This window comes from Lynx rufus, unplaced genomic scaffold, assembly GCF_022079265.1.
Source record: "Lynx rufus isolate CCGP_SWC_20201006 ecotype Redwood Valley unplaced genomic scaffold, mLynRuf1.p SCAF_1, whole genome shotgun sequence".
Classification (NCBI taxonomy): Eukaryota; Metazoa; Chordata; class Mammalia; order Carnivora; family Felidae; genus Lynx; species Lynx rufus.
This window is the reverse complement of record NW_025814823.1, coordinates 100,859,246-100,924,949: the sequence shown is the minus strand read 5'-3', so window position 1 is coordinate 100,924,949 and position 65,704 is coordinate 100,859,246. Positions and strand designations below refer to the sequence as shown.

The following is a 65,704-nucleotide window of genomic DNA, read 5'->3' as shown; positions in this document are numbered from 1 at the left end:
CAGTTGTCTAAACACATACCATTCTTCCTTGCCCTGCAATCTTCTTTGGCTTTCCTGTTGACATCACTCCCTGATGGCTTAACTTCCTGTTACATCAAGAAAAAAGTTTCAGTCTTTATTTCCAAATTCACGCCACCTTCCTTTCCTTTTTGTTCAGAAGGAGCCTCTCTACTTCGTTCTGAGGCTCTTTTCCATCTACCTGACTTCTGAACTTCCATTTCCACTTTAGACATTAGCTTTACCCTGGATGTGTCCCCGGCAAACTCATCTCCTCCTGTCTGTTCTCCGAGGCTACTTGCATGAACAATCATGGTTTTAAGGAACAGAGCATGGTCATGTTTCTAAAGTGATGATGCAATATCTAGTCCTGACTCGTTTTCATCCTTCCCCAAACCTCCACTCCTTTTAGTATCACGGTTAAGCGGAGCAGCAGTATTCGTAAGTGGTTAAAGCTGGAAACCTGGTCATCATCCTGGGCAACCTTCTTGTATCTCCCTGATCTTAATCCATTGCTTCAGTGCCTGAAGCACGTGGTGGAGACGGAATAGGTATTTATGGAATGGAACCTACCCACTTTTATTTCCACTTCTGTAAACTATCTCCTTTTCTACTTCCACTGAGTGGTCAGACCCTCCCGGTCACTTGGCTGGCCAATTGTTGCGGCCCCATCAACCGCTATCACCATCTTTTTATTCTCCGTTATTTTTTCTTCATTGCTTACTACTTCCTTTAGTCTATGGCATCTTCAAAGTTCTTGTGGGTGGAAATAAACTTTTCTCCCTGGGCAACTGCCACATTTCTATCTCACCCTTTTCCCCTTTGTCCTAGGCTTAAGAGTCTCTAGTACATTTCCTGACAAGACCCATTTTGAGGGGGGTCAGTGTTGCACTTTTGTTGGCTGGATATAAGCTGATCTCAACCAGAAGCATTCCCCTTCTCCAGCTCCGACGCTCAGCCCCAGGGCTCCAAGAGCATATCTCAGAGGCAGTGTTCTGAGAGGAAATCCTTCTGATAAGGCCAGTTAGACTCTGGTCAAGCATACACCAATTATTATTATTTTTTTCAAGAAGGCTCAAATACTGGTGAAATAACCCAAAGGCAGGTATTCTTTGCTCAGATGGAGGTATTAATTGTTCAGTCAACACTTAGTGGATACATAATAGCCAACATTTATTAAGCACTTGCTATGGCTGAGAAATTCACATCAATTATCTCAAGCCCCTTAAAGATGACCTGAACAAGCACAATTATTACTTTCCATTTTACAGATATGGGAACTAAGTTTTATTGAAAAATACCATTCTTAAAGTCAGTGATATAGATTCTTGAGTCAGGGTTCAAACTGGTGGGCTGGATGCATAACTATACACACCCTGTGGCTGAACCGTACTAGGCTCTACAAGAACTAACAAGGGCACAGTCATTCCTCAAGGGGGCACAGAGACTGGTCGGAGCACTAAGACCAGACAACTATCAACTGTCACGAAATGCAGACATCACTAAGCACAATTTGGAAGGCACAAGGTGTTTAATATATTAGAGTCCTACTGAAGGATCAAGAGAGGCTCCTTACTTACGTCTGGTTAAGAGTCTAAAAAGGATATATGGAAGATGTGGACTTTTAAATTTGGCCTTAGAGTTTAAAGAAAGTATAGGATATAAACAATTGCGGGTAAAGGGGACAAGGTAACTCAGACAAGGTAACAACAACAGCAGACTCAGGAAGGTTCAGAACATGCTCACAAGACGGGCTGCACTTGATTACAGCAAAGGGAAGGGGTAAGATCGGGACAGGAAGTAGCGTGAGGCCAGATTTTGGATAATTTGGAATTTTATCTGTAGTCTGTAGGGAGTCTATTGAGGATTTCTGTGCATGGTACTGTGGTAAGAATTGTTCTCTAGGAGGATAATTTTAGCAGGTTGGAGGGCTGACATCGGGGGACTGAAATAATGCACATAAGATAGCTCTGGTACATGGTCACAAGATCCTGACCCTGGGAGAGAAAAACAGGAGAAATGAGAAGGGAATAAAATTCAGAAACAGATTCAACTCAAGTTGTTTCGGCAAAATAACGGTACCTAAAGCAAAGGAACTGAAAGTATAAACCATTCGCTTTACGTCTCAACTACAAGAGGCTGGGCAACATTTTTAGCTGAAATTTAGAAAACGAAGTTTGAAACGTCACTGTGATGCACGGACACATGTATTTATGTACACATACAAATCTGCACACACATATACATAGTGGAAATGTTTGAAATAAAGATCTAGAAAATGTAAGTTAAAATCAAAATCAAGAGATAACCCGAGACTTGACTATGGAAGCAACAAGGCAATTTATTGTTTAGTTCTGTTAAATTTTGTTAAAATTTATCAGATATATATATCTGATAAAAACTAAAATCAGACAAAATATATAAAAATTTAAAATAGAGCCTCCTCTTTCTCCAAGTACTCCCTTAGAGCAGTTTATCCCATTAATTGGCCTTAATAAAAAAAAATAATAATTTTCTGTGTACTAACAAGTGGGCAGCTTCACCTTAACTGGCTTTAATTACAAACTTTCCATCTCACCCAGTTAATTAAAAAAAAATACTCTGAATTAATCCGTAAAGAATTTTTAAAAAGTATGTGACAGAAAAAAGGAAGATGACCATTTTTAATTTCTTCACGTACATTAAAAGATTAGACCGCAAGCTGCAACTTTCCTGTTTTGTACAGTCTTCTATTCATAGCCACTTCTGAATTAACAGTTGGAAGAAATAAATTCTCTGGATCCCAAAGGACTTCCTAGAATTATATACGTTAACGATTAGAAGCGGAATCTTGAAAAGCTCATCACGTGTTTTCAAGGAAGAATGTTCACAGATGGTTAACAGGAAAAACAGGAAAAATCAGTTCAATCGTAATGATTTAAGCTCTGGATCTGCTCATCAGGAAGAGGAAGAAGTTGTCCCAGAGTCTTGAAGTTGGCTTCTGGCAATACAGCGCTACAATTAATTCAGTGGATACATAGTATCCACTACTTGCAAAGCACCATGCTACAAAGTCTTGTACCTAGATTGTCCTGCCACAGGCGTTGTTCAAACCTGCAATGTCCAGTATCATAGCCACGAGCCACCCGTGACAACCAGTCGCTTGCAGTGTGGCTAGTGTGAATGGAGAGGTGGTAAGAATGGAAAATACACAATGGATAGCAAAGGTTTAGAATGAAAAACAGAACGTAAAAGATTGCAATCATCCTTGATATACTGGATGACACGTTAAAATAACATTTTGACATGAGCTACTGGGTATACATTTAAATTAATTTTATGTTTCTTTTATTCATTAAAATTTGGCTATAAAAAGCTTCAAATTACTTAGGAGGCTCACATTACATTTTTATTGGTCTAAACTCTTAAGGACCTCATCCACAGATAACCATGAACTCCCTCCACAGGAATGAGAGTAAAAAGCAGAGTAAGCAGCAACTGTTCACACCACTCTTGTAAATTCCTCTCTTCTTGCTAATTCTGCATCTGGCCAACCACCTATCTTCATTATTACTTGAAACCATAGCCTTCACTGTGAGGGTTAGCACTGATACTTACTGGACTCTGGATTCTGGATAAGGAAGGAGATGGTGATTCTATTCAAAGTCTTTTTCTCAATACTTTGAAATATATACATTTCCGGACTAGCGAACAGAATATGAAAATGCCTCCGAAGTTCCCCAGCCAGTGACTGGACTTCCTTTCCCCAGATGTTATCTTTCCTTGGGAAAAGGATCCTTGAGCAAGCTCCCATCCTTTAAGACATGAGGACTTTCGCTCAGCCTATCTCTAGTAACTGTTACTGAAATTCTGCTGTCCCCTTGACTTTTGTTAATCGCCGACTGCTCAAAAAGGGAGCCACAAGAAAAGTGAAGTCACCGTAGCTTTATCTAAATCACGAGCTTTATTTCAGACAGAAAAATGTCTTTTGAATTCCCCTTAGACCTCAAGATATGAAGCCTTTTGTCTTACTTTTCTATTCATCTGATTTCATTCCTTTAGAGAAATATGACTTTGTTAAGAGGTTCATTTATATTTAAAAACCACATATGAAACAACTTGCATGAGGAACTTGTAAAACTTTACTAGATGTGGATAATAAAATTAAAAAGTTTAAAGAACACTGAAACAAGGGTGTTATGAGGCTAGTATAAATATATATGTATGTATAAAACAAGCCAAATAGTTGAAAAGAGCTTGTCAAAAAATACAACCAGGAAAACATCTTTTTGTTTTAGAAATCCTATTTTTACATACATTTCTAGCCTTGTTTTATTATACAAGGTGATTTTGATTACAATTTAATTTTCTAACAGAATATTTATATTGAAGTTTGGTATTTTAAGCAAACATTTTATTCTTGAAAGCTTATTTTTGAGAGAGAGAGAGAGAGAGAGAGAGAGAGAGAGAGAGAGAATATGAGCAGGGGAAGGGCAGAGGCAGGGACAGAGGATCCGAAGTGAGCTCTGCATTGACAGCAGACAGCCTGACGCGGGGCTCGAACTCACGAACCATGAGATCATGACCTGAGCTGAAGTCGGAGGCTTAGCCGACTGAACCATCCAGGCGCCCCTAAGCAAACTATTTTAAAGTGGAAAGGCACTTCAGGAATCAGTCTTACACCCTTGTTTTATAGATGAATTTTATGTGGTAAGGCCAAAGTCACATAGTTACAAAGTGATAGAAGAATGAACACACGTATGCTGACTCCAGGTTCAGCTTGATCCACTGTATTATACTTAGTCCTTATTTGTCTGGTTTAAGGAAAAAAATTAAGTTCAGATGTATAAAAGGCTAACGTTATTACCACTATTAATGTTCCTATTCTATTTCTTTGGAGTGAAATTATTTCAGTAGTATGAATAGGAGGCGCAAAGATTATAGGTGGAGGTGGGCTCAGTGGTGAAGATATTAAAAAGGCTGGTAGCTACCAGAGGCTCATATAATTTACTTGAAATTTCCAAAAGACTCTTTCTCTTTTAGTAAAGACCATTGAGGGGAATGAAATCTGGAACGGGAACTGGGTCTGTTACTCTCTTCAGCTTGAATAAGACTGAGAATAATTATTACTTTTGAGAGGTGCTGAATACTCTAATGAGCGTACCCCAGTGGAATGGGTGATCTCACCGAGTTATTACCCTGAATGTCAACTGTGTCTCTGCAAGTAATATGACTATGGACATAGTAACAAGACATGACCGTAGCCAAACTATTCCCAGTAAGGCGAGATTTTGCTCAGGGTTAATGGGACCAGAAGACGGCATCTCATACACTCTACTACGAACTGCTCATTTTGCACAAGTTTCTAAGTTATCTCCAACAGAAGCAACAGTAGAAGTCCTATTTCTGCGTTAGTTTCTCCTTCTTAAGAGAGTGTCTTATTTTTGCATCTTCCAGGACTTCTTTTTCCTGTTCGATTGATCAAGTCTTTCCTATTAACCTATTAAGAATCAGGTACTCCTCTGAGTTCTAGGAGCATAAAAATCAGTAATGCCTACAGTAGGCTTAAAACTTCAGCTAAAACAGCTGGAAGCAAACACATCCTGAGAACACTCTGAGCTATTACCTGTATCCAGTAAACTGCCAGACAGGACTCAGTTACACGTACCACATCTGTCTCCTCTGGGAGACGCACGTGGTAAGCTTAAGAAGAGGGGTATCTTTAAGAACACGTTAAAAAATGAAAACAACTCTGATGCCAGTCATAACTTGAACTTTCGACAGCCTCAAGGAGCATGTAACAGCCATCTCAAGAGGATACAGAATAGTAAGAAGGTTGACAAAGACAAATTTCATTTTACTTCAAATTTGCTTTATGTTATTCACGGTTATTCACCAAATCACAGGGGATTTTAGCGTGGTACCATTCTTTGTCCGTTACGAGCATAGATGACCTTACCATTAGTTTCAAACGAAAAACAAAGAAAAGACAAGGAGTCAGTTAACTAAGACACAAAGTCTAGGACTTTGAAGATGAGCGAAATCATAGGACTTGTAATAGAAGCACATAAATACATTTTTTTCCTAATTCCTAAATTGGACATTGGTAATAGGGATGGAGTAAAACAAGAAAGCAATTATTCATTCTCTGCTTTACTAAAGACAAGAACATTCTCCAGAGTAGAATCAAAAGATAAATGTTCTTTGGTTTATGATGATTTCAGAAGAAAACTTAACCTTCATTTAGTCATTTATAACAAGAGTTCAGCCTTTTCTGTCAACTAAAAAGAAATTAATGGATCATATCACCTAGGCATATCTAGAAGCAAAAATTTCTTCCCATTAAAAATGCTTTCAAAAGATCTCTAATATGTTTATATACCCAAATAATTTGTTACTAATACTTCACAAGGAATAGCATTTTATTACTGTAATCACAAAATCATAATTTCTGTACAGGAATGTATAAGTGAACATTAATCAACACGTTGATAATTCACTTCATAACGAGGGCAAACACGCTACAGAATGTATTGTAAAGAAAAAAATATGTAAAATTGTCTGGCCTTGCAGTGCACTGTTTAGTGCAAGTATTTAAGACACAACAGTGTTCAATTCAGCAAAGTACTGCAGAATGTCATGCCACAGTCCACTTAAGTCAAGGAGGGTCGGGACATGCAGCTTGTAATAAAATGGCAGAGTATATATGTGTGTGTATATATATATGTATATATATATATATTTATATATATATAAAAAAACCACATGTAATTCATAAAATATAGAGTGGTTTATTTAGATGGTTTTAAATGATTTCACTGTGGAATTCAGCGTAACCGGAACAAACATCCAAGATCTTCATAACAGAAATCTTCTCACTAGGCAATGGCTTTGGCTTCAGGCAGGAATGCCTCCCAGTATTTTATCAGCTGTGGATCATAACCAAAGATATTCTAATTACCTTTTTGTCATTTATATGCACATATTCCGTACCGCATTTAAAAATGTATATGTAAGTAGCTAACAATGACTAACATTTATTAAAGTCTGGTTCTAACTTTTTTTTTAATGTTTATTTTTTGAGAGACAGCACAAGTCGGGGAGAAATAGAGAGGGAGACACAGAATCCAAAGCAGGCTCCAGGCTCTGAGCTGTCAGCACAGAGCCCGACGCGGGGCTCAAACTCACAAACTGTGAGCTGAAGGTGGGTGCTTAACCAGCTGAGCCACCCAGGAGCCCCTACTATAGCCTGTTTCCAAATGGGATCATTTAAATGTCCCTAACTGAAGTCTGTCAACATATTTCGTGTGTAAATTATTTTAAATGTTAATTCCCACTGGCTAATTTCAGTTTTTGATGTAAACAATATAGTTTTTAAAATACCTTACAACTTCAGATTTTTTTGGCTTATGTGGAATTGTATATAAAAACAGATTGTTACTGTAAATTAAATGAGACTACCTTAAATAATAAAACTGCAATAAACTGTTCCAATATGAAGGAATAACATCCTAATCAGAGGGTATTCACATTTTATGTTAGTGGTAGCCAAAAACAATGAAAAAAAAAGGAGCAAGAAAAGAAAACACTAGGCAGGAAAGAAAGGGACACATGCAGTCTCTCTTGAAACTGGAAGGCATCAGCTGCCAGTGTTTCTTCAGTAGTCCACAGAATTAACCAAAGTATAAACTGAAGTTATGTTTAAAACAACTCCTTTAAAAACAAGTTCATGTAAATTGTTCTTTTAAAAAATCTAACCTGGTGAACTAAGTATTTAAAGACTAAATGTAACCTGAACATATAATGTCATTGCTTAATCAAAAACTAATCTATTTTATATTACATAATCAAGTTTCTATCCACATATTTTAAAACTGGAGAAAGAAGACATCCTTTTATTCAAAACATTACATATAATTTGATTACTCAAACTTGTAATAGAGCAAACAGAAAAAAAAAACCTGTACTATTTTCCTATTAGAGACTTTAATTAAAAGCCACGGTCTTCTCTGTTCTCTCGTTAAGGAGACAAATTTTGTGGCATACAATCATCACAAACCACACAAAAAATAAAACAAAGACCAAAACAGCACAACCCCCACCCCTGCCTGCTAACCTTAAATAAGCTAGTTTTTCATTTAAGTTCTGTTATGGAAGAGAACTCACTGTAAGAATTTACTCAAACCACTGTGATCACTAGGGAACTAAAACTAGGAAGACAAGAAAAGGGAAAAGACTGTCTAGCAAGTTTCTCATCACCTAACGGTGGGAAAAAAGCATCTTGCCTGGTGTTCAAGAGCAGAGGCAAAAAGGACCTGAGACTTTCCAGTTTAACTACCAGTAATTATTTCCTCTGTGGTCATCAGTTTTCTCTACCCCATTTCTTATTTTCCGTAAGTATAAAAGCTCCTTTCACTGACGTGTTTAAAATGAAGAAGTATACCAAAGTCCTAGGAGAATTTATAAGTTATAAAATAAGTCATAAAGAAAACAAGCTTACCTGTTGTTGTGTTTGTACTAATGATTCTAAGTACTTGATAATAACAGTTTTAAAATCTTTCACTCGTTCTTTCTGTAGTACATGAAGAAAAACTCCATTAGTACAAAACTAAATTCGATTTTACTACAAAATCACAGCAAAAAAAAAAAAAAAAAAAGACCACGTTGTTGGGACAAGTGTAAAATTATTATACTTGCCTCAAATCTTCCCACTTCTTTTCGAATTGTTTTAGAAATCTGTTCAAAATCTCTTTCTCCTTGTTGTACCTTTGCCTCCCACTAATAAAAACAAACAAAAAAGCACAAATTTATAACTCTTGTCAGGAAAATATTATAGAATTAGCTCATTTAATGTAAGGTCTGTAGACCCTGAGGAAGCTCACTACTGGCAAAGCCCAATTCAGGATCATTCAAACTTTCATCTAACTTCTAAGCAGCAGAAACGCCTAGGAGGTTAATTTTCATTAATATTTCACTGTCACATTTACTCAAGACGACGATATTAAAAAAATTTTTTTAATGTTTATATTTATTTTTGAGACAGACAGAGACAGAGCATGAGCAGGGGAGAGGCAGAGCGAGAGGGAGAAACAGAACCTGAAGCAGGCTCCAGGCTCCGAGCTGTCAACACAGAGCCCGACGCGGGGCTCAAACTCATCAATCACGAGATCGTGACCTGAGCCGAAGTTGGACGCTCAACCGCCTGAGCCACCCAGGCACCCCATGATGAGGATATTTCAGTACTTAATCAATTACAATCTCCACAGCTTAATTATACGACTAAGAAAGATGAAAACATTGAGTGTAAAATTCACTATGAAATAATTCCATATTATATCAAAAATATTCTGCCAAGTTCAAGAATACACATTCATCACAATTTATATGCCCATGGAAATACTTTAAATTAAGAAAAGTGTACGACAAACATTTAAAAAACATTTTTTAATAGTAAAATGTTTGGCTTAAAAAAAAATGTGGAATTATGGTCTACTGAAGACCTTGCTCGTCAACATTAAATTCAGTACAGAAACAACAAAACATGTGACCAGTGACCAATGGAACAGCTAAAATAAAATAACTGAAGACTTAAGCAATGAAATGGTATTTTCCCACTATGTAACCAAAACAGTGGTACATACTCTTCAAAGAGCAGGTACATTTACTTTTAGTAATATAAAGGTTGTCCTACCTCTTCAATTTCCTTATTGAAGCATGGCAAAAGAAGTGTATAAATTATAATAAACTTATACAAATTTACTAAAATACCATATATAGTACATATATATGGGGGATAATGTTGCTTGGAAAGCTAAATATGGGGCAAGTCTATGCTCTAAAACATAAAATAAGTAATTATCTGAAATTAAATGAACCATCTCAAAAGAAATGTGTAATTATTAATTAGAGGTTAATTTAAATCTTTTCCTTGTGCGCTTCTTTATCCATTCCATAATAATCGTGTGGCAGTAAGAAAGGGCTCTGGAGATTTTTGACGATGATCAAAACATTAAAGTAATTCTAACACAGTTCATAAAATTATGGAGAAATGGCTAGTGTTGAATGGCTCAGAAAAAAATTTATGAAAAATTATGCATATATGAATGACTCACAGAAAATTTAAGTGATAAATAAAGCATTTTATATTAATCACCTCTCTTATTTCATTTTTAGCTTGCTGTATTTTATCTGGTTTGTTGGCCACCATCATTTTTGCCTCAGTTTCACGTTTTTTGAGCAAAGTAATTTGGGCATCTTCCCATTTCTGCCAGCACTTCATCCGATGGTCAAACACACCCTATAAGTGAAGGACATAATGCTATTAAGCGAGGGAGTTACCACTGAATTACTTTCATTATACTTGAAGTGCTGTAATACTGAAAACAATAAAAAGTATTTTAAACGCCATTCTCATATGCTAAGATAATGCAAATAAAGATGTCAATAGAAGAGAAATTTCTGTGTTCACTTCCTTGAAAACAAAAACAAGTCCCTGTGACTAGAAGAGCTCTGAATAAATAAACAGAAACTACATACAAGATGCATTTATTTCACTAGCCATTTGGGTTTTATTTTTTATTTATTTATTTATTTATTTTTCAACGTTTATTTATTTTTGGGACAGAGAGAGACAGAGCATGAACGGGGGAGGGCAGAGAGAGAGGGAGACACAGAATCGGAAACAGGCTCCAGGCTCTGAGCCATCAGCCCAGAGCCTGACGCGGGGCTCGAACCCACGGACCGCGAGATCGTGACCTGGCTGAAGTCGGACGCTTAACCGACTGCGCCACCCAGGCGCCCCGCCATTTGGGTTTTAAATCTAGCTTGTAATAAGTTTCTAACAGAGTTTTATGAAGACAGATTTAATAGGAAAAAGGTGGTATCATATTTACATTGTAAGTTTCCCTACTTAAAAAAAAAAAAAAATCAAAAGCAGATTTAAGTGTTGGAAATAGGCCAGAAATTAAAAAGAATAAAATGAGAAAACCCCGTAAGACTACAGGAAGTAAAAATGTGGAAGAGATGACCCACAGCAAATAAAAGCAAAGCAATGAAATAGTAAAGGTGTAACAACAACAAACGAGTCCTACACAAGATGAACAGGGAAAATGAGTGTGTGTGTGTGAAACGCACATGCACACACACATCTAGTAGGCAGGACCAAATGAAAAACTAGACCAAAAGATGGTAAGAGACCAAGTCAACCAAATCCACTACTTCTTTCAAGGAGTTTGGCAAAGTAAGAACAAGAGGATGGAAATAAGAATTGAAATATGAACATAAGAGAGTAATTAGAATCTCCTGAAAAAAGGTGACAGATAGGATGGGAGAATGTAATAATAAATCCTCTATTTTGATATTGGAGATATATTCATATTATTTTAGTATTTATTATTTGAACAGATGAAGTTGGTGTTAATACACTGGGTGAACCAGAAAGCAGTAAACCAGAGTTATTTTCATTACCCCAAATAAAGAACTTCTTGGATCAAGAAATAAATAAATCCATGTTCTTATGGGGACTTGCTGAAGAGAAGAGTACACAGATAATCTATCTTAAAAATATACGCTTGGGAACAAATCAAATTTGGATCCAAATACTAGCTCTGTCACTGTATGATCCTGGGTAAATTAATTTCTGTAAGCCACAGATTCCCCAAATATAGAAGGAAGAAAAGGAGATCTATATTAGTGGATTGGAAATAAAATGAAAAACAGCACAGTGACTTAACCTAGCAGATGTTTAATAATTAGCAGGTACTGTTATGGAGTATTCCTAAAACCATACACAAATAAATTAAGAATTGATTAACTCCTGGATTTATACTAAAAGTACAAATAATAATAACATAGGAAAAAACCATAACTGGACTGCATTTATATTACTGCATATTTCAAAAATGTGGGCAACAGCAAAAAACAAAAAACAAAAAACAAAAAACCTCTAAATCAACCACAAACCAAAGTGTTTTCTTTCCAAAGACCCTGCATATTTCAAATTAACCAGGACAAAAGACATCGTGGGCAAACTGATAAGTCAAAGCATCTTATTTCAGGTATTTAAATCTACCTTGTTAGTTTTAATTTGTCATCTCATATAATTTCTCTTCTCACATTACTGAGGAAATCTTACTGTCCCCTTTGCTTTAAAAAAATTTTTTTTTAATGTTTAATTTTTGAGAGAGAGAGCAAGCACATAAGTGGGGCAGGGGCAGAGAGAGGCTCTGGCTGTGTGGCTCAAACCTGCGAAATGAGAGATCACGACCTGGGCCGAAGTTGGATGCTCAACTGACTAAGCCACCCAGGTGCTCTGCCTGCTTTTCTTATAGTTAAAAGACATTTTCCTCATGACATTCTTTTATTTTAAATGTTTATTTGAGAGAGAGCAGGTGTGTGCACAAGCAAGAGAGGGGAGGGGCAGAGAGAGAGAGAGAGAGAGAGAGAGAGGGAGGGAGGGAGGGAGGGAGAGAGACTCCCAAGCAGGCCCTTTGCTATCAGCACGGAAGTTGTCCCAGGGCTCTGATACCAGGAACTGCAAGATAATGACCTGAACCAAAATCAAGCGACCCAGGTGTCTGTCCCAAGGTATTTATTAGAACTTAATTTTGCTTCAGCCAAATTAATTGCGTGAAAAATAAGAAAAATAATACATTTAGCATAAGTAGATGAAGAAAGTCACTACCATTTAAACAACACTTGCCCCTCATTAACCCCCCACACATACACAACACCAAAATTTAAGATTGTATTTCTCATCTTTAAGAGAAGAGGGCCACCACATCAGCTCTTCATTTATAAACTCCTCTGTTTAGTAACAATTTGATTACTTAAAATATGTATGAATACAGGGCAAAAGCTAACCAAAATGCCCTTCAATTTCAGTATTTGCTTAAGTTCTCAATATATATAAAATGGCGTTTTTGGTGATACAGTAATTTAAACTAATTTTATCCCTGCCCAATTTATTATCTCATCAGATTCTAGAACCATTACATGTTTATTGTGGCACATATATAGGAGCTCTAAAATAAAGACAGAACTATGAAAGTCAGGTTATAATAAAAAAATTAATCTCAGCTCTAAAGAGAAATAACTTTTCTTCATTTGTTTTCCTTGTAATCCAAAAAAAAAAAAAAAAATCAAAACCACACTTGATATTCTAGAAATGCTACCTTAAAAATCAGTTAGGGGTGCCTAGGTAGCTCGGACAGTTGAGTATCTGACTTCAGCTCAGGTCATGATCTCACAGCTCAAAAGTTTGAGAACTGCATCGGGTTCTGTGCTGACTGCTTGGAGCCTGGAACCCGCTTCAAATTCTGTCTCTCTCTCTCTCTCTTCCTCCCCTGCTCATGCACTATGAACTGTCTCTCTCTCTCAAATATAAATAAACATTAAAAAAATTTTTTTTAAATGAGTTAAATCACAACTTAATGTTTGTCTTGTATGTCAAGAACCAAATCTGCTCTAGTAGAACCAGCCTCTCCTGTAAGAGAGACAGATTTACACTGATGAACTACTTTGGACCTCCATCCCTCTGCCAATTTATGTTATACATTTGTATGCAAACAGGCCTAGGTTAGACAAGGCTGCAGTTGTGGAATATTTTCCCTGGCCCACCAAAGCACTACAATTTTAATTTTAATTTTTTAAATTTAATTTTTTTTAGTTTTACACTTCATGCCCAGCACAGGGCACGAACTCACCACCCTGAGGTCAAGACCTGAGTTGACATCAAGAGTCAGACGCTCAACTTACTAAGCGATCCACACATCCATTCCTAGTTTTAATTTTAATTAATACCACCTTCCAATTCAGTGATTCTGAAAATATGCCACTCAGCTTCCTGGAGTCGTCCAAGGATGTTGATTACTTATAGCCAAACAAAGAAGCTTTTCAACTCTTTGGGGAAACCATCTAGTGGGTTTACAAGGTATTTTACATGTTTATAAATTTACATTCTCTGTAAGAATTCTTCATGAAAAGTTCTAGTGCAAAACATACTGAAAACCGTATTTTCAATCCCTGACCCTACTGTAGGGGTTCACAGGCAGCCAATACATGAGAATGCATACAATGAGTACAATGCTTAATATATGTTAGGTAACATTACTAGCCAAAATGTGGAGTCCTACATGTGAGAGGCCATGCCCCGTACAAAGAGAAAAGCAGGAGTTTCCTGGATACGCGGCCAGGCTTAAGTAATACTGTAAGTGGCTGGTCTTAGCTCCTTCCCCACTTTGGCTCTAAAGCACTTTTAGTTTCAAACTTATCATCAGAAAAGTATTTTCAATATGGATAAAAACAAAGGGCTAGGTAGTATTAAGTAGCTATTAGAAATACAGAAGACCAAACACAAAAGAAAACTGGGCACAGGACATGAAGAGTTCACACACACAAAAAGAAATGGAAATGGCTTAACATTTGTAAAGAGGCTTAAATTCACAGTAACTAAAGAAATGAAAACTTATACCAAAAAGCACCTTTGTTATTTGGGTGGGAGAAGAAGGAACACATACGATGATGGGAGTACAAAGGAGTATAATCTCTTCAGACAGTAACAAAAGAGTATTTACTGAAATGTAAAATTCATATACCCTTTGGCCAAGCAACTCTATCTACTTCTAGGAAGTTTATGCCCAAAGAGTGATTTTCAAAAAACTTACTATTTACAAGTAGACTGAGGCTATCCAATCAAACCTTAAAAAGAATGTAATGTATCTACAGAGGCTAACGTGAACACTTGCCCAAAACAGAGTGGGTGAAAAAGCTGGCAAGGAACGGTATATAGTATGCTCCTTCTTCAAGAAGGAAGAGATGCAGAGAGGGAGGAAAAAAGAGAGCAAGAGAAAGAAAGGTGGCAAGAAAAAGAAAATTAGTGTCATACACACGCATAGCTAAGGCTGTAAAGACATACAAGAATGTAACAGCATTTGAGGAAAGAGACCCATGGTATTGGGAAGAGAAGGACTTGGCTCTTTTTTTTTTAATTTTTTTAATGTTTATTTATTTTTGAGAGAGAGACAGACAGAGAGACAGAGTGCAAGCAGTGGAGGAGCACAGACAGAAGAAGACACAGAATCTGAAGCAGGCTCCAGGCTCTGAGCTGTCAGCACGAAGCCCGATGTGGGGCTTGAACCCACAGACCACGAGATCGTGACCTGAGCCAAAGTCGGCCACTTACCTGACTGAGCAACCCAGGAGGCCCCGAACTTGACCTTTTTGGGTTGTGAGATTTAATATGTCCATGGATCACATTTTCAAATACAAATAAATCGGTTTAAAAAAAAAACCAAACCAAACCAAAGACCACAAAAATTCCCTCTCAATCTATCCCATAATTTCTCAACTCCTTTGTGCAGCTGACCTGGGCAAGGTTTCAGCAGAAAACAAAGTCGATGTGAAAGAGCTTAATTTACTTCAAGATATAACTTAAGCATGGCTCTTTAACTTTCTTTCAGTCAAGGAATCACTAATTCAGTTCTTCTCAAAGTCTGTTCCATTTATGTAAAAAGATATTAAGTGAAAAAGAACTCCTGTTCATATGACTTTGTAAACCTCTGGATTACATAAGGTTAAATGTTTTATTTTTTACTCCTAGACAGTTATGAGCATTTTAATGCTCTCTCAATCTGTAAGACAGGGATACTGTATACATTATCTCCCAAACTCAGTTGATCATGGTACATCTTCTGGTGTCAGTGTTATTCTGCAAAACATGAACTTAAGTGAATTTCAGAGAAGGTAAAAATACAGCAGGAAGACTGAGGCAGCACAGGGCCAGCCCAGGTGAGGGCTCATCACCCAAGACACAAGCAGGCCATTCCCACCAGGGAGTAATCTCCCGGGTTAGTGCTCCTCAGCAGGTACTCCTTCTTACAGACACTGCCTGGCTTCCCTTTTTGGATCCATAGGTATTCTGAAAGGTGCTCTACTTTTTTACAGCAGCCCTCATGCTAGTGGGAGTTCTGGAATGAGGTGAGATTGGATGGGAGAGGAACAGGAACCATTATGTGTGAAATGGATTTCTGCATATCACAAGTTGCCCATGTACAATGAAGTACACTCTAATAACTGCTGTCTATATTACCTTAAGTAACTGAAAAGTACAATTAACCACCAGAAATATACAGAGTAACACCTAAGAGTAAATACGACCAAAACTGGTAATTTTACCAATCCCAAGATAGCGCCATTCTTTAGAGCTAAGAACCCTCTAGCAATAACTGTCACCGTTAGCTTGAGAAGAGGATTGTAAATAATATACAGTGTATCAATGTTCTATGTATTAATACTAAATTGGACACAGACTTTAACTGAAAAAAAGGAACAAGGTCTCAGTAACTTTGTCTGAATTCAAAGTAAAAGGTAAATTCCCAGTTCCTCCACCCTATGATGATTAATGCTCATAAAAATAATTGAAAGACACCATAGGATCTTAAAGTACCTTTTGAAACATAGGATAGATAAAATAACACGCACTTTAACTATATGAATACTGGAGACATCTGTAGAAAACCAATTTTCATTAGTTAACTAATTACTTTCCCAACTATTCAGAAACTTAACTCTTCATCCTTAAACATTACTACAAGATAACACAATTTATTATCTAATCTAGTCCCGAGTCAGCTCTAAATATACAGTGACTACATATTTCAGTGTGTGCAAAGAATGTTTGCTTCTAGTTCAGATGAATGCTACAAGCCACCATTCAACATTTATGCAACAATCAGTTCTGGTTTTGTTCTGCTTCCTATCATACCTTTACTAACGATAACAGAGTCCATGGCTACTTTTAGTTCAAGCTAGAGTGAACAAATAAATGCTACCGGTTAGGCGCAAGCTTGTATAGGTAAGTATGTAGGTACACATGTATCGTTTTCACTGTATTTGGCATTGTTTACACCTCTTAAAAACATCAGTTGTATCTACCACGTTGTCCAAGTCACAGTGGAAGAAAGTATTCAGCTATGAATCATCCATCTTGAAGCCATCTGTATGTACTGAGAGAATACAGAACTTACATGCTTAAATACATGCCTAATGGGTAACCAAATTCTTCTTAAAAGCAAACCACTGAAGTGAGAAAAACTCAAGGAAGATTGCAAAATGAGGCTTACTTTCACTGCGGCAATAAGACGAATGTAGTCACTAAGTAGTTCTGAAAACATATAAAAGTCAGCAAAAGCCTGTTCTTGATGTAACTGGTCTATCTTCTCCTCCACTTCCGCAAGCTGAGACAGAGCTCTAGATAAAGCAGTGTGGTCCTCAGAATTACCTAACATGGCAGCACTTTTAGCAAAGGCAGCTGTGTTGGCTGAAAGTTCTGAAATAAAAAAGTATTCACTTTTACTGTTCACTAGTAAAGTTTTTAAATACTGCAATGATTTCTCTACTTTCTCTCTAAATTTTATCTGTTCATGTATTGCTCAAATAATTATCTTAAAATAATTAACATAAAACAACCAGTCATTAAGACGCCTTCGGCATACATGCCAACTGCTCAGAGCTCTATGAAAAATTAGGAGAACATTAAAGAAAAATCAAGAAGAACCACTGCCTATATTCCCAAGGGATGAACTATGTTTAATTATATATAATCTGCCTCCCCCTTCTTCCTGAAGCGCTCACTGTTTTTGTCTATTCCTATAAAAGATAAAACATATTTTCTTGTCTCTGGAAAGCACTGGGAGGACTTGTAATTGACTTATACTACATTTTTTGGCCTTTACACATTTATTTGAAATTGAAAATGTCTCTAATTTTTAACGAAAACATTATTTAGCTAATAGGAAAAAAATCACGGTAAAACTGTAGAGAATTGTATTATTCATAAAAATCTTATTTTTTTCTTTGTGTACAAGGCTTGAACAGTGCTTGGTGGAAATACTAAGAATTTCTAAACAGATTTCTGAACATAATCATTTCAGACACAGATGTTTATAAGCTAAATAATGCCAACAACTAATAATACATTGCCTAGAAATTGCTCTACGTTACATAATTTTCTCTAAAAGAACCATAAAGTCATTCTCTACAAGATACAGTATAAATGGCAAAAGCTGTTATAAACTACTTTCAATAAAAGCGTACTGATGTATTTCTGTAGTTGTTTTACTGAAATGGTTACTGGTAATGGTACATACTAAATTACTTAGTAAGTACTTTAGAAAGCTAACATGAAAATCCTCATATTCTTAGAAAACAACAAAAACTTCATCATAGAATTGAAAAAATACAACTCAAATTGCCAATCAATTTTTAACGGCCCCTCCCCTAGACTTTTTAATTTGGCTGTTCAAAAAATGAAGAAAATAATTCAAAATTTTCTAGGAAATGCAGGCACACAGGAAGTTTTCAAAGACAAATTTCAAAAATCGATTTTTAAGCTGATATTTTTAACTGTATCAGTTACTAATAAGACATCTTCATTCATTAACCTATACGAATGTTAACAAAGTGTTAATCAAATGAACAACAGTTTTAAACCAAACTTTAAAATATACTTTTATAAGCTCAGGATTTTTATACTTCTCAACTAAGTCAGGTTACAACAGAACAAAAAAATATTAACAAGGTTGAAATGGAAAACATTCTCTTAAACTATTGTTCTCTCTTTTCTATAGTAGCTCCAGAATGTGCATTTTAATAAAATTTAAATAAAATCTGTAATTAACTAATGGTGTTAAACACATAAATAACTAGACAAACAAACCTTTTCTATGACAGACCAAGGCTTCAACACTAGCATGAAGTTTCCTAAGTTGCTGATCCAGATTTTCAAATTGCTGCTGCTTTTCTTCAAACCACTAAGAAAAAAAAAATGAAAAATGGAGCTAATTTAGCAAGAACAAACCGCTGTAAATTAGGTTACCAATAGCAAGCCACATCCCTTGTTTTAAAGCAACAAATTAACCGTGTATATAAAACCATGGTAGTCAACTGATGTGGCTGAGGACTAAACTCAATAAGCAAATTAATATCCTATTTTCTACTTGTACAGCTTTAAAATGCAATTGTTGGGCTCATTAATTCATCTCATTATTCAAGTCGAAAAATCAGCTCTTACTGCATCCGATTCATTCATCTTGATTGTCATTTTGTTGACAGCGTCGGCAGCCTTGTTCACCATCCTCAATATTCCTGCTCCACTCAGAGCCTGTGTGTTAACTGCTCTAGGCAGCTGGAATTGAATGACAAATAAGGGCAAACAAACCGGTTAAAAGGCTGGAGGTTTAAGTGGGCGCAAAAGGAACTGCACACCCCCTCCAAAAAAAGAAAAAAAGAAAAAAAAGGAGGTTGTATTTTCTTCACTCTCATACATTTCAATAGTGAGATCTAATTTCTCAAATACACTACTTGTACACTCTCAAAGGAAAACTTAAAAAATAGACTTTCCATTTGCTTTTCTTCAGCACGTTTACATTTAGATGGAACAACACTCTGTTTGTCAAAATATATTAAGAGATTGTCAAGTACCTTAACACTGGCCACCTGTTTGCTTGCAGAAATAAACTTGTTTATAAGGAAAGAAGAAAGTCTTGAGAAAAATCTCCTTATGTTCAGCTAGGAGGGTGTGATTCTAAATTTTTAAAAAATTCTAGTATTCCAGTAAATTAAAAAAAAAAAATCTCAAATAGTTATAATTGGAACTGTAAACTGTTACAAGCCCCAAATGTACTAAGCATCTCAAATCAAAGGAGCAGCATGGTTATAATTTAAGCTCTTTTAAGTCACAAATTTGCTTTCAGAACCTTGGTAAGAATATTAGAATGTAGACATTTAAACACATTTAGCTGTCTCTAAAAGGAGGCCTGAATAAACTTATTTCAACACAATGCCTAAACAAACACTTAGGGCATTGAGAATTAGACTATTTAGAGATCATTCTTCTAAATCTGGTTTAAAAATTTTTGAAAAAGAAAGTGGTCATCCTACTGTTACCAAAGCAGAAAAGGTATTTTACTAATAATTTAAATTATTAAAACACTAACCTCAAGGGGCACCTGGGTGGCTGAAATCAACTCCTGATTTCAGCTCAGGTTATGATCTCACAGTCATGAGACTGAGCCCCATGTCAGGCTCAGAACTGGGTGTGGAGCATACTTAAGATTCTCTCCCTCCCTCTCCCTTTGCCTCTCCCCCATGAATGCACTCTCTCTCATAATAAACACTAAGCGCCACCCCCCCCCAAAAAAAAGAAAAAAGAAAATCAATTTGTTCCATCCACTAATCCCATCATTTACCGAATATCTATTTTTACAAAAATTATCAAAATGACAAAACACAGGGGTGCCTGCGTGGCTCAGTCGGTTAAGCATCGACTTTGGCTCAGGTCATGATCTCACAGTTCGTGAGTTTGAGCCCTGCGTCAGGCTCTGTGCTGTCAGCTCAGAGCCTGGAGCCTGCTTCAGATTCTGTGTGTGTGTGTGTGTCTCTCTCTGCCCTTCCCCCACTCACACTCTGTCTCCCTCAAATATAAATAAAACATTAAAAAAAACCTTATTTTTAAAAAATAAAATAAAATGACAAACACAAATAATAAGAAAATTCGTATCATACAAAAATTTAAAGTAGAAATAATACCTCTGAACTTTCCAGGAACTGCCTTAAATCAGGATCCTGTAGTAAAGTTGGATGCTTTACTGTTCTTTGAAGATACCTAGATATAAGAATAAAATTTCTCCTTTATTTATGAGTAGCACTTTAAATATTATTTGAACAAAATCACAAAAACAAACCAAAAAAATAGGTAAAATGATGTCCTCAGTCTGCCTCTTAGAATATCAGTCTGCTTTCACTCTAATTGTTTAGACTCTTATAGCAATTTAATGACTAAAAAGCTTTTTATTCCTCTTTTGAAAGTTCATCATATATAAAAAGAGACATGGCAGGCTGTGGAGATGGGGATACATGAGAGATTAAATAATTTACTAAACTTCTCACTGCGAAGTAGAGTTGTAAAAAGGTATATGAGTTTGTTGAATAATTTGATCTTCGGGTGGAGTCACCATGTTCTGAGCTAATATTTCAGAGTCCTAACACATATCACTATATATATTCCAATCAACTATTTTTTTTATTACTGCTGTTATCACCAAAACAGAGGAACACCTACCAGATTTTTTTGCCTGTCAGCAAATTATCAAATCAGCTTTGATCTTTATTGGACAAGGACTGATTTTCTTCAAAATTCTATTTTTAATAAGGTTTTGCTAAAAGTTTGATTCATGTTTTTCTTATAGGACACAACATAAAATAAAAATGAAAAGTAAAGAGAAACACCCTTGCTAAATCACTTTTAGCCCAACTTTAGATATTTTCCTTTACTAGAACATAGAAAAGCCCAAGTTTCTGCCATCCATAATTAACATTCTTTCATAAAAAGAAAAAAGGTCCACTATTTAATTATTCTTGATTACTTATCTAATCTCATGTTCTGCAAAATTATTCTTCCCTTAATGATTACATATACTAGTATTTCAATTATAGTATTTTACCTCACAGTTAACATGTTTATTATACATCTACAGAATAAATGTTAATCATTAATTTTCTTTGATCTCATTATAAGATTATAAAACATACCTAAAGCTTCTGAAAAGCAATGGTAACCTTCTATAAAGTCACAATGGTATAAAGTCACAATTCTACCCAGTGGTTAAAACGACTATTTTATTAGGGCCAAAATGTTAACTTCTGTTTTTATATATTTTAATACATTAAACTTCAAGTCATTAGCCCACATAAGAAAACACTGTAACAGAAATAGAGCATTTAGCAGGTATGTGCAATACATTCTACACTGTGGCTTAAAAAAATTTACTGCCAATATTATCAAGCTAAAAACGAGATGCAACAGGAATGTTAATTTTGTGTCAAAGAAATGGTGGTATACTCCCACTAGAATTTTACTTACAGTTTTAATACTCAAGTTTTCCAATAGTATTGGGTTATTTGGTTGTTTAGGCCATGTACCGCTTAAAGCAGTTTGCATAAGTTGTTCACGGGAGCGCACACAACAACTGGCAAACAGCAAGTACTCAGACATTTGTAAAATGAACCAGCGGGAAGGAAGACGAAACATGTCGTACCCAAACTTTGTACATCCTAATAGTTCAAACCTAAATGTCATTACCTACTACTACTTACATTCTAAAATGGCTTTCCAAAGTGAGCTCTGTAGAATACTAGTCTCCTTCAGTATTCCGGGAAAAAGACTGGTTCTATAATCAGGCAAGTCTGAAACTTATCACATACACATCACTCTCTTTGAGTCCTAAATAGCAGCGTGTTAAGCGCTGCACAAAGTTTTATAGGAAAAAAACCTGGTTTAACTTTGTTAAACCCTACATTAACAAAACTCAATTGTCTAGATTTTCCTTTGTCATCCTACCACATACTAGCATTCTGAGGTATCAACATCTTGGAAAAGGGCATTCTAGAAAAAGACAGAAAAACTTTACTTCTTAAGGGTTACACAGAAGTAAATAGCAGTTAACTGTTTCTTAAAAAGTATTAAGCTTAATGTTAAAATTAGGAACAGGAATATAAAGCAGATTTTTTTGTTCCAGAGATAATTACCTTTTAACGTTTTTTTCTAAAGGTGTATGTATACACACAAACTGAGATTTGGTTTTCACAAAAATATTACACCATTATACCTATAGGTGTGTATCCTTTCCCGCAAAACAGTCAGTTGTAGGTACCTTTCTATGTCATGAAATACTACTAATGTCATTTTTATTTATTTACTACATGGAATTCTATCCTACAGATAAACTATAATGTAGTTATTTTTTAATACTACGATCACTACTCGCTTTCTTATAATTTGCCAAGTACTATCACATACGATGGAATTTTATTCTTCAAATTGATTGTATATAATCTACTTTGCTTATCTTAATACGCACATTTTATGTTTTTAAGATTTTTTTTCTAATGTTTATTTTTGAGAGAGCCAGAATGCAAGCAGGGGAGGAGCAGAAAGAGAGGGAGACAAAATCCAAAGCAGACTCCAGGCTCTGAGCTGTCAGCATAGAGCCTGACGTGGGTCCCGAACACATGAGCCAAACCCATGAGCCGTGAGATCATGACCTGAGCCAAAGTCAGAAGCTTAACCGACTGAGCCATACTGGTGCCCCTCAATAGGCACATTTTAAATGACAATTCCTATTTTACTAAGCGGTTTGTGTTTTTAAATTAGACAATAAAGGAACAGATTTGCATTTTGCTCTCCCTTCACATCAATCTTTCTACCATTATCACTTTCATCATTTCTTACAAGCCATGAAACTATCCTTCATCTTCATAACCCTTATGTTCATAGGGATGTATATTTTTTCATTTTTTAAAAAATTTTTTAAATTTTAGTTCCACTGTAGTTAACATACAGTGTTGGTATTACTTTCAGGCATACTACGCAGTGATTCAAGAGTTCTATACAGTACTCAGTGCTCATCAGGGTAAGTGCACTCTTAATCCCCATCACCTACTGCACTCCCTCCCCTCTCCTCCCCTCTGGTAACCATCAGTTTGTCCTCTATATTTAAGGGTCTGTTTCTTGGTTTTCCTCTCTTTTTTTCCTTTGCTCATTTGTTGTTTCTTAAATTCTACAGATAAACGAAACCATATTGCATTTCTTACCCTGAATGACTTACTTCATTTAGTAACATACTCTTTAGCTCCACCCATGTTGTTGCAAATGGCAAGATTTCATTTCCTTTTATGGCTAATATTCCATTTTATCCACACACAAACACATCTTGATCCATTCATCTATCCATGGATACTTGGGCGACTTCCATATTGTAAATAATGCTGCAATTAACATAGGGGTGCATGCATTCCCCTGAATAAATGTTTTTGTATTTTCTGGGCAAATACACGATAGGAAGATTCCTGGATTGTAGTAGCTCTCTTTTTAACTTTTTGAGGAACTTCCATACTGTTTTCCATAGTGGCCGCACCAGTTTGCATTCCCACCAACCGTGCAAAATGGTTCCTTTTTCTCTATATTCTTGCCAACACTTGTTTCTTAACTATTTGATTTTAGCTATTCTCACATATGTGAGGTGATATTTCACTGTAGTTTTAATCTGCATTTCCCTGATGATGAGTGCTGTTGAGCATCTTAAGACATATTTTAAATGAATGAATATTTGTAAATATTCACCAATTCAGAATTAAGGTCCGCAGGGTTGTAGATCTATAAAGGATGGATACAGAACAAAAACAGGCAAAGACTACAGGGAGAAGAGGTAACACAGGGAGAAGACCTGAAAAGAGGCGTGGGGAGAAAGAGACACATTTGGAAGAAGAAAGAAATGAAGACACAATGGAAAAGCTGACAAGTAAGTATCACACTCAACATGAGACAGTAGTTCTGCAGATTTGCTCCAAGGAAGGGTTACTAAAAAATTTAGAAGAATCGCTTAGGGTTTTAAGTTCTGACTTACTGAAAACAAAACAAAATAAAGCAGGTTACACAAAATTGAGAGGAATAAAGTTAAAAACATTTCTCTTACTCTTAAAAACTGAGAACAAACTGAGGGTTGATGGGGGGGTGGGAGGGAGGGGAGGGTGGGTGATGGGTATTGAGGAGGGCACCTTTTGGGATGAGCATTGGGTGTTGTATGGAAACCAATTTGACAATAAATTTCATATTTAAAAAAATAAAAATAAAAAATAAAAAAAATGTTTTTGACAAAAAAAAAATTTCTCTTGCTTGAAACTCAAACACAGGTGCTAATGATAACGAACAAAAGAACAGAAAGGCAGAAAGAGCCTGGGCTTTGATGACATTCATTTGTGGATTCAGCAAATATTTGTAAAGCATTTACTAACTGCATGTCATTTTCTGTTCTGAACACTCAGAATATATGAGAGAAAACCGTATTTTAGTAAGAGAAGACTGATCATGAATAAACACACAGATTATATATACAGTATGTGACCAGTTGGCAGATGCTATGGAAAAAGGAGGGTAGAACGGTAGGTAGAGCAAATGAGATCAAGTGTGCAAGGTATCGTTGGGGGCAATTCAAAGAGAATAGGTTAGAATGAAGCCAATGATGAGAAAAGACTTCACTGGAAAGATGATACTTGAACATCTAAAGTTAAAAGAGGTAAGGGAATTACCATGCAGACATTTGAGAACAAAAGCTTTCTAGGCAACGGGAGAGGCCAGTGAGAAAACTCTAAGGTGGGAAAACGCCAGGGATCTTTGAGAAGCAGCAAAATGACGAGTGTGGCCTGGAGCAGTGTGATCAAGGGGCACAGGAGATAGAACAGATAAGAGTGAGCGGTGCAGGTCATATAAGGTTCTGCAGGCCATCATAAGGACTATGGCTTTTACGGAGTGACATGGGGAGCAAGAAACATGATGTGATTTAGATTTTAAGAGGATGGTTCTGATTGCTGTATTTAGAAAGAGCAGAGATCCAAGGTTGGAAACAGAAAGCAATTAAGAACCTACTGGAGTTAATTCCAGCATTTGGACTACTATGGTAGTAGTGAGAAATGGTTGTATTCCAGATTATCAGAAACTGGCAACAAGATTTTCAGAAAACTGGATAATCCTAAATACTTCCTGATAGGAAAGTGTAGATTAATTAATCTGTACTAACTGTTAAGGCCAAGCCAGTTGAGTTTTTAGGTGCTTGGACTGAACACAATCCTGATAACATTTAAGATAAGGAAAAATGCTTTTAATGCTTTCAGCAAGTCGCCCAAGGCCACACAAATACTTTATAGTGTGTAGTGAAATACAGGCTTCAACAGAGAAAGGATTCTAACTCCCTACACACTCTATCATGGTACTCTATACTTCTCTGTTTATATCTGCAGAAGTGTATCCTTACCTATGAAATAAAGTCAATATGCTCTTAACATAAAACGTGAAGCACTCTCAAGAAAACCAAGAGAGTGATCTTAGAGAAACTCTTATTAAAAGTACTTTCTGCTTACTTTAGTGAGTGTGGGTGGCCCAGGAGAGTCCCTTTCTTAACGACTCCCTCTCTCTTCCTGTATTTTAACACCAGATGTTCATCCTTTCATTCAAGACCAAAATCTAAATTTTCTGAGTTGAACAAACAAATAAATACACAAATTTATTACCATAGTATATACAAAGAAAACTACTTCCCTGATCCACTAGATTAAAACTAGGTTAGGCATCCCATAGATAAGCCTGTTCTAATTTTTAAATTTTATGAAATGCCACAGAAAACTCCCTTTAGAAAAAGCATCCCAATTCCTCTGCTTCTTTATACCTATATTTTCTTTAGTCATATTTTTTAATGCAAAATGAACTTTTCCCTCATAGTATATGGTTTCTTTTGTTTATTATTATTATTACTGCAATAGCCACTAGGGTAGCACTTAACAAGTAACATTTTTCACTAAAGAAACTGTTTTCAAATATCCACTAGATCAAACCCCAGTATTTCCTTACAACTCTCCTCAATGTTTCATACCACATGTTATGGTAAGTACTAAGCAATGCATTCAAGTTGCGAGAAAGGTGAATGTAGAATCAAATTATATGTCCTTGGTACAATAAATCTTCATTAAGTTCCTTATCAAGCATGCCATCTGAAACATTTCAAATTTACTCATAGAAAAATAGGACTTGAAAGGTTTCTCAAAGGGTCATGGTTACACTTTCAGGAAGAACTAAGCGAAATCGAAGCAGAACATTATCTACCTTTACTCTTAAAAACATTTGGTCTGTGACCTCTTTCACAACAGAAACAATTCTAAAGCCTAACCTAAACTTCTCTGGACACAATTTAATCCTTTCCTGAGTAAATGCTTTTCTCACAGGCACAATCTCATCCTTTAAGACTTCTGTAATAATAAGTTGCATAGTCCGCTTTCTTACTGTAAATTGTTCAAACCTGACTGTACTGCAGCATTTTGTTAAAATGGAAACAATTTATTAATAAGACCCAAAAATAAAGTGACTTAAAAATAGTTTAAATAGGGGCGCCTGGGTGGCGCAGTCGGTTAAGCGTCTGACTTCAGCCAGGTCACGATCTCGCGGTCCGTGGGTTCGAGCCCCGCGTCGGGCTCTGGGCTGATGGCTCAGAGCCTGGAGCCTGTTTCCGATTCTGTGTCTCCCTCTCTCTCTGCCCCTCTCCCGTTCATGCTCTGTCTCTCTCTGTCCCAAAAATAAATAAACGTTGAAAAAAAAAATTTAAAAAAAAAATAGTTTAAATAATAATGTGCACCCTGGAGATAGACATACTATTTCTTAAAATCTGTCCTATCCACCTCATCTACTGATTTTAAGCCAAAAGAGAAAATAAAGAATAAGCACATTCAATAAAAATAACAAGCAAAAACACCCTATGAAATTAGAAAATTTCTATGTCTAGGTGATTACCAACTTACGTTCTAAAAGTTGGGCTTTAAGATAATTTCAAATTTTTTTTCTTAATTTTCAGCATAGCAAGGAAGGAATAAATGTTAAGATCCTGGGAGTGGGTTCCTCCTATCCGTAACTCATTTGGTCTGTGACATTGAAGACAACCCTTCAAAACTAAAGGAAACGTGTCAAGTACTATGCAGTAAGGTAGGGCAAATGTATCAGACTTGAAGCATACAGTCAACTCAATAAATGACTCATACAATTGTGCACTCAAGTCAAAATCAATTATGCAAAATTAAAGGAGGGAGCACAAACTTAATTTTTTATTGTGTTTAATAACATTCCTAGCCAAGTAATAATTCAATGGAACTATAGTGAGCCAAATTGTCCAACAAAGAATGTGAATATGGGTAAAACTTCCTAGAACCTAAATAATACTAAATATTAAAAATCCAAATATTTATCATTTCTTTCTTCCCATTCACAAGTTTCATGGTATCTTTTTACAAGCTTAGCCATTCCTTACTCCTAATGCAAAATACAGCTATGTTTTTAAAAATAGATCTTATTTTATTACAAAAAAATTTTTTACATGTTTATTCATTTTTGAGCAAGAGATACGTACACAGAGTGTAAGCAGGGGAGGGGCAAAGAGACAGGGAGACACAGAATCTGAAGCAGGTTCCAGGGTCTGAGCTGTCAGCACAGAGCCCAACACGGGGCTTGAAGTCACGAACCGGGAGATCATGACCTGAGCTGTAGTCAGAGGCTTAACCAACTGAGCCACCCAGGTGCCACACAAATCTCTACACCTAACGTGGGGCTGGAACTACAACCCCACAATCAAGAGTTACATGCTCAACCAACTAAAGCAGCCAGGTGCCCCTATGATACATTAATTCTATCCCCAACAAACTAATGCCTTTATATTCCTGCTTACAACACAGGATACAAAAGTAGTTGTTATTTTATTAGACACACTATTTGCTAAATACTAATCCACTATGATGATTAACGAAAACAGAACACAGTATTGTGTTGTTGAAAGAAGTAATTTTCTTAATAAAAGTTTAAAGCACTCTTAGTAGAACCATGAAATGGTACTGTGAAAAAAAAAACATTAAAATATAGTTGTGCCATATAATGGAATTAGACTTATTATTACTGAAATAAAAACATGACAGTAATAAAGCATAGCTATCTACAATTACCTTTCAAGAGCTGCTCTCCGTTTTTCTACAAATTCAGTGGATGACGAGTCTTCTTTACCCACTTTGACCTTGGTCATGCCTTTGAAAAAACACTCGATGAGACTCATGATAATTTTGTTATTTGAAACAGTTTTTTTATAGTCATTCCTTCATAATCTAAAATACACTTTAAATTTGAATGTGATTAAAAAAAAGAGCTCCTAAACTTATAACCAGTATCATACTTTAGAGAAATTATAACTCATCATATATTAACATCTCATCTTGCTAAGTACGCATAACATGAAACCAGATAAAGCAGAGGGTGAGCTGTGTCTGCAGTTTTCTAAACTCTATTTGCGTTCCTTATCTGTTACATATTACACTCATGGTAAATTAAAATGTGTTTGCATTTCAATATGCATAAAGACATTCAAATTAGCAAATTTAAGCTCAATTACTATTTTCATTTCTTATGAGTAATAATTAAGGTTCTTTAGTTTGGGGACTAGAAAAATGGAGTATAATCCATGAGTGTGCTAAGTATTTTCCTTGTTGTAGAGTCTAAAAACATCTTGTTAATTTATTATAGCTAGTTTTGTAATAGCTGAAACAATAAACACTTTCATAAAAAATCATGTTAATCATTTCTGTACTGGCAATTTAAATTTTAACAACAATGTATCAAATTGCATATTTTTCTTTTTTCCTTGTGCTTTTTTCTTTCAGAATCAATTCTGTAGCAACGAAGTAATGACATATGCTACAACATGGATGAACTTTAAAGATACGCTATGAAAGGGGCGCCTGGGTGGCTCAGTCAGCTGAGTGTCTGACTCTCGGGTCACGATCCCAGGGTTGAGTCCCGCGTCAGGCTTGGTGGTCATGCTTTGTGCTGAGTGTGGAGCCTGCTTCAGGCTCATATGCATGTGTGCACACGCCCTCTCTCTCTCTCTCTCCTTCTCTCTCATCTCCCTTGCTTGCTACCTCTCTTAAAAGAAAAATACTATGTGAAGGAAACCTGTCACAAAGGTCCACTTATTTTCCTTTACATGAAACATTCAGAATAGGCACATCTAGAGAGAAAGAAAATAAATTAAAGACTGCCTAGGCCTAAGGAGTTGGGGGAGTTAGAGGATGACGGGAAGTGCTAATAACGAGGGGGCGCCTGGGTGGCTCAGTAGGTTAAGCATTTGACTTCAGATCAGGTCACGATCTCGCAGTCCGTGGGTTCAAGCCACGTGGTGGGCTCTCTGCTGTGAGCACAGAAGCCACTCTGGATCCTCTCTCTCTCTGTCCCTCCCCTGCCCATGTGCACTTTTTCTCTCTAAAATAAATAAACATGAGGGGCATCTGGGTGGCTCAATCAGTTGGACATCCGACTTCTACTCAGGTCATGATCTAGCAGTTCATGACTTTGAGCCCCACGTCGGGCTGTGTGCTGACAGCTCAGAGCCTTGAGGCTGCTTTGGATTCTGCGTCTCCGTCTCTCTCTGCCCTTCCCTCGCTCATGCTCTGTCTCTCTCTCTCAAAAATGAATAAACATTAAAAAAAATTTTTTAATAAAAAATAAAATAAATATTAAAAAAATTTATTTAAAAAGATATTCTAAAACTGACTGTGGTGGTGTATGCACAACTCTGAATATACTAAAAGCCTTATATACCACATTGAATTATACACTCTTTATTTTTTTTAAGTAAGCTCTACACCCAATGGGGTGCTTGAACTCACAACCCTAAGGTCAAGAGTCGCATGCTCTACCAACTGAGCCAGCCAGACACCCCAAATTACACACTTTAAATGGATAAATCATATGGCATTTAAATTACATCTCAACAAAGCTATTAAAAACAGATTATGTAAAACCATGTAATTCTTATTCAGGCTGGTACATCTGGTAAATAAACATATCATCTATGAATGTTTTGCCTAACATAATTAATTCTTCTGAAATACAAGTTTGAAAAAGAAAACTCAAACACCTAAAATTATCCGCCATGAATGGACCACTAAAAGTGGGGTGTTACTGATATAACATATTGTTTCCCTCAAAAAAAATCTTACTGCTATGAAGTTCTTTACATTTTTCCCTTTAAGGATTTTCTGTTCATGCTACTTCATGCTACTGTTCATGCTAGAGGTAACTATTAAGGGCCACCAGAGCAAATAAACACTTACTCTAACCAATTAACTCTTAAAACTTTTCAACTTTGTTGTTCTTTTCTAAAAGCTTAGTGAAACAGTGGTTTTCAGTTAACTAATCTTACAAACAGGTTACCTGTGGGCTAATGAAAAGACTCCTGTGCTTTCAGGGGCAGTTCTAACTTTTCAGCAAAGACGACAAATTACAATTCCTTTTCTCCTGCCTCCACTTTAAGTGTTTGTTAGTTGAAAACCACTGGCTGTATACTTAAGAGGGCCTCCCATATATCAACAGTTTTGTGGACAACCTATTCACTTTTAAAATTTTTATTTTATTAAGTTTATTTATTTTGAGACAGAGACAGAGTGCACTTGCGAGCCAGTTGGGGAGGGGCAGAGAGGAGGGGGCAGAATCCCAAGCAAGCTCCGTGCTGCCAGCACAGGGCTCGAACCCAGACAAACTGTGAAACCAGGACCTAAACTGAAACCAAGAGTCAGACACTTAACCAACTGAGTTTTGTTTTGTTTTTTAAAAAACTGGTAAGACAATCTGAAAAAATGACTGCTTCTGTATTTGCCTGGCTGCCAGGAAGTTCACAACAAATTTGTTACCCACCTTTAGTAATTACCTTTAGTAATTGTTCAGACTTTACATGTACATTTTATTTATTTATTTTTTTAAATTTTTTTTTAATGTTTTTTAATTTATTTTTGAGACAGGGAGAGACAGAGCATGAGCAGGGGAGGGGCAGAGAGAGGGAGACACAGAAGCCGAAGCAGGCTCCAGGCTGTCAGCACAGAGCCCGATGTGAGGCTCGAACTCACAGACTGTGAGATCATGACCTAAGCCAAAGTCAGAAGCGAACTGACTGAGCCACCCAGGCGCCCCACACGTACATTTTAAAGAAACTATTTAACTTGGTTTCATCTTACTGTTTGACTATGGTTATTTTTCCTGCTAATTTCTTTCTTTAGATATATATACACATATCTATATACGTATAGATATGTATATGTGTATATGTATACACACATGCAAGCATACACATACACATATGTGCACACATGTATGCGCATACACATATGTGCGCGTGCATGCACATACGTGTGTACCTGTGTGTGCACATATATTTTTTTAAACTGCATTATATATGTAGTTGCCTCAAGTCGTTCCTGGAATAAAGTAGTATATAAATAAATATAGCACACGACAGGTTATGTAACCTCGATGAACCTTACCTTCCTCACCTATTACATAAGGACCACACTAAGTTAACTTCATAAAGTTGTTGTGAAGGTTAAATGAATCTCCTGGAAATTATTTAGCACAGTAACTTTCAATAAATGTTAATTATGCCTATAATTTAATTGATAACCTTACAATGTAATGGGCAATCTTGGCCACGTGTATGCATAATACAAACATAACCGTGTGACTGTCCCCTAATAACCTTTTGAAGCCTGTGAGAATCAACATCAGAAAAGGATGCTCTTAAGATTTACTTTCTAACTTCTATTTTAAATTTACACATACTATTTATTATGCTGTAACAATTTGTGGAAGGTTGAAGATCATTAAGGCAAAATATTAGCTTAAAACAATTAACCTGGCATTAAAATTTACTTTTTCAAAAAAATTTTTTTTGCTCATTGTTTATAGACTGGATTAGCATGTTAGCCAGCAAAATGAGAAAAATAATTTATTTTTCCTCTTTTGATATATAAAAATAGTTGCACAACCTAATCAAAGAAAAAAAGGTAATAAATAATTTGTGATACAGGAAACTTAAGATCCATATAAATAGTAGGATGCCAGAAGATACCACTGCCAAAGTTTTAAAGATAAGAGAAATAAGATTATGAAGTAGGTCAGCAGTTCCCAAAATACAGTCAGAATACAAGAAAGGTTTCTGAGACCCCTTTTCAGACAGGTGTCGGGGAAGGGTGTACCAAAAAGCCTATTTTCATAATAATACTAGACTATTGTCTTTTTTACTCTCATCCTTTTAGGAAAGCTCAGCAGAATTTTACAAAGGTTATATGGTGTGTTATATCACAACAGATTGAAGCAGAAGCAGATATAAGAACATAGCTATTTTCTATTAAGCCAGATATCAGAGATTTGGAAAACTAAAAACAAAAAGCAAGCCACTCTTGTCACTTAAACTTACACTGCCTTACAAAAATTTAATTTATTGATATTCTTAATTTTTTAAAGTTTTTCTAAAGTAGACTCTACCCACAACGTGGGGCTTGAACTCACAACCCCGAGATCAAGAGTCACATGCTCTACCAACTGAACTAGCCAGGTGCCCCTACAAAGTTTTTTATAATAAAAAAACTCAGAGAATATAATAAATGCATTTAAATATGTCAGGTTTCAAAGTCATAAAAGATACCAACAGAAGTGCTCTTCAAACAAAATGTTTTTAAAAAGTAAAAACAAAAATTTAAAGATCAGCAAAATTCAATTTGAATATTTTCACAATAAATTGAAAACACTGAGAAAAGAAGCACAAAATTTTAAGAGATGACATGTCTTTTAATGGGACAATGTAAGTTGTCCTCTTTTGAAATTTTCTGCATATTCTTTTTTTTTTTTTTTAAAGCTCTACACCCAAAATGGGGCTTGAACTCCCGACCCTGTGGTCAAGAGTTGCACGCTCTGCCAAGAGAACCAAAAGGTGCTTGCTCCCTTCTACAGATTTTTAACTAAGCCTTTATTACTTGTATAGGTAGAAATGTTTTTAAACATTAAATTGAGGTATGGAATATACTAACATGATACCTCTTATAAGACCTGGACTGGATCAAATCTTCTTTTTGGACAATGAATAGCTGAAACCCAAATACTTTCATTCCTTAGAATAATGTTAATATGCTACCAATATTAAGTATCTTCTGAATGTTACTTAGTAAAATGTTAGGGTTTGATTGTCTTCAACTTGGCAAATTCAGACCCAATATTTAACATCGTTATATAAATCAAATCCTAAATTGATCCTATATAAATAAAAATCCTAAGAGCTTAGAAAATAAAAGTATGAGCTTATACATTCTTAATTGATGAATGATTATCATAAATGGAATGTTTATTAAATTCAGTATTGCCAGACACTATAATTTATCCTGATAATAAATGATCATGGTAGCCTAATAATCTAGGTAGTTTAAAACTGAACTAGTAGCAGTAACTTTTTTTTTTTTTTTAATTCATACTTACCTACTATACTCTTTTCTGGAGCTGGTGGCACAATATAACCAACATGTAAATACTTGCTTGCTAATTTGCTATGCAAACCGAGAAAGTCACTGAATCTTCTTTTAACTGAAAATTCACTCTTACTGAACATGGAAAGAGAAGTCTACAAGTGAAGAAGAAGCATTTTAAATTTTGAATACTAAGCAATTGTTCAGAAGTTAGCATCACATAAACCTGTGAACATATGTATACCTACACACACGTTTTACTTTGCAAAAGACCACAGGGTAGCTAACTAATGTGGAATACACATTTCTAACCAAAAAAAAAAAAAAAAATTCCTACGTTATTATACGTTGTGTTTTGTTTTGTTTGGTTTTTACAGAGACTTAAAAGGACAAAATGTTTGCTTTATTCTATCCTTGACTCATCTCATCAACTCTAATTACATTTAGGTCAATGACTCTTAAATCTTTACCTCTGGCCCAGATCTCCTCTGAGCTTCAGTCCAATATATCAAAATGCCCAAGGGACACTTCCACTTAAATCTGACTGCCACCTCAAGTTCACCACATCTCCTGCTGGAACATAATCTCCATGTGGGAAGGGCACGTGTCTGTACTGTTTCCTATTATAAACTCTTGTGCTTGGAAACGAGCCAGACCCCACGATTAAGTGTTTAATAAATATCTGTTCAATGAATTAACAAATTCTTTACCCCCATCCAAAAACTGTGTTGCTCCCTCTGTGTTGCCTTTTCTCTGAGATCACTCTGACACAACCACAGAGATCCTCTAGTCGGTAACTTAGGCATCTCTCTTTCACTCTGCACATCCAAGCTCTACTGATTCTACTCCCTACACAACTCAGGAAGCCATTATTTTGTTCATCCCCAGAATCTACTCTTTAGTATAAAATATTACTTCTCACAGCTAGGAATGCTGCAGATCCTCTTTGTCTCTTTTAAGATCCGAAGGTCTACAATCCTTTAGAAATGACAATGGAATTAACTGGAAATCTTGACCTATATATACTTTGCCCTCCCAAATTAGGAATCAGAGAGATCTTTCTAAAAGAAAAATCTAATTGTGCCACACTCTTGCTTGAATCTCTTCAGTTGCTCTCCATTATACTCAGGACGAACCCAAGTTCCTTCATGTGGCTGCTGGTAATACAGGGAGGCTACTGCCGAACAATTCAATCAGGTACCACGTCTTGCAGATCCCAGAAAGCACACTGTTTTCTGGATGTCTGGCCTTTACAAAAGCAAATCGCTTTGCCTGGAGCAAGCATTCTTCTCCTTTCTCCAAGAACCTCTCTCGCCCATCATTTTCCCCTATCTTTGTCTAGATTAGGTTCCTCCCTACATACAAAATGCAAAATACTTTACCTCTACTTTACAGAATACTGTACTTAACAAACCATAACTCATGTAACTACTTATATGAAACCTTCACTGGATGGTAACCTGTGTAAAGACAGGATGTTGTAATCTCATACTACACATGGTGAGGGCTTACTACTTCTCTGAAGGAGCAAAGGCTTACCTTTGTTGTTACTCTATATGCCATGTAAGCATTCATGCCATCACCTACAAGAAAAGTCAAACAATACTATTAAAAATAATAAGCTTAACACACACACAAAGGTAACTATGTGAAGTAATACGTTGACTGACTTGATTGTGGTATTATTGTATACATATATTAAATGTGTACATATATTAAATCAGCATCCTATATACCTTAAATATATATGATCATTTGTTAATTATAATTTAATAAAGCTGAAAAAAGTAAAATGAGTAAAAAAGTAAAATTTAGAGTAAAAAGCCCCAGAAGCTTAAAAATGAAAGTACCATTTTAATACTGTTAACATTGCACTTAAGAAAAACAGCATATTAACAACCAAGGTACTTATCAAAAAGAACGAAATTAAAGTGTACTAAATATTGACTCACCGACTTTCTCTGGATCTGATACACCAATTTCTATGTCAAAAACATCTCCATTTGCTTCTTCTTCAATCTAGAAAAGATAACTTTTTTAACTTTTTTGATGTTAAAGATTCCAATTTAGATGACTGTTTTAACACTAATAACTTTAATTTTCACGATCTTTTATTAGGGTCAGTGTCAAAACAATTTAAAAAGCCACTCAGTGTTCCATTTCTGAACAACAAAAGCTTTCATATTTCCTGACAATATTAAAAAAAACACACACACACATGTGCACACATTCACAACACACATGTACAGAAACTAGGAAAAGGATCATCTGGAGAAGTTATAGAAAGCCTGTGTTCTCACACCTCCGCAGATTTAGTCTTCTGGAAGAGTACTGTCAAAGTTTTCTTTGTTCTATATACAGAATCTTGAGATTCACATTATTAAACTAACACCTTAATGATTTTTAATACTAGCACTTTCTGAAGTTGTCTCTAGTCTTTAATGACCAGGAGGAAGTAGCCATTACTTTTGCCCGTAGCACACTACCTATCAGTAGAAATAATTACACTAGAATCTTCAGCACCATGATTTGTCTAATAACCCAGTAAACACACATTCTTCCTGAAGACAACGAAAGGACTATAAAGCAGTAAGTAGGAAAAATGGTAACCGCATGAGACTGCAGGGAAGCACTTTTTAATGCCGTTGTAAATAAGCAATCTAGGAGCAGCTCTGCAGGCAAGTCTGGTTATTCTCAAGAAAAAAGCACAGAAATTTGTTAAATCTTGCAAATATTTTAGAGTAATATTAATAGCCTAAAATTACCTAAAAGTTAGTTTTTCTAGCCATAACCCCTTTTTCCCCAAAGTTGTCTTCTTGTACAGATTTTTAAAAAACTAAACCTTATTTGAATTGTAAGGTCAAGTATATAAATCAGAAATCCTAAAAAAATAGCTCAGAAACTTCCACAAACACCACCCTTACACGCACGCCTGTAGGCCCTCTTGTGCTTCCTCTCCACTCACAACCCACTCTGCACCCTGCCAACATAACCACTAACATTTACTGCAGGATTCATCAAATAAAATTACTCAAAAGATCACTTTATTAAAGTTTTCAAAGCACTTTCAAACATTTTCTCATTTGACCAACAAAGAAACCCTGAGTCACACATTACCATCGTGAGATCACAAATGACAAAATCCTTAAGAAGGAAAGTACTGTGCCCAAGTCATTGGGTTACAAAGTGATGAGGATAAGATTAGAAGCCACATCAGTTGACTTCTTTAGTCCAATACGTTTTTCCCCAAATGTTGAAATGGCTTTGATTAGAGACGCCTCACAAGAGAGTGATGCTGGGCAGGGAACAAAAAGCTTACTATTTACATTTCAATCTAGAATAGAAACATTTTCCCATACCTCCTCCCTGGATCTATCAAAGATCACAGGAGCAGATATACTCTTTGATTCCATTCTGGGAGCAATGAGTGTAGTAGGGGTCACAGGTGTAACTGCAGGAGAAGGCTCTGAGGAGAGGATAGGTTCCCTTTCTGGACTATCCAGAGAAACTTCTTCTGTGGCTTCTAGATACAAATGAAACAAGTTACTTACTTAAGGACAGTGATAACAAACCCCTGCAGTCTACATTGCAGTTAATGAGTCATGAAAAATAGTTTTATACTACTCACAAATATCAAAATAATGGCATTTAAAAATGGTTGTTATAATTTAATGAATCATTCCTTAAATGTTTATCAAAACTTTAAAACCAATAGTGACTGTGTTGATTTCAGGAAGAATTAAAGTAGGTCAGCTTAATTATCTAAACTAGCGGTAAGAATAAAGCTAGAAGGAAAGCAATGATGTGGATAATTCCACATTCGTTTATGTTTGGGTTTATCATACATCTTATACTTGGGGTAACTTACCTTTCAAAATCTTTTATTCAAACTAACATTATGATTACTTTACAAACAAAAATTTCATGGTAACAGACTGGCCAGAAATATCCCAAATGGGATTAAAAATCCGTTATGGAAAATCCACAAAGTTAGTGATCTAAAGCAATTAACTGCTAAAGATTACTGGATATTAGTTGAATACACAAATATGACACAAAGCAAACAGCTGTTTAGGTTTTAATTTAAAATGCCCATTCACTTGAAAAAATCTAAAATTAAACATAATTAAAACCAAATCAAATCAATAAACTGTCTACAAACTAGGTAACACTGTGCTAAATGCAATGGATAAACACAAAGAAATGTAAAGTATCATACCTGCCCTCAGGGAGTTTATAATCTAGTTGGGAAAACACGACACAAGCATGTGGAATGTTAAAATAAAAGACAAATAATAGGCAAGAGAACAATAAAAAAGAATGTTACAAGAAAGACATTTAACTGGTATATGAACTACAGAACAAACACTACCATTTGAGATGAGACAACACGTTAGGGTGGGGAAAATCAGCAGCAGTTTATGAAACTGGTCTGGATGCACAGAGAAAAAATGGGCGAAGAAATCTAGGAAAATGAAACAATAGCATAAAGAAAAAGCAAAACCAGAAAAATGAAAATTACATTCAGTGGCCATAATGAAAACCACAGTTCGGTGGGATTATAGAGAATTGATAACAGGAGAAGAAGGCAGGGCTGTAAGGGGAACAGAATCAGACCAGCAGTTTCTAACCTGAGGTTCTTAGATTCCCAGAAGTTTGGGAAGGTAGAAACGGCAGTCAGTGATCTTGAAATACGGTAAATAATGTTAAGATTTACATTTAAATGTGAACAGGGTAAACAGGTCAACATTTTATCAATCTATTCTTACTGGTTTTCTCATGTTGATGAGACCCTCACTGACTCAGCTCTCTTGATATTTTTAAATTAAAAATAAAAAGAATAACCAAAATCATACTAACCAGAGGAAGGAAGATAGACTCTAGATGTAAAATACACAGACAATAAATGACCCTGATAGAACGACTAAAAGCTTACACGCGGCTTCAGGCTGTTAACACTGCTAGTATTTATTCATTTTCTAAGAAATGAAACCAATGAGCAATAAAAGAAAGTAAGAAAGCAGTGTAGCATAGGTAGGCGGTGTGAGATCCATAATCTACAGACAAGCCAAACAGCAAGCAGCAAACAAAAGAGATAAATAAAAAGAAATCTAAAATTCTCTGAAAGAGGTACTGCTACACGCAACAAATCCAGAGACAAAAAAAGGGAAAGGCATATAAACTTTATTGATGTATCAGGACAGATATAGTAACTTTAATTTTTCAATCACAGTTTACTTCACTGATACCAGATTCTGTGTTCTTTGCAAGGACTCTGAGTAGCTGTTTCATAAATAGTAGGTAACCTCAAAATAAGAAAAGCTAACTATGATCTACTTAAGTAGCTGATACGGAGAAGGAAAATGGATACAGAAAGAAAGAGATTAGACTTAGCACATTAACTACCATATAGTCAGTCTGCTTTAGTCTTCTCATGACTTTACTACAACAAATTCACATAACTTAATTTAAACCAGAACTTAATTTAAACCTGTGGAGATGCCCCACAGGTTTTAAGCATAAAGATTAACTTCTCCTTGGAAGAGATACTTTGAGGACAAATATAGATTGATTATGTCAATGTCAGAGAAGTAATTTCATTCGTATCACAGATACTAGAGAATTTTTCAAACAAAGGAGTACTCATTAAACTTACAATTGGTGTCATAAATGAAATAAGCTAACGACCCTGGCAAAAACAAGATTTAAAAGTATAGCACAATTTCAACACAGGTAATTTGCTCACCCTCATTTATTCCTCTACGACAATGTCTTGAAGTATGTGCAGTGAAGCTTAGTCTGAAGGATGTAACAAATGGTGGAGGGGCTTATAGTCAACCACATTTGGTGAATGCTCTCCAAGTAAACTATCAACAGTAACATGTCATACTTACAACCTTTTTCTGGTACCACCCCTGACATAATAGTACCTGAACTGCTCCCCAAAACATCTTAGCAGAGTACCTATAGTATCTAATCTTTTCATGGTTTTAAAATCAAAATGGCTAGATCACTAGAGCAATATTTATATTCTCTCCCTGATGTAGGGGAAATAAACTAAGTACATGTTCTTTTAGTAATGAACAATAGTTTTCATCACCCTGATAACACAGGCTCCTCTCTGTTATGGTTCCAAGAACCACACCTGCTTAAAGGCATTAAGACGGAAGTGTATAGATAGTATTAATCCTTTCACATAAAAAAGATCAGATTAGGAGTGTCTGGATGGCTCAGTAGGTTAAGCACCAGACTCTTGATTCCGGCTCCGGTCATTATCTCAGGGTTTGAGAGATGGAGCCCCACAATGGGCTCTGCGCTGACAGTGTGGAGACTGCTTGGGATTCTCTCCCTCCCTCTCTCTCTCTCTGCCTCTCCCCTCCTCGAGCTGTCTTTCTCTCTCTCAAAATAAATAAATAAACTTTAAAAAAAAAAAGATCAGATTATTAGAACATCTAATGATGTCATTTTGAAATACAGCTGAGTTTAAGACAAAAGATTAAGTATAAAAAGTATTTTTGTTCGGGGGCACCTGGGTGGTTCAGATGGTTAAGCGTCCAACTTCAGCTCAGATCATGATCTCACGGTTTGAGTTCGAGCCCCCGTCAGGCTCTGTGTAGACAGCTCAGAGCCTGGAGCCTGCTTTGGATTCTATGTCTCCCTCTCTCTCTCTCTGCCCCTCCCTTGCTCACACACTGTCTCTAAAAAAAAAATAAACATTTTTAAACATTTAAAAAAAACATTTAAAAAATTCTTAACAAAGTGTTTATGTTCTGACAGAGAGAGAGAGAGAGAGAGAGAGAGAGACAGTCAGGGAGGGGCAGCGATACAGGGAGACAGGCTCTGTGTTGTCAGAGCAGAGGCGGAAACAGGGCTCAAACCCATGAACTGTGAGATCATGATCTGAGCCAAAGTTGAACATTCAACTGACTGAGCCCCCCAGACGCCTCTCTCTCTTTTTTTAAAACAAACACTAACAATGACCATCACTGAATCACAATATTTAGTATGGATTGCTAGGTAGAGCAGAACACAAAAAAGATTTTTCTAATTAAGCTAAGTGGGCAAATATCAACGTATACTCCTCATCTGGAAACTGATCAGTTGTGGATACTGGTTAAAAAAAAAAAGAAACAAAAAACCCTCACATAGTTCTGGCGTTAGAACTTTCAGCGTATTCTTTACGTATGAGTTTTGAGACTTCAAGGTGAAAGGGTCCTTTATAAAACAGATAATCCAAAACTTCCATGTAAAACCCTCTACTGGGGGAATACACACTTTATTTTTTTATTTTTAAAAAATATTTGTGGTGCGCCAGGTTTTTTTTTTAATCTTTATTAAATGTTTTTTAATGTTTCTCTATTTTTAAGACAGAGAGAGAGAGACAGAGTGTGAGCAGGGGAGGGGCAGAGAGAGGGAGGGAGACATAGAACTCTAAGCAGGTTCCAGGCTCTGAGCTGTCAGCACAGAGCCTGACACAGGGCTTGAACTTACGGACCTCAAGATCATGACCTGAGGCAGAGGTGGGAAGCTTAACCGACTGAGCCACCCAGGCGCCCTAGGAATACATACTTTAAATTAGTACCCACTTAGAAGAGAAAGGACTCATGTCTTTTATTTTAAAACATAAATGCCGGGGCGCCTGGGTGGCGCAGTCGGTTAAGCGTCCGACTTCAGCCAGGTCACGATCTCGCGCTCCGTGAGTTTGAGCCCCGCGTCGGGCTCTGGGCTGATGGCTCAGAGCCTGGAGCCTGTTTCCGATTCTGTGTCTCCCTCTCTCTCTGCCCCTCCCCCGTTCATGCTCTGTCTCTCTCTGTCCCAAAAATAAATAAACCTTGGAAAAAAAAAAAAATTAAAAAAAAAAAAAAACATAAATGCCATGAAAAAACTTTAAAGGATGCCTGGGAAAAAGTCTGTAAAAGAAAACAAAAAGAAATATTATGACTTTGGTTAACTGTCATTTTGCTATAAGTTGTTAGGTAGCTACTAAATAAGTGAATAAATAAATGGGAAATATTATTGGTATTTGGTATGGTATTTTAAATTTTCTGACATGTTAAAATACACGAATTCATCTGTAGTAAAAATTTTTCATAAAACTAATCAAGAAGGAATGTATATGGACCTCTGAGATGGAGAAGTGGTTTTTTTTTTATGTTTATTATTATTTTTTTGATAGAGAGAGAGAGAGAACACGCATGCGCTTGCAAGGAGGGGAGGGTCAGAGAGAGGGAGACACAAAGCAGGCTCCAGTTGGCTCAAACTCACAAACCACGAGATCACAGCCTGAGCTGAATGTGGACAGTTAACCAACTGAGCCATCCAGGTGTCCCAAGACGTAAAATTTTATCTTCAAAGACATTGATGTAAAAAATACAGAATGGCTCAAATATGCAACTACTGTTAAAGCTGAGGACATGTTGTTAAATTTTAACTCAATGAAAACCAGTTCAGGTAAATCAAGCCGTTAAACAAAGATCTACTACTTTAATTTTTTTGTCATTAATCTTAAACAGATTCTGCCTTTTAATATCCAAGCATTAACTTTTGCCTAAGTTTTAATGTTAAAGCAGGTAACTGTTTTGAAGAGAATCCAATTTTTTAAGATTTTATTTTTAAGTCATTTCTACACCCAACCCCAAGATAAAGAGTCATAAGGCTCCAACTGAGCCAGCCAGGTGCCCCAAGAATCCAATTATTTTAAAGGCAGGACCACACCAAATCCTGCCCCCGTATCAAAAATACCACAACCAACAATTTACTCATCCACAAGTGAATCAAAACAGAACTATGGTAAATACTCAAGTATTTTATTGAAACAAACATATTTGAAATAATTTTAAAATCGAGTTTAATTTTGCTTGTGTTAACCTGTAAGTAATAAAGACGACAATTACCGCTATTTGTCAAAGTATGAATGCCACAATCATTAGTTTTTTGAGTCAAAACATAAAATTATAATATGTGATTTACTTTCAAATGCTTCAAACAAGAAAGGATCACATGTTTGCTTCTCTCAACAGTCTGTATTTTTCACAAAGTGATCTAACTGGAACTAACTGGAAATTTCCTCTTTCCAAGGTGTTAACAAGAAGAGCTACCACTAACCTTACACGAAATCTCAGTTTTGCGTTACAGAGTATCATGTAACAGGATATATGCTACAATTGACTGTTACTAAAAAAATAAAAATATTTATAACTACCTGCAAAAAGATCTTCCCTGTCATCATCTAGGACAACCTCTGCAGGCTTCCGACCATTGGAGTTTGTACTAACATCTTCTGCAGGAAGACTAGCTGGTTCTGGAGATGATGGACTTGACTGTTAAAAAAATAACAATAGATAATGAATTAGCATGTTTAGCTGTTATAATTATGACTCTATACATTATAGAAATAGAACATTCTCTTGATAAAAAGTGAAGAACAAGAACAGCTATTTATCCTACCTCCTCTGAGAGTAAGAATGAACCAAAAACACATTTTTATTCATTTTCCTTAACAAAAACTCATTTAAGATTTTTTAAAAAATCTTTTCTGATCATCCTTTTAGAGATACTAATTTATCATGTTGACTTATAATTAACAAAAAATACTTTACAGTCACATATAATATTATATAAGAGCAAAAAATCAGATCTTGAAAACATGTTGCATGAATAAAAAGTTCAAAGCATTCCTTTAACGCAAGAGAAAGGTTTAGTATTAGTTGAATTAAGAGTAAAATTATTCTAAAATTCTATGGTTTCAAACGAAAAATAAGCTCTCTTCCCAAACATTTACATCTCAAATGAGCATAGGGACTGTTTTTGAACTTCTTAACCTTAAAGTACAAGGACCACCAAAATAGAATCTAGACTGTGAAGGTTTTAGCTTTATTGTAGCTTTTTCCTAACAGTTAAAACCAATACTCCTTTTTAAAATCATCACATAAAAAGTGTGTATGTCAAAAGTGCACTAGATATTTTCACAAACCGAACACACTTGTGTAACCAGCACAGGATCAAGAAAGAGAACCCCAGAAGCTCTACTTCCATTCTTTACTCTCCACCCCCCCAAGCTTCAACCAGCATGGATTAGTTTCCACTGTTGCTGTTTTTTTTTTTTTTTTTTAATTTTTTTTTCAACGTTTATTTATTTTTGGGACAGAGAGAGACAGAGCATGAACGGGGGAGGGGCAGAGAGAGAGGGAGACACAGAATCGGAAACAGGCTCCAGGCTCTGAGCCATCAGCCCAGAGCCTGACGCGGGGCTCGAACTCACGGACCGCGAGATCGTGACCTGGCTGAAGTCGGACGCTTAACCGACTGCGCCACCCAGGCGCCCCACCACTGTTGCTGTTCTTCATAAAACTGGAACCATAGAGAATATATTCTTTAGTGTTTTGTTTTCTTTTAATGTTATGTATTCAAGATACTTCCATAGTAACAGATTACTCATTCTTGCTGCTGCAAAATATTCCATTGTGTAAATATACCTCAATTGATCCATTCTATTACCGATGGGACATGTGGATAGTCTTCACTTTCGTACTACCATCAATAATCCTGTATAAACCTCCAGTGTATGTATGTTTTAACAAACACGGGATCGAATTTCTGCTTTGTATGTATGAGTAGAATAGTTAGACCACATGGTAGGTGAATGTCCTGATTTAGAAGATATCATTAAACAATCTTCCAAAGTGGTTACACAATTTACACTCCCACCAGCAGCACATGAAAATATCAATTGGTCCACATCCTTTTCAACATTTTCATATATTCCATCATTTTCCATGTTAACTATTATGGCAACATAAAGAGTATCTTATTGTGGTTTGAATTTGCATTTTCCTGAGGAATAATGACATTCAGCAATTTTTCACATGTTAAATGGCCATTTGAATATCCTCTTTTGTGAAGTCTCCAAGTATTTTGCCCATTTTGCTGTTTTTCTTAGTGACTTGTAGTTTTTAAAAAATGTTTATTTTTTTATTTTGAGACAAAGAGCAAGCAGGAGGGATACAGAGAGAGAGAGAGAGAGAGAGAGAGAGAGAGAGAGAGAGAGAGAGAATCCCAAGGAGGCTACACCCTGTCAGCAGAGCCTGATGTGGGCCTTGATCCCTCGAAAGGGTGAGATCATGACCTGAGGCAAAATCAAGAGTTGGACACTCAGTCACATGAACCACTCAGGTGCCCCTCTCATTAGATTTTTAAGTAAACTATCCCCTATGGCATAAGGACATTTCTTTACAGCTTTCAAAATCAGTTTCAATTATTTACTGAATTTAAAGGGGAGGCTCTCTTTTCCCTCAGGAACTCATTCTTATAGCCTCAAACTCTCACATAGGTGGGCCTCCATTTACCTTACCAATTTTACTTGAAGGAATTTAAAAACAACTAAGCTTATACATTTTTCTTGTGGAAGATGTTCCTGGCAATCTCAACCTCATCTCTAGCTAAGTCTGATTAGGTTAATGGCCTATATGCTCCTACAGAATATCTACTTCTCCTATCATAATTTCTCTTACCACATTATAATTATTAACTGTTTATAGATTATGACTATCTTCTTTTGTTTACTACTTTTTCACTCAATTCCTGGCTGTGCTCAATGACTGTTAACTGAGTTCTTTGTTGTTGTTGTTGTTAAATGAATTCTAAGAAAACAATTATAAATATGCCTCAGAAGTGGCCACAAGTTTGTCAATGAGATTACCTACAATACTGAACATTTTGAAATAGCTTAAATCACACCTACATAAAAATGTAGCAGAGTAGTTCCAACAACCATTCATGATAAAAACTCACAACAAACTAAAACCACAGGGAACTTATTCACGTTGAGAAAGAACAGCTACAAAAAACATACATCAAAATATTTTGAAGTAAGATCCACACCCATCGTGGGGCTTGAACTCAAAATCCCAAGAACAAGAGTCACATGCTCTACTCACTGAGCCAGCCAGGCAGCCCCTACATCAAACTTAATGGTGGGAAACTAAAAGCTTTCCCACAAAGATCAGTAATAAGACAAGGATGTCACCTTTTACCACTGCTTTTCAACACTGTACTTTAAGTCCCTGCTAACGCAATAAAACAAGAAAAGGAAATGAAAGGTATACAAATTGATAAGGAAAAAATAAAATTGTCTTTGTTCACAGATGACATAAACATCTAACTAGGAAATCCAAAAGACAAAACTTTCCAGAACTAATAAGCAATTAAAGCAAACTTGCAGCATATAAGGTTAGTACAAAAAATTTAATCACTTTCCTAAATAGCGTCAATGAACAAACTGAATTTGAAGTTAAGAACAATACTACTGAGGGGTGCCTGGGTGGCTCAGTCGGTTAAGCGTCTTTTGATTTCGGCTCAGGTCATGATCTCACGGTTCTCACGAGTTTAAGCCCCATGTCAGGCTCTGCGCTGATAGTACAGAGCCCACTTAGGATTCTCTCTCCTCTCTCTGCTCCTACTGGGCTCATATGCTCTCTTTCTCTCTCAAAATAAATAAGTAAAACATAAAAAAAAGAGAAGAAAAGAGAAGAAAAGAAAAGAAAAGGAGGGGAGGGGAGGGGAGGGGAGGGGAGGGGAGGGGAGGGGAGGGAAGGGAAAGAACAATACTACTAAGCCTGGGTGGCTCAGTGAGTTAAGTGTCTGACTCTTGGTTTCAGCTCAGGTCATGATCTCATGGTATGTGAGATCAAGCCCCACACTGAATTCTGCCCTGATGGTACACAGCCCACTTGGGATTCTCTCTCTCCCCCCTCCTCCACTCACACACATACTTTCTCTCAAAATAAATATTAAAAAAATAAAATAAAAACAATACTATTTACATTAGCACCCACCCAAAACTTATGTATAAATCTAATAAAATATGTACAAGACCTATATGAGGAAAACTCCAAAACTATGATGAATGAAATCAAAGAAGAGTTATATAAATGGAGACATTCCATATTCATGAATAGGAACACTAAATAATTTCAAGATGTCAGTTCTTCCCAACTTGACATATAAATCTGATGCAATCCCAGTCAAATTTCCAGCAGGTTACTTTGTGGATTATCAGTAAAATGACACTAAAGTTTATATAGAGAGACAAAAGACCCAGAATAGCTAAAAAAATACTGAAGAAGAACAAAATTGGAGGACTGAAGCTACCTGACTTTGAGCTTATTATACTCAACACAATGAGATATTGATGAAAGAAGAGATGAATGAAACAGAAAAGTCCCCAAATAGATCCACATATATACAGCCAACTGATCTTTGACAAAGGAACAAAGGTAATGCAAGAGAGAAAAAAAATAGTTTCTTCAACATATAGTGTTGGCATAACTAAACATTCATATGTAAAAATACGAATCTACACACAGGCCTTACACCCTACACAAAAGTCAACTCAAAATGAGTCATATACCTAATTGTAAAGCACAAAAGTATAAAATTCCTAGAAGGTAACAGGAGAAAATCTAGGCGATCTTGGATTTGGCAGTGAGTTTTTAGATACAATAACAAAAGGCATAAGCCTTTAAAGGCATATGCCATTAAAGAAAGAATTGATAAGACAGGCGGCTCAGTTGGTTGAGTGATCTCAACTCAGGCTTTGACCTCAGAGTCCTGAGTTCAAGCCCTGCATTAGGCTCTGCACTGGGCATAAAGCCTATATAAATAAATACATACATAGATAAAATTTACAAAAGAAAGAATGGATAAGACAAACTTCATTAAAATTAAAACTTCCTTTAGGGCAACTGGGTGGCTCAGTCAGTTAAGCATCTGACACTTCATTTCCACTGAGAGGTCATGATCTCACTGTCCCGTGAGATTGAGCGCCCCCCCCCCCCCCCCCCCCGACGTCAGGCTCTGTCCTAACAGCACAAAGCCTGCTTGGGATTCTGTCTCCCCTCCCCTGCTCATGCTCTCTCTCTCTCAAAATAAATAAACTTAAAAAAATTAAACTAGGGGCACCTGGGTGGCTCAGTCGGTTAAGCAACCAACTTTGGCTCAGGTCACGACCTCACGGTTCATGAGTTCATGAGGCTCTGTTCAAGTTCATGAGTTCAAGTCAGGCTCTGTGCTGAAAGCTAGGAGCCTGGAGCCTGATTTGGATTCTGTGTCTCCCTCTCTCTCTGTCCTTCCCCTGTTCATGTGCGCCCATGCTCTGTCTCTCTCACTCTCTCTCTCTCCAAAAATAAACACTAAAAAATCTTAAATTAAAACTTCCTTTGCAAGACACTGTCAAGAGGATAAAAAACAAGCCACAGACTGGGAGAAATATTTGCAAGACATACCTGATAAAGTACTGCTATCCAAAATACACAAAGGAGTATGAAAACTTAACAAAAAGACAATGGTCAACCCAATTTAAAAGTGGGACAAAACCGTAACAGACACCTTACCAAATATGCATCTAACAAACAGGCATATGAAAAGATGTCCCAAATCACATATCATCAGGAAAATGCAAATTAAAACAACAATGAGATACCACTATGCCTCATGCTGGTATATGTAAACACTTATTAGAGTGGTCAAAAATCTGTAACTCTGACAACACCAAATACTGGCAATGGTGTGGAGCAACAGGAACTCTCACGCTCACTGCTGGTGGGACTGTAAAATGGTCCAGCCACTTTGGAAGACAGTTTGGCAGTTTCTCACAAAACTAAACATATTCTTATCATAAGGTCCAGCAATTGCTTTCTTTAGTATTTATCCAGAGGACCTGGAAACTTATGTCCACAAAAAACACAGCACATGATGTTTAGAGTAGCTTTTATTCATAACTGTCAAAATTTGGAAGCAATCAAGATGTCCTTCAGGAGGTTAAAGGGTTAAGTAAACTGGTGCTTCCTTCCAGTCAATGGAATGTTATTCAGCACTAAAAGGAAATGAGCTATCTAGCCATGAAAAGACACAGAGAAAACTTAAATGCATATTACTAAGTGAAAGAATCCAGTCTAAAAAGATTATATATCCTATCATCCCAACTATGGAATACTCTGGAAAATGCAAAACTATAAAGACAGGAGGTTAGGAGGGAAGGAAGGATGAAGAGGCAGAGTACACAGGATTTGTGGACAGTTAAACTACACGACACTATTAGGGTGGATACATATCGTGTCATTACACACTTGTCTAAACCCACAACATGTAAAACACCATCAACTATAAACTTCAGGTGATTACCATGCCACAATGCAGACTCCGCTATTCTAACAAACGTACCATACCACACCACTGTGGATGGGGATGCAGACAATGAGGGATAATGCATGTGTAGGGGCAGTATATGGGGAACCTCTGTACCTTCCACTCCATTTTGTTGTGATCTTAAAACTGTTGTAGCAAATAAAGTCTATTTAAAAAAATGAAGCACACTGGCACTAAAGATGTTTATAGTATGCCAATATATGAGAATAGTAGGCACCTATACACGATTCAGCTTCCAGACAATATTCATTAAAACTAAGATATTCTTGTATTGAGCAAGATATGAGCACTAAGGTCCTATATATAACTTGTACACTAAACTGGAGCTGTCACTCACTAAAGGCTGAGTGAGGACTTATTTTTGCCCCTGCCTCTCCATGCGATGAACAGGAGTATGGAGACAGCGGCCAGTGAATGAGGACCTGATGGAACGTTGATGATTTCTTTGCCGGGAGCACATGTTCTGGGTGATCAGAACTAGTTCTCCAAGATACGCAATTGTAGAGACCTCAAAATTTTTCATAAATGTTTATTTTTTCTCCCTACATCATCACCTAGTAGCGTGCTGAACATTTCTATAATAAGTTCCAAGGCTGTTGCTAGTATCTCTTCAATTAAAAAGTAGTGTTTAAGATCCCAAGTAACATTAAAGAAGCCCCCTAGACCCCTTTCTCTCCCACTGATTAACACTAAAATCTCTGGATAGAGTACAATGCACAAAGACTTAAAGTAACTAATGTCAGGTAGACTGGGGAAAGAGACAAAAATGTGAGGGTGAATTTTATGGGTTTTCCCCCCGTTCTTTTCTCTTTTAACTTTTCCTGAGAATGGCTCCAACTGCAGAACCATACTAGCAGTGTGAACAGCAATGATGCCAAGAAAACTCTTTTATTTTCTGACTGTAACACCAGGGCCCCTGCTATCAAGAGAATGTAGGTGCAAAATTTTTTTCCTTTTCTTCGGATCCCTACCCCGTTGTCTCTCTTGGCCCTGACCTGAGGCCAGACCCAGTTGCTTAAGTGCATGAAAGCAGCAGTGCTGAGAGCACTGGCATCTGAAACCCCAAGAAAAAAGTTTACTTGTGTAACCAGCTGAACTGGGAAAAGGGGACCCAGAAATCTTCATCAGTATTTTCTCTCTTTTCTTTCACTGCTTTTCTGCAAGGGTGGCCCAAGTTGAGCAAAAGAGTGTGACAATGCAGGCAGCTACAATTCTAATAGATGGCAATGTTTCTGGGAAACAGCCTTGGAAAAAAAAAGGTAATCTGTGTCTTTTCCAAAGACTAGATTTGTTTACTGTCTGGTATAATACAATGTCCCCTCTAGAGCAAAGAACAGGCACACTTACTGCCTATTATAAACGATTTGGGTTCTCTAATCTCAAGTTCTTCAGCTGTGACACAGATCAAAGGCAGGTACAGTATCAACCTCCACTCCCCCCACAACCCCCCCCTACACCCCATCACGCCACCCTGTCAAAAAAAAGGCAAGGGAAATTGTCACAAACATGATACTCATGCTGTCTGCTATGCTTGGAGTAAAAGTGCTTAATCAAGGGGTGGCGCCTGGGTGGCTCAGTCGGATTGAGCCTCTGACTTGCTTCTGACTTTGGCTCAGGTCATGATTTTGCAGTTCACAGGTTCCAGCCAGGAATCAGGCTCTGCTGACAGCTCAGAGCCTGGAGCCTGCTTTGGATTCTGTCTCTCCCTCTCTCTCTGTTCCTCCCCTGCTCACACTCTGTCCCATTCTCTCTCTCTCTCAAAAATAAATTTTAAAAACACTAAAAAAAAAAAGGTACTTCATCAAGTCTTCTTCCAGCAACCATAAAACAAGTTAATGTGTTAGCTTACAAGGATGATAAAATTTCAGACTTTATACAGTTCTTGACAGGAAAAAAATCAGTAAACATGAAGACAGATCATTAGAAAATAACCAATCTGAATAAAAGACAAGAGAAAAAATGGGGAAAGAAAGAAAGCAGAACCTCAGGGACCTGTGAAACAATATTAAAAAGTCAAACATTCATGTCACTGAAATCCCAAAAAGAAGCGCACAAAAATATTTCAAGAAATGATGGCTGAAAGCTTCACAAATTTGTTCAAAGACATAAATTTACAGATTTGAGAACAAGCTAACTCTAAGAGGACAGCTTCAGAGAAAACCATACCCAGCCACATCATAAAAAGTGGCTGAAAACCAAAGATTAAAAATAAAAAAACTTGAAGGGTGCCTGGGTAGCTCAGCTGGTTAGGTTAGGTGTCCAACTCTTGATCTGAGCTCAGGTCTTCATTTCAGGTCATGAGTTCAAGCCCCGCACTGGGCTCTGTGCTGAGTGTAAAGTCTACTTAAAACAAACAAACAAAAAAACAACAACTTGAAGCAGCTAAAGAAAAAATTTCCATTTAGGGATACAATTACAAAGACTTCATATTTCTCATCAAAAAAACCATGACAGTGGCACAGTGTCTTCACAGCGCTGGGGGGGGGGGGGGGGAACAGGGGTGCCTGGGTGGCTCAGTTGGTGAAGTGTCTCCGACTTCAGCTCAGGTCATGATCTCTGGGTTTGTGAGTTCGAGCCCCGCATTGAGCTCTGTGCTGACAGCTCAGAGCCTGGAACCTGCTTCGGATCCTAGGTCTCCCCATCTCTCGGCCCCTCCCATGCTCATGCTCTGCTTCTGTCTCTCAATAATAAATAAACATTAAAAAAAAATTAAAAAAAAAAAGAATTGTAAACATAATTCCATATCCAGCAAAAATATTCTTCAGGAACAAAGTTGGAATAAAGATACTGTCAAATGAAAGAAAACTATAGGGATCTACCATCACCAGGCCAGTTCTTAAAAAAGAAATAAATAAATCTAAAAAATGGGGAGGGCCTTAAAGACAATCTTCAGCCCGAAGATACCAGATATGAATAACAAAGACTTGGAACTTCAAGAATACAGTAAGAATTACAGAAGTAGTAACTAACTAGAGAAATATAATAGACCATTTTCCTTCTCTTAAGTTATTTAAAATGTGTATGACTATGAAAGCAAAACTTAAAACATTGGTAAGGTTTTTAATGTATAGAGACATAATACATGTGAAAATTAATATAAAGGGAGGTAAATGGTCATAAGAATCTGCATTTTATTTTTATAAGTATAACATTAACTCTAATTGGACTATAAATCATTAGGTATGTATTTTGTAATCCCTACAGCAACTACCTTCTTTATAAATATATGTAGATACACATATATGTATATATGTATTCTATATACATATGTATATAAGTATATTTATATACTTAGAGGAAGGGGAGATAAAGCAAAAAATCCAGTAGATAAATTAAAATTAAATACTTACAAGCATTAAGATAATACAAAAGAAAGGAGAAAGGGAGAAACATAGGTAGAAACAGAGGGAAAAACAGAAAACAAACAGACCTAATCCAATCACACCAATAATTACATTAAATACACCAATTACAGGACAGAGATAGCTAGACTGGATATAAAAATAGCAATACACAACAATATACTCCCTACAAAAAAAAGTAACTTAAAGACAATAGGTAAGTTAACAGTAAAAGAATGGAAAAAATATATCATGCAAACAATCAAAACAGAGACAGAGTGCCACATTAACATCAGATGAAGTAAACTTTGAATAAGAAGTATTATCAGCAATCGATTCTCAGCCTTTTGGCTAAGATCAAGTGTAGTATTATCAGCAATAAAGTATTATCAGCAATAAAGAGGGGATGATACAATAAAATGATCATCAATTTACCAAAAAGTCATAATACTAAATGTCTATGTGTCTAACAATAAAGCTTCAATATGAAGAAAAAACTGAACTGAAACTATAAATTAAAAATTTTAAGTCTACAATTATATTGGGAGACTACAGCACTCTTCTCTCAGCAATGGATAGAACAGGTATGTAATAAGGCAACATAGAGGAGAGCTGGAAAATACTTTAGCCAACTTGACTTAACATTTAAAGAACACTCCAACAGCAACATTAGATTATATACATTCTTTTCAAGCGCACACAAAATATTCACCATAACAGACCATATTCTAGGCCATAAGACAAACCTTAACAAATTTAAAAGAACTAAAATCATAAAACATTCTCTGACCATAATCAAATTAAACTAGAAATAATAGAAAGCTACTGAGAAAATTCCCTAATTTGGGAAATTAACACATGTCTAAATAATCCAGAGGTCAAAGAGTAAGTCACCAGGGTAAGTAGAGAAGAGTTTAAATTGAATAAAAACAAAACACAGTAACAAAATTTGTGGGATGCAGCTAAAGCAGTGCTTACAAAGAAATATATAGCTAACTACTAATACTCAAAAAAAAAAAAAAAACCCAAAAAACCAACCAAATTTCAAATCAATGATCGAAGCCTCTACCAACAATAGAAAAAAAAAAAAATCAAGAAAGCAAAAAAAAAGATGATTCTTTGAAAAGATCCCAAGATATGCTCTAGAGAGATTAAAATAAATGAACAAAAAACTACATGAATAAACAGAAGACATAAATTACGAGTATTAGGAATGAAAAGGCAAGGGCATCACCAAGAGACCCCACAGACATTGTCACAGGAAAATAAGAGTATTATGAAAAACCTTATGCCTATTTCACAACCTAGACTGAATGAACAAACTCCTTGAAAGACACATACTACAGAAGCTCAACAAGAAGAAACAGTCCTGCATCTACTAAAGATAATGAATTTGAAGTTAAAAGTCTTCCAAAAACAAAACTACATGCTCAGGTGACTTCACTAGTGAGTTCTAGCAACCTTTAAAGAAGATAGAAGATTAATCCATACAACCTCTTCAAGAATATAGAAGAGAAATAAACATTCTCCAATTCCTTTAATGAGACCAGCATTTCTGGTACGAAAATCAAACAAAGTCATTGTAAGTAAAAGAAAATACTATACAAATATCTAGCATGACAGATACAATAGCCGAAACAAATGCTATCAAACTGAATGCAGCAACATATAAAAAGGGTAAGCACATTTATGACTTCGGGGCTTATCCCAGGAATGCAAGGTTTATTCAATGTTTTAAAAAAATCAATCAACATAATCCATGTCATCATTAACCTAAGAAGAAAACTACATGATTAACTTATTAAATGCATAAAAAGAATTTGCCAAAACCAGCATCCATTCATGAGTACAAAATTTCAGAAAATAAATAGAATTTCTTTAACCTGATGGACACCTACAAGAAAAACTTAACAGATAACATATTTGAGAGAAAGAATATTTTTCTTCTAAGTTCACAAAAAGGAAAATGATATCCACTTTACCACTTCTATTCAAAATTATGCCGATAATCTTAGTTATTACATTAAGGCGTAAACACTGGAAACAAAGAAATAAAACTCTAATCATAGCATGATTATGTACATGAAAATCCCAAGGACTCTAGAAAAAAGCTACTAAAACTAATGAGTGTTTAAGCACATTTGCTGGATAGAGGGTCAACATGCCACCAATGAGCAAATGTAAAAGAAACCACAAAACAGGTATAAAACTCACACAACATGTACTAGATTGGTATGCTGAAAACTACAAACACTGATGGAAAAAATCAAATAAACCTAAATAAATAGAAATAGTACATTTATGCTTAAATGTTCAATACTGTTAATATGTTAATTCTCCCCAAACTAATCTATGGATTTATCACAATCCCAATTAAAATCTCAGGTGACCTATTTGGTAGAAGTCAAAAGTAGCTTTTAAAATTATATGGAAAGGCAAAAAAAGGCGAACAACCAAAACAATTTTGAAAGAAGTCGGTGGATTCACATTCGCTAATTTCAAGACTTAGTTACAGTAAGACAGCATACAATTGGCAAAAGGAGAGTCAATAAACAGTGACAAAGACTGGAGTCCAGAAACATACACACACATATATATATACATATATATGCTCAACTGATCTTTGAGAAAGATGCAAAGACAACTCATCAAGAAACTTTTTAAGTCTAGCTTCTTTAACTTAGCCTAAAGCATGTGGGATTCACTGGTGATGTTGTATATTTTGAAAAATAAAACGAACCAACGTGACCAACAATTATAGAACACTCCAGCCACCAACATCTGACTACATACATCCTTTTGAAGTGCAAACATAATATTTACCACAAAAGACCATATTTTCAGCCACAAAACAAACCTTAACAATATGATTATCTTCCAATAAATGGTGCTGGAACAACTAGATATCTATATGCAAAAAACTAGACACTTCAACTCACATGACAATTAATTCATAATGAATCCTGTTACACCAAAATGTAAAAGAAAAATTACAAAACTTCTAGAAGGAAACATAAGTAAAACCTTTGTCGCCTTGGGTTAGCGTTAGGAAAGGATATCTTATGTGACATACCAAGTACTATCAACAACAACAAAAGAACTAACCTGAACTTCACCAAAATAATAAAATTTTGCTCTGTGGAAGCTAATGTTAATAGCATAAAAAGACAAGCCAGAGTAGGAAAAAATATTTGCAAAACATTTATCTGGCAAAGGATGCATAATTAGAATACATGAAGAATTCTCAAAACTCAATAAGGAAATCCAAATTTTTAAATGGGCAAAAGATGTGAAAGGAAGGACATCGCTAAAGATAATTTTCAGACAGTGAATATGCACATAAAAAGACACTCAAAAGCACTATTAGAGACTGTATATTAAAATTACAATGGGGTAACAGTAGAAACCTGTTAGAATGGCTAAAAATCTCTAGTGTGCTGATTAATGCTTAGCAACCAGGTCTTCGGGGGAGAAGACTCCGATTTATAGCTTTTGCTGATGTGTGGTATAAATGTGCCTGCTGTGGCTGCTTACCCCTCCCTGAAAGCGGACTTGAGAAGATACGTACTTTGCACCATAAAATACAATAGACCTCAAGAGCATAAAAATAATAAAAAGTAGTAATGAAATTAGGAAGTGACAAGTTTTGAATACTTATTACCATAATTTTTAATATAATTCATTTAAATATGTTTATATAACTTAATTTTAACAATGGCTGTGTTTAATAACCAGCTTACAAATCCCTGAAAATTTAACAATCACTTCTTTCATGCCAACAGAAGCCAGTCTCAAGCTCAGCACTACCTAAAAGAAAAACTGATACTAATAAATGCAGACAGGATGTGCAACAACTCATATTCTCATTCACTGCTATGGGAATGTAATTAATGATAGATCTACTTTGGAAAGAGCTTGACAGTTTCTTTCTTTGCTTTCTTTCCCTTCCCTTCCCTCCTTGCCTTCCCTCCTTTGACTCTTCTATAATTTTATAAGATTTCAAAGATGAAATGAATAGAAACTTGACCAGAGATGAAAACAGACAAATCTAGCTGCATAAAAGTTTCCCTGGGGCTAGCTGTCAAGATTCCAACACTCAGTAATACATATAAAATGTGACTCTCGGAATAAGGATAAAATTTCTATATTAAAATAACTTTTATGACACCAGGAAATACACTGACATGCTTTTATATTGAAACATCATGCTTCTGTTTTAAAGAAACCATAGATTAACAATTTTCAGACTCAGAGAACACTGCCCTAATGGATATCGTCTTGAATTACATTATTACTACAGTCATTAACTCATGGGACTAAAAGCAAATGACTTCACCTCCCTTAAACCGTTGTGGCAGAAAGTACGGCAGTTTCTTACAAAGTCAAAACATAATTACCATACAACCCGGCAATCCTTAAGTATTACCCAAAAGAAATGAACACTATGTTCATACAAAAACTTGCACATCAATGTTTATATTGGCTTTACTCATTAATGCCAGAAGCTGGAAAGACACAGTTGAAAGAAGCTGTGAAAGACACAACTGTCTTTCAACAACAATCAACTGTGAGACATACATGCAATGGAATATTAAATTCAGAAATAAAAAGGACTGAACTACTGATCTATGCAACATCTCTGAGTCTCACACTTGATACTAAATTAAAGAAGCTAGACTCCAAATTTCATACTGTATGATTCAATCTATATGACATTCTGAAAAAAAGACAAAACTAGACAGAAGACATCACTGGTTGCCAGAGACTGGGAGTGGGAAGGGGTTAACTATGTGAGAGAATTTTTTTAGGTGATGGAAGTGGTCTCTATCCTGAGTGAGGTGGTAATGCACTTTACTAAACTGAATAAACTTTGAGGTATAAAATTTGAATAAAATTGAGGTAAATTTTGCCTCTAGTAAAAACTATCATCACAGGAAAAACAAACAACAGTTCAACTTCATAGGAAAGTGGGTATTTGTAAAATTAACAGTAAAGGTAAATTTCATTCTTTTTAAGAAAAAAGCACAACAAAGTGAGCAACTCTGCCTCAAGCAACTTCGTATAATAACATTTAACAGACACTAAAAACCATTCATTCTAAAATCTCTCACTTTAATAGCTTTAAGGGAAAGTGGTCAACTAGAGTCAGGCTGCTCATAAATCTTTCTAATAATTTTCAGTGCTCACCCCTTAAAATACCTGATTGCAAAATGTTTTTGCTCTGACACACACGTAATTCATAAAGAAATTTTCAGAAAAATTAGTACATTTAAAATTGGAGGCCTACCTAGAGATCAGAAAACAGAAGAAAACATATACTGCTACAACCTGTTGCATAGGTACAAGACATACCAATTGAGCAGGTCTTTGTCAACAGTCCCTTGTCATACTCTTATTTTCTTTTGATAATTCCAACCATTTTCAAGATCTCAAAGATCATTTCTATGTAATTAAGTCACTCTAGTCTTCTATACTATTTTGTAGCACATACATATTTCAATTACACATGTAACATCTGGTATTGCAGGCATTCGTTCACAGAGCTGGGTTTATTACATTGACTTTTGATGGTTTATACACTCACTCCTTAGGGCAGGGACTAGATGTCCAGCCTCGTTTAATATAATCATTCAGTAAGTTTATGACACATTCCCAAAACAACATTTCTAGCCCATGGGCATCTCTAGCTGCTTGATGTTCTCTTAATTGCTGTAATGTAGCCCCAAATAAAACTTGTAATTCCTTTGTCTAAGAATCGCCTGAAGACAGGGAGACATTGTAAGTCTTTAGATGTCTAACTTTTCATCTACTGTTGCATCAATTTCCTTTTCTCCTTTATTATTTGCACTTGCTTTCCTTTTTCAGGTCTTCAACCTCAAACTTAAAATAGCTTCCAACTCATCGACTTATCAATAATACCTCCCACTCAAATTTATCCCTCAGACTGCTACTACATTAATCCTCCTAGATAATCAAGTTACTGCCATAACAATTTTTCATAGCTCTCACCCACCTACTCCAAAGTCCTTCACAATTTCACCACATAGTAAACTTGTAACATCCTCTATTCAGCCACTCTGAATTTTTTATGGTTCCTTAGAATATGGACTGACCCTCAAGTGACCCTTGTTATTCTCCCACTTGGAAATTTCATTACCCCTTTGAGGTCTCTCTTAAATATTACCTCTTCAATGAGCTTTTCCCAGCCAAGAGAAGCATTTAGTGTTCATCTACTATGTGTCAGGAACACTGATAGGAATAAAAATCTCCCCATGTTTCAGTGGTACTTTCAGTGAAAACTGGTTGTGTTTTCAGACCATAAAATCACAATCTGTATCGGAGTTTTCTGTACACCTCCTTCTTCTCCACTGGAGATTTTCTGTCCTCAAAGATTTGCAGTAGTTGCTGATATTTGCACTCTGATGATGATCCATATAGTACGGGAGAGGGTAAATACCCAAGTATTTGCTGAAGTCAACCAAGCAGGATGTCTTCCAAACACTTAGAGCAGCATGGGGTTAGAGAAAAGGAATTTTAAGACCTGTGAGCCTCCCATCTGGAAATTTCATTTGAAATGCTCTATAATCCCTATCATGGGCAAACTATCGTCCTCTTCTTAACTTCAACTGACCTAAATTTAGACTGAGGTTAGTCTGAGAACCAGGTGTGAGCACCTATGGTCAAGTCATTTTCAACAAGGGTGCCAATTATCATTCATAGGGGGAAAGAATAATCTTTTCAACAAATGGTGCTGGGACAACTGAATTGCCAAATGGAAAAGAACAAAGGTGGACCCTACCTCATTACATATACAAAAATTAACTCAAAACGGATCAAGGACTTAAAGGAGCCAAAACCATAAAATTCTTAGAAGAAAACACACATGGTCATCTTCATGACCTTAGCTTTGGCAGGGGATTCTTAGATACGACAGTGAAAAGCATGAGAAACAAAATTTTTAAAATAAATTTTACTTCATCAAATTTTTTAAAAATCTGTTTAGAAGGATACCATCAAGAACATGACAAGACAACAAAGAAAGTGGGAGAAAACATCTGCAAATTATATATCTAATAAGGAACTTCTATCTAGAATATATAAATAATTGTTTTAACTCAGTAAAAGTCAACTCAATTAAAAAATGAGCAAAGGATCTGAAGAGACATTCCTCCAAAGATATACAAATGGCCAACAAACACATGAAAAGATCTGCAACATCTTTAGTCACCAAAAACAATTCAATCAAACCACACAAAAATAACATTTAACAACCATTAAGATAAACAGAATGGAAAAAACAGTCATAATAACGGGTGTTGGTGAGGCTGTGGAGAAACTGGTACCCTCATACATGGCTGGTGGAAATGTAAAATGGCGCAGCCACTTTGGGAAACCAGTCTGGCAATTATTCAAACGATTAAATGTAAAGTTAACCTAAGACCCAGTAATTCTACTTGTACAAATATCTACTGCAGCACTAACAACAACCTGAACGTGGAAACAACCCCTATGTCCATCAACTGATGAATGGATAAACAAAACGTAGTATACCCACACAATGGATTATTCCATTTCATTCAATTCCATAAAGGAATGAAGTACAGACTGTGAAAACATTATGTTAAGTGAAATAAGCCAGTCATGAAAAAATACATATCATATGATTTCATTCACAGAAGTCCAGAACAGTTTATAGAGACAAAAATTTAATTAGTGGTTGTTTAAAGAGATTTGGGGAATGGGGGCAAGGAGTGATAGCTGAAAACCATAGAGTTTCTTTTTGAGGTGATGAACATGTTCTAAAACTAACTGTGGTGATGGATGCACATATCTGTGAATATAGTAAAAACCATTAAATTGTACACATTAAATGAGTGAAGTGTATGGTATATGAATTATACTTCAATATAGCTGTATAAAATAGAGAAAAGGCATATATTTCCTGACTTTTTTTTTTAAAGGTGTTGTCTTATTTCTCCATGATTCTTTATGGGAAGCACCTTTTAAGCTTAGGGTTGTATCATTTAAGGAAAAAGCAATATTCGTAAACAATTTAAAGCCTTGCTCTCTGGTACCAAAAAGCCTTCACTAGATGTTTTCCCCTTCTCATTCTATTTTCTGCCCCCATGCCAGCTTCCACCAATTTCTTGTTTCATAGTCACAACACAACAGAAACACTGTAATTTTTAAATATGCTTCATTTACTGAATTTGGCTTTATGGGACTGTTCTTAATTGTGAAAGGAAAGGAATCCAATACTGTGTTAAAAATAGACTAATATCATACACCAAATTGTATGGTCATTACAAGCTTACTGTCATGGAAGATGTCTATAATTTGATTTCCACTTCTATGAATTTCAATCAATTTAAAAAGTTTCTACAGAAATAATATAAATTTTTAAATGCTTACTTTTTCTTTAATTAAAATACATTTATCTGTAAATCTGACTTTCAATTTACAGTTTAGGTTAACTATTCGAAGTAGATGATCTGCATCACAATCATCTGAGGCTTTGCAACTTATTATTGTCTATGGACCAGAAGCAATGCCAGGAGGAATGTGTTAAAAATGCATAATAATGGCCTCATCCCAGCCCTACAGAACCATAATTTGCACTGTAACAAGATCCCTAGGTGGGTGATGGGCATTGAGGAGGGCACCTGTTGGGATGAGCATTGGGTGTTGTATGGAAACCAATTTGACAATAAATTATACATATATGTGTGTGTGTGTGTGTGTATATATATATATATATATCCCTAGGTAAGTTATGTATAAAGTTTGAAGATCTTGAGCATTCAACACGCAGATTCCAGTGAGGAGAAGGCATCTACATTTCAAACAAGAACCCTATGGTCTCCCCTACACTCTCAGGTTTGAGAAGCACTTTTGAAAACAAAAGTGGAGGGCTGAGAAAGAACATTCCTTCAGAGTAGTTTAGGTATACTAAAAAACACTGCTATAGATCCATCCCCCCCATAACAGTTTGGAAAGCAAGGAAGATTATGATTTTACAAATCTGTTATATTACCTTAAAACTAATAACCTGAATGAGTCTATATAACATAAGGGGTTTAGATTAACAATCAAACCCAACTTTACAACTTTCACATTGCACCAACCAAGATAAATTTATTCATACTCAAACTTCTGCAGACTTTTATTGAAAAAGTCAAATACCTTATTACCTTATTTATTAAAAAAATTTTTTTTCAACGTTTATTTATTTTTGGGACAGAGAGAGACAGAGCATGAACAGGGGAGGGGCAGAGAGAGAGGAAGACACAGAATCGGAAACAGGCTCCAGGCTCCGAGCCATCAGCCCAGAGCCTGACGCGGGGCTCGAACTCACAGACCGCGAGATCGTGACCTGGCTGAAGTCCGACGCTTAACCGACTGCGCCACCCAGGCGCTCTTCAAATACCTTATTTAAAAGTCCCATCCAAATGGGAAATAGAAATTTACAGCTCCTGCTACTCAACTCTGAAAAGCCTCAATTAAACAGAATAGTGTTCACAGAATTCTAGTTCACACTAGGTCAGTAGTTTGTTTTGATCCTAGCTGGTGGAAAACCTTCATAGTCCTCAAAGGAAATACAGGTCTTAGAATTCAGCATAGACACTAACTCTCAATACATTTTAAGCCAGCTACATGGTACGTATAAAGGGTTAAAAAGATAAACTCAAAGGTTCATCTGTTTTGCTAGGCAATTTTTACTAATTCTTAGGAGATACTGGTTTTGACAATAAATCCAGCAAACATTTACTAAATGCAAATGTTCAAGATTTTGTGAGGAACACAAAGATGATCAAGGCACTATCCCCAGCCTCAAGAAGCATATAATCTAAGGGGAGGTGGGATTTGGCTGGGAACCTGTATATACAACTCGCAGAGTATGGTCAGTGATGAAAACGGTTCCCGGAAGTTCCAAGTTTCAGCTAACTGAGTTTTAGATAATGGACATTTTACAGTAATTTCCAATTGATTTGGTGTAGAGTTGCACGAGCCAAGAAAGCTTACAAAAGCACTTTATAAAGAAGTACAGCCTAAGGTAAACAAACCTCTGGGCAATTTGCTTACATTTTAATACACACACACACACACACACACACTCAACACACTTAAAACTGGGCTATGAAGTATGGGTGACTTCATTTAAATGCAAAGCAATTCAAACCTGAAATGGATCTAGGAGGCCAATTAGAGTTAACAGTGTTTCCTCTGACAAAAACAGGAACACTCAACTTCAGAGACCGCTGACCATGCGAGAAAAGAGGAAAAACGGAGTGAGGACCGGTTATTTCTTCCTGGCAACTTAAAAAAAATAAAACAAACAAACAAAAACAACAGAAAACCCAAACCAGCACTTTCCTGGACTACTCCCTCTCTTCAACTTTGCATTTTATAAACGCTCGTATTCTTAAAAAGTCTAAGAACTAAAGAAGACAAAACCGGTCAAGTGCATTCAACAATACAAAACAGAGGCACCTCCCTCAAGGGGAACTAGCAGTCCATGAAGGGCCATGACTCGGAAAAGTGCATCCACAAGCTCCCTGGAGAGCCACGGCCACTCAACGCTCCGTTCACTGCTCTCCCCTCCCAGGGGCACACCCTCCCTTGGTAAAGGAAAAGCGAGCACCTCTTCAAAGGGGGCTGCGGAGGTCGCCCGGGAGGGTGGTAAGGTTTACCAGGATTCAGGGCAAGACCCTCGGCTTTGGAGAAGAGGTGCAAATGACACCGAGGAAGGCCGGCTGAACCGGGAAAGGGCGCTGCAACGCACGGGCCGGTCCCGGCCCCTCAAAGGATCAGGTAGACCCCCAGCCCGCCAGGCTGGTCTCGTGAGGGAGGCTGGCCGCCCAGGCCACACTCCAGCCCACTGACAGGTACCAGAGGCGGGCCCGCGTCACAGGTGTCGCCCCGACCAGGTCCCCGCAAACCCGGGGGGTGGGGAGGGACAAGTCCCGGCAGGGGAAAGGCACCTAAAGGTGAGACGCGCGGCAGGAGCGGAGCGCAGCACCCATGGCGACGCGGTCTCACCTCTAGGGTGGACACAGTACTGGTGAACAGGTCTTCTCCGTCTTCCAGCTCCTCAAAGTCGGTGGGCTTCCCGTCCCCCAGCGGAGGAGGCTCCCTCTCCGCCGCCATCTTCGCTCGTCCAGACGACTGCGCGAGCGGGGCCTCGCGGACCTGTCACGTGAGCACGCACGGCAAAGCTGGCGCGCTCGCCGCCTCTCTCCCCCGCCCCCCGGCCCCGCCCCTCGCGGCCCCGCCCCGGCCTCGTGATGCCGCCCGCCCCTGAGCGCGGCGCTGAGCCCCGCCCCTCCGCCTCTCCATCCACCTCCGCGTCAGGGTGGCCATCCCCTCTCACCGCCCGCTTGCTGTGCTGTCGGTGGAAGACTCGTGCACTTTTATTACCATCACCTTCGTAGCAAGTCTGGGCCACTTTTAAAACCGGCATTACCGCTTTTCAAGTGTCCTTCAGGAAGGTGGAAGAGTTTGGGGACCAGTCTTTAGGCTTGGATTATACACAGATTGAGGGCAAGATTGAGGTTTGGTGGAAAAGAGACACCTCTTTAGGCTGTCCCACAGATCTCTTTGATATGATTGAAATGTTCTCTGTCAGCGCTGTCCTGTAGAGTAACTGCTGGCCAGGCATGACCACTGAGCCCTTCTTGTAACTACTGTGACGAAGGAGCTGAGTTTTAAATTTTATTTCACTTTAGTTAACTTAACTCCAAATACATGAGCCACACATTAGTTTTGCTTCATAAAGTAAGAAAAAGCCTGGACAAATAACAGGAAAAGCAGTGAATGATTGGCGAGAGCCTAATAATTCCCTCCGCCAATTACTAGCGCCTCAACCTGGGATGGTCTTTTGGAGACTTTTCAGCTTCAATTTCCTTAGCAGCAAAATGGAAATGTTACTAATCCTCCAGTCACTTGATTGCACAGGATTATTCTCAGGATAATATGAGAAAATATGTGAAAATATTCTAAAGGCTAAAAAGTGCTTTGCTAATGCAAAATATGCCCATGGAAAATTAAAAGAGGGCATTGCCAACAGCAACCTGGGGTTATAATTTTGCTGGAGGAATAAAAAGCTTTGATGGGATTCTTTACAAATTAAATACAAACTCTCAACACTCAAAGGCATGGGAATTAGGCCTGGGTGCTACTGACTATGTGCAAAACTTACTTAGCATCTCTGGAATTTATTTTTTAAACTGCATTAGAGCAGGTTTTTCTATTTGCGAGGATTTTTTTTTCCATCCCTAAGTTTTTTTTTTTTAATGTTTATTTATTTATTTTGAGAGACAGAGAGAGAGATCGCAAGGGGGAAGGGGCAGACAGAGAGAGAGGGAGAGAGAGAATCCCAAGGAGGCTCCACACTGTCAGTGCAGAGCCCAACACAAGGCTGGAACAGTGAGATCATGACCTGAGCTGAAATCAAGAGTCAGGCCTTCAACCAACTGAGCTACCCAGGCGCCCCCACTCCTAAATGTCTACATTTCTATGATGATTATTAAGATGCATTAGCCCAAACCATGAGTAATTTAAATAAGTATATCAAACTTCAAATGTTGCTTGGGTTAATTTCATGCAGAGACTGATTGCCACCATTGTGCTACCATCACCAATGCTTTCTGGAGCCACTGCTGTGTCCCTGTCTGGAAGAATCAGCTGTTGAGGTGCATTCCCCGGCCTGCACCCCACCAACCTACAGTCTGGACCTGTCACTGATCAAACACTTCAACCTCTTCTGAAAGCTCACAGCCTGGGTAGACAGGATTCTTCTCTGCATCCCTAATGTTTACCTCTGTCTCTGTTTATTGCTTACTACTTTCTGTCTTCTGCTATGACCATTTGTATTCCCAGATTATTTTTTGTACTACACATCTGATTTGGTTGAAATAAGTCCAGCCACCTTTGACTGAAATTAAAAGTGGCTGTTCTGTAAAAGGGAGGTACATGCAGAATGACCTTCAGAGGCCGAAGAGGCCGTAAGACCAAGAAATGGTTTATTAAGGAGACTTACAGACAGAAGCATTCCTTCGGTGGCAGCAAGCAGAATAGATCTCCACAACCCTACCTCCCATAAGATCTGCTTTTATAGACGTAGAGGCTGGGGAGTACTTGCTTGGGGACCACACAGGAGGAGAGTTTAAAATAGGTGTGTGCCATAGTCATATCTCCAAAGCAGATCAGGGACGTTATGCCCTGAGGGTGTACTTAAGGGTGCGGTTAACAAAAAGAAAGAA

The 65,704-nt window shown here is 36.7% G+C and overlaps 1 protein-coding gene across 1 annotated transcript; it reads right to left on the bottom strand.

Moving 5' to 3' along the window:
* Positions 1-6,380: 6,380 nt before the first annotated feature.
* SNX2 (sorting nexin 2) lies at positions 6,381-63,615 on the bottom strand. The gene is made up of 15 exons (XM_047083824.1): positions 63,483-63,615; positions 43,100-43,217; positions 37,257-37,420; positions 35,850-35,916; positions 35,437-35,480; positions 33,911-34,052; positions 28,564-28,642; positions 20,563-20,638; positions 19,046-19,159; positions 18,692-18,785; positions 17,097-17,302; positions 10,130-10,273; positions 8,674-8,754; positions 8,477-8,548; positions 6,381-6,905 (listed from the first exon to the last, which is right to left on the bottom strand). Exons 1-15 carry the CDS (start codon positions 63,588-63,590, stop codon positions 6,855-6,857), a joined length of 1,560 nt encoding a protein of 519 aa, XP_046939780.1. The 5' UTR covers positions 63,591-63,615; the 3' UTR covers positions 6,381-6,854.
* Between the last annotated feature and the right edge of the window lie 2,089 nt (positions 63,616-65,704).

Excerpts from the sequence above, each read along its gene's own strand:
- SNX2 (XM_047083824.1), bottom strand. The coding sequence starts at position 63,590 with ATGGCGGCGGAGAGGGAGCCTCCTCCGCTGGGGGACGGGAAGCCCACC. Across the intron at positions 35,917-37,256 it reads TTGATAGATCCAGGGAGGAG|ATTGAAGAAGAAGCAAATGG; the intron begins GTATGGGAAAAT and ends TATCTTTTCTAG. Across the intron at positions 19,160-20,562 it reads AGTTCCTGGAAAGTTCAGAG|CTGCCTAGAGCAGTTAACAC; the intron begins GTATTATTTCTA and ends ATTCAATTCCAG.